Source organism: Pinus tabuliformis, chromosome 5_2 (assembly GCF_031772625.1).
Source record: "Pinus tabuliformis cultivar Carrire ecotype Pingquan chromosome 5_2, CPIR1, whole genome shotgun sequence".
Lineage (NCBI taxonomy): Eukaryota > Viridiplantae > Streptophyta > Pinopsida > Pinales > Pinaceae > Pinus > Pinus tabuliformis.
In genome coordinates, this window is record NC_142306.1 from 1,050,901,213 (window position 1) to 1,050,973,301 (window position 72,089).

Sequence of the window (72,089 nt, forward strand, 5' to 3'; positions counted from 1 at the left end):
AAACAAGTGCAGGAACTGTTAGACAAGGGACTGATCAGAGAGAGTTTAAGCCCCTGTGCGGTACCTACAGTCCTTGCACCCAAGAAGGGGGGAGAATGGCGAATGTGCACAGATTCGCGGGCCATAAACAAGATCACCATTCGATATAGGTTTCCCTTGCCTAGAATGGATGATATGATGGACTGCCTTAGTGGGGCAGCGTATTTTACTAAGATCGATCTGAAAAGTGGGTACCATCAGATCAGGATAAGAGAGGGAGATGAGTGGAAGACAGCCTTCAAGACCAACGAAGGACTGTACGAATGGCTGGTCATGCCATTTGGATTGAGTAATGCTCCAAGCACTTTTATGAGATTGATGAACGAGATGTTAAAAGAGTTTATAGGAAAATTTGTCATAGTCTATCTGGATGATATTTTGATTTTCAGCAGGACGAAAAGAGACCACCTTCAGCATATCCGGAGGGTGTTCGAAAAGCTGCAACAGAACAAACTGCTGGTGAATTTAAAGAAATGCACTTTCTTGCAGAAGGAGTTGATTTATCTGGGATTCGTGGTAGCAGAGAATGAGTTGAAGATGGACCCAGAAAAGATTGAAGCGATCATGAGTTGGCCGTCACCCAAGAGTTTGTTCGAGGTACGTAGTTTTCACGGTTTAGCAAGTTTTTACCGGAAGTTTATCAGGAATTTTAGTGAGATCTGCGCACCCATGTTGGAGACCATCAAGAAGGCCAGCCAACCTTTTTGCTGGACTAAGGCGGCAGAAAACAGTTTCCAACTCCTGAAGCGTAAGATAACGGAAAGGCCAATCTTGAGACTGCCCGATTTCAGCAAACCTTTTCAGGTTCGGTGTGATGCCAGCGGGACAGCTATTGGCGCTGTACTCAGTCAAGAGGACAGACCAGTGGCATTCTTTAGTGAGAAGCTGAATGAGAGTCGGCAGAAGTATTCGTCATATGATAAGGAATTTTATGCAGTGGTTCAAGCCTTGAAACATTGGAGGCACTACTTACTGGGAAATGAGTTCGTTTTGTTCTCTGATAATTCTGCTTTGCAGTATATAACTCAGCAGCACAAACTGAACCATAAACATGCCAAGTGGGTGGAGTACCTACAGAGTTTCACCTTTGTGTTGAAACACATAAGAGGGCAAGCCAACAAAGTGGCGGACGCTTTGAGTAGAAGAGCCCTGCTCTTACAGGAAAGTGGCATACAGGTGATGGGATTCGAATACTTGAAAGATTTATACCAGATGGACACGGATTTCAAGGAAGCTTTTGAAGCATGCCAGAATCCCGTATTGAGAAATACAAGCCCATGGCTAGATTACAATCTACAGGAGGGATTGTTGTTTCGAGGGGGACAGTTGTGTGTTCCAGATTGTTCGATGAGGGAAAATCTGGTGAGAGAGAAACACAGTGGCGGACTAGCGGGACATTTTGGTGTCAATAAGACAGTGGAGCAGCTCGCGCACTTTTATTACTGGCCGAGGATGAATCGAGACGTGCAGCGATATATAACCAGGTGTAAAATCTGCCAACTAGCAAAGGGACACAGCCAGAACACGGGGCTGTATACACCCCTACCTGTTCCAAGCAGACCGTGGGATTCAGTCAACATTGATTTTGTCCTATGATTGCCTAGAACACAGAGGGGGTATGATTCGGTGATGGTAGTGGTGGACAGGTTTTCAAAGATGGCTCATTTCATTCCTTGCCGGAAGACAAGCGACGCCACGAACGTGGCACATCTTTTTTTTACAGAAGTAGTTCGACTACATGGCTTACCAAAAACTATTGTTTCAGACAGGGATGTGAAATTTACAGGACATTTTTGGCGCACCCTGTGGAAAAAGCTGGGCACACAATTAAACTTCAGCTCTGCGTATCACCCGCAGACTGATGGACAAACAGAGGTGGTAAACAGGAGTTTGGGCAACTTATTACGCAGCTTGACGGGAGAAAACTCACGATTATGGGACCGAGCTCTTGCCCAGGCAGAATTCGCTTATAACGATTCGCCAAACAGGAGTACCGGTCTTAGCCCATTTCAAATCTTGTATGGTATGCATCCGCGAGGAATACATGAGTTACGAGATTTGGGACAGCTAGAAAGAAGGAGTGCAGACGGGGAAGATTTTGCAGAAGCAATGAGTGAGCTGCATGAAAAGGTCAAGACAAGACTACAGGACAGCACGCAGAAATATAAACAACATGCAGACATAAGGCGGCGAGAGGTAAACTTTGAAATTGGGGACGAAGTCCTTGCACATTTGCGCCAGGAACGGTTTCCTAAGGGCACGTACAACAAACTGAAGTTTAAAAAAATCGGCCCATGCAAAATTCTGTGAAAATTCTCAGCAAACGCATATGAAATTCAGCTGCCACCTGATATAGGCATATCACCCATATTCAATGTGGCAGACCTGTTTCCATACCATGCCCAAGCAGAGGAAGGACGAGTGGTACAGCCACAACGGGATACCCAGTTCGAGGACAATCTTTGGAAGAAACAGTTACCATCGGTCAAGACTCATGAGATAGAAGGAATCATCAGCACGCAGGTGGCCAAAAAGACGCGCAGAAAGGAATATCTGCGTTATCTCGTTAAATGGAAGGACCGCCCAATGGAGGACAGTTCTTGGCTTGACGAGATGCAGATCCGAAAGGCAGGTTACTCGGTGGAAGAACTCATGGAACGGAGCCATGAGAACTCTCTTTTACCCCGGCAGCCTGATGCAGGAGCATCTGGTCGACAGGGCACAGACCGAGGAGAGGCAGAACAGGTTTCTGAAGAAGATTGGGAGAAGTGAATATTTCTACAGAAGGACAGCAAGACTGTCTTAGTTTTTTTTCATTATTATCTTTTTTGTTCTTTAAGGATTGGACTACAGCATTTAGTTTCTTAGCTTAAATGACTTGTTAACTTGTTTCTGTTTCAGTTGTAATAACAGGTCCTAACTATAATTGTTAAGGACTTGTAGTTATAGGTTTTGAATTAAGATTATTAGAGAATTAGACAAAAGACCATAAATCATGGTAAAGCATCAAACCCTTACGAGACAGCAAGCACAGATAAACTAATAATAGCCAAATCATGTAACTGGAGTAACTGTCAGGTAACTGTAATCTGGAACTAACTACCAGTTACCTAACCACTGAGTTATGGTATAAGAAGGGAGGGAAAATACATGTAAAAGGTTCTGGAGTGCGACATTGAAATAAGAGAAATAACAGAATACTATTCTTTTTCCTTCATATATATTATTCAGTGCATCCTAACTAACTTACAGATTGTGATTTTATGTCCTCAAAACATATCTTACATCTACAGAAATTCTTATCAATGCATCTATTATGAATGCGAACCGTGACAGAGTTTCACACAGCCTCCACGCACAAAACATCTAATTCCATTTACTGTTTACATCCATCCATTGCAAAGTAACATTGTAACCAAATTTCATTAAGTCGAGAGGCAAACGCATGCATACATAAAGTTCTGTTCATTACAATAAATTGCAGGTCAAACAGTGACAGGGTAACTCCAAGTACAAGCGTCTCACAACCAGCCGAAGCGAAGTCAAGCGAAGAACAAAAGGAGTCGAGCAATCAAGCAAGAAGAGCCACGGTCCTCAAACCACAGGTAAGCAACCACACCGAAGTCCAAAAAGGAATTATTACATTAGCTGTGTAAAAAAAATTATTATCCAGACATAACATTGCCAACGGCCAAGCAAGCGAGAGCTCACAAGGCTAACTAAGCACGGCTGTAGCATGACCAAGTGATAAAAGGCAAAGGACCGAAACATTCGTCGACCAATACCACAGAAACCCTCTGAAGATTACAGAGTGGGTCGAATCCCCAAAAAAATACTTGACTCATTAACGAAATACAGACACCCATGGCAAACAAATCCCGTGCAGACCAAAAGACACAGAGAAAGGTGAAATAGAAACAGAGCTACCCGAAAGATAGGCGGTCGAATCCCCTGCAAGGCCACGGAACCAGTTACCTGCAACCACCGTGACAAACAATGTTAGGGTCGCGGACATAAACAAGCTCATGCAATAGTAAATAAACCATGAAAGCCGAATAGACAGAACAGAGGAAGGAAAGACCAGACGGGTAGGACCTTACCAGTTGTAACCAGGTCCATAAACCGCAGAATGCTCAGTGACAACCTAACCACAGAGGAGCTGTGAAGGGTTAGGCGAGCATTCGAGTTGAGAATACGAATATATAGCATGCAACGAATTCTTACCTGAATCGACGGAGTTGGGCGATGGTTTGAAGCCAGAGACGGAGCTGCAAGTTTGAGTTCCCCACCGAGACGGAGCCGAACCTCTGAACAGAACCCATAAGCAGAACCGAATACCATAACAGAGCCACAGAGGGCGGAGTGTTGCAGAGAGTGACAGAATTCATAAGCAGAATCAAATATCAGAACAGAGCCACAGAGGGCGGGGCATTGCAGAGAATAACCAAGTTCATGCACAGAGCCGAACACCAGCATAACCACAGAGAACAAACAAACAGTGAAAATGACCGAATGACCGCGAACAATCCGGAGAAAAGGCCAGGTGAGGATTAGGGTTTTGTCAAATCCCAAGGCGGACAGGTGGAGCGTGGAGAGGCGGAGAGGTACAGGCGGGTGATTAAATATCACCTAACCCTTAATTACACAATCAACAAATATCTCATTGTAATATAATCACACAAGTCCACGTAAGGTGCGGGAGTGAAGGCCACGTGGGCTGGGTCCCCATCAGGATCCCTCCCTTCTCTCCCTTAGTGCCAACTGAACTCCTTCTATTGAGGGTGAAATCCATGAATAGTTAATTGCACGTGTCCTGGTGGATAAATATAAAAGTATTATCCCAAAAGTAGTACAAAGAGTCATTTATGAAGTAGAATGCCAACTTAAACAAAGTAAAATATTTATGCTTGACAGGCATGTGCCAAAAGAAACCAAGGATTGGATCGCTAACATGGTTAGCTATACTATGGATTGTTCTTCATCCTATATGGAGACAATCAACTTATATTTACATATGAAAACATACATGGATAGAGTGCTCGATGACAAAGCTAACAAACAAGAGGAGCTAATTGTATGACTATGATAATGGAGAAGGTAGACAAGTTTGGGTAGGAAAATCACAAGGCTTCAAAGGCTTTGTGAAATTATGTTAATTCCTCATCTCACAATGAAAGTGAACTTCAACCACCTATCCAAGGTGGACCCCGGTAAGCTTGTCATATGAAGAAAAGCATGTCATATGAAGAAAAGCATGACTTAAGAAGCTTTTATGTTTATGTTTACTAGTTTATAAGTACAACTTATAGATTTGTTATGTTTATGTTTATTATTCTATATTTCCTATTTTCTATTAATTTATTATTTGAAAGACAATATGATTATCCCATAGGAAAATCTTAAACTTATACTATTGGTCTCATTTTCCTAATAACAAACCAATAAAGTGAAAACTTTTACCATATATCTTTACTCAATAATAATATAAAAAACTTTGCCAAAAAATAATTTATTTAAATTATAAAAAACAAGAAAATTAAAACTAAATCTTCAATTTATATAAATTATGAAAAATATTTTATTAAATATTCATGCAAAATGAAACTTGCCTATAACTATTGGAGTTGTCCTTAGTGCTCCTGTGTTAGAATCAGAAATTTAAATGTGTGGTGAAATATTAATTTGTATTATTTAAACTAATTTTTTAAATATATAGATTCAACCTCCTGAAAGCACTTTCATTTTACCATTCAAAATGTCACTAAAAACAAGTAAATAACTATTACTTTTTGAAAACACTTCCATAACTACCCTGGTTGAGATGAATAAACCAAAAAGGCAGAAATATAAGAAAAATAGAGATCCCCACCCAGCCACCCAAATTCCTTGAATGTGTCATATCTGCAAGGTAATTCCTTGAATGTGTCATATCTGCAAGGTTTTTTTTTCAAATTTCATGGGGAAGGAACATCTCAGACTTGGCAAGATGACACTACTTTAAATTGCGTGCGCAAAATCATGTTATTATTTCACATAAATTAAAATGTCCTACTTTTAATTATATATTTATTAAAAAGGTTGATATCTTAGTTTTAATTTTATATTTATTGAAAACAGTCGAAACTGAGTCAAATAAAATTATTAGAGAACTGACCGCCAATACACGTTTTGAAGTTGATCGATAAAAATGTTGTCATTGACTTGCGAAGTAATGCAAACGACAATCGGATAAAATAGATGCCTGGCCCGGATATGCAATATACAATCTGATAATGTCGCTGTCATCGACTTGCGAACAGTTGCGAAGTAATGCAAACGACAATCGGATAAAATGGATGCCAGGAACGGATATGCAATATACAATCCGATAAAGTTGCTGTCATCGACTTGCGAGGGTTCGCAAGTGCTTCCTGGCTATGACGTTGCCATGTGTGCCTGCATTGTTGTCTAAATCAAGAAAACTAAAAAAATATGGAAGCACGCGGACGGGCCTGATTCTCCGGCTCATGACTTTGTAATAGTTGACTCAGTATTTGATAATTCCATTACTAATAATTGATCCGGCAATAGTTGAAGTGTTCACTTCAATGTTTCGAGCAACAACCATTCATAGAACGATCCAGGGTTGATCATTCATTGTTGAAGCATCCAGCAATGGCAGAAAATCGAAAGGAATTCCTTGAGAGATGTAACGTGGAATCTCAGGGATTCACCATGGATGGCTCCGTCGACCTCAAAGGCAGGCCCGTTCTCAAATCCAAAACTGGAAGATGGAAAGCTTGTTCCTTCGTCGTCTGTAAGATGCAATGATTTCCCTCAATAATTTTCTTTTCATGAATGCATACATAACAAGTTATATTAAATATGACAAGAGCTTTCTGTGTTAGATTTCTTGGTGGGAATGAGTAAGGAGCTGATTGATTGTTTTTGGTCTTTAATTATTACAGGCTATGAACTATTCGAAAGGATGGCTTTCTTCGGAATTGCTACAAATTTGGTGAATTACCTGATATCTAAGTTGCATGAGAACACTGTGTATTCCTCAACCACTGTCGCGAATTGGTCTGGTACAGTTTGGATCACACCTGTCATCGGCGCATATATAGCAGACACTCACTGGGGACGTTATTGGACATTTATAGTATTTTCCTGTATTTACATACTGGTGCGCTTCTGATCTCTATCCTCGTTCTTCATGACTTTTTCGTTTATGACTCTGATGCTGGTAATATATCAGAAGTAATGTTCCACCGATGCCATCCTACAAAAGTTTCTCTTTTCGAAAATTTCATGAAAAGTTTATAGATTGCAGTATCATGATGTCAATCTAAGTTATTCTAGTTTTATATTTTATCAGTCCTTGCCGGCTACAGCATGGACTCCTAGTAATCGACCTGCAGTTTTCCATTAATCTCTGCATGCAATTCTATTTTTTTGTTCTACCTGATTCTTACATTCAAATTTATTGTTCATTGAACACTTTTTCTTGACCTATCAAATATTGACCAGCATTTGTTATCGACTACTGAAAATTATTTGTTTAGACCAATCACAAATTGTATAATCAGAACTTTTGAAACATTCTTTGACTTTAGAGGGAGTTAAGAGAAATTACCAACTTTTAAGGGGATATACAATGTCATAGATTCCAATATCTCGTTTTTTTAGACTAGTCTGGAACATCCCAGCCAGTTCCCGAGCTAGGCCGTGTATGGAGTCCATCCTGTTCGCAAGCCTAGCCCTGTATCTGTGCCCTAGCCTTTTTGTATCCGTATCCCTGTACTTGTTATTTGTTTCCTGTTCCTTGATCTGTATCTGTTTGGGTTAAGATGTACCTCTGTGGTTACTTTTCTTTTTGTTTTCTAAGATATACTGTTTGCTCTTTCCTTGCCCTGTTCTTGTTGGAGTAATTGTCACTCCTTGCTTTGCTTTGGTTAGAGTAATCGTTACACTCACTTGATTGGAAATCACTTACGTAGTCTAAGTGTTACCTGGAAATATGGAACTAAACCCACTCAATAGTAATGATTTGGAAATTTGCGGAAGGTCTGCACCGGGATTTAGAATTTTACTGAAGACACTGGGTTTGGGGTTTTGGTATAACCGAAAACCTCATATGCTTGCCCCAAATTCAATTCCCTAAGTTGGGTAACTGGGTCTGAGGGGGTGCCCTCAATTCGATTTTCCAAGTTGGGTAATGGAATTTAGCTCACTCAATGTAACAGTAAGGATTTGAAGTTTGCTGAAGGCCACCGGGGTTAGGGGTTTTGTGTGACGGAAAACCTCATACAAAATCTCATATCCTTGTTCTAAATTCGATTCGCCAAATTGGGTAACTGGGTTTGAGGGGTAAACCCAAATTGGATTTCCCTAGATTTGAAGGACTATTTGAGTAATTGTAACACTCATTGAAAATCTATTGAGAATTAATTACATCGTGTAGTTCATTCTTCGATTTCTCTGCCTGGTCCTTTTGTCACTGGTGCTACTTACTGCTTCGATGCTTAGGGACACGGACTTCTATATACATATGTTGAACATTCATTTTTTTCGCCGGTGTTACTTATTGCTTTGATGCTCAGCGACATGAACCTCTCTCTATACATATAGTGAGCATTCAGACTTGTAGCAATCATCTTTAATGTACTTTCAAGCTAGCATTTATCGAACATCCTGAGGCATGGATAGAATGCCCAACAGAAACCCTTGACTATAGAATCGAATTCGCCTTCCTTCGGTGCCTGGCTGGCCCATAATCAAGTATCTCGTGTGTGGAGGTTGTAGATCACCCACCATGGAGAAGATAGGACGGTTGTTCGTCTGTATGGTACTACTGAAGCTTTTCTAGCTGCCTATTCTGACTTGAATTCTTACTCCCTAATGCTGATGCTTAGGGTATACTACAATTTTGCCTACTACCTCCAATTGCTGCACACTGATTAGAATGAAAATGGGAACCAAAACTGCTAGAAATGAGAATAGATAACTGATTAATAAGGGGCAGCTGAGATGTGGCTAGTGCTAGGTACTCCTTCAGTATTCTCTTGGAGGTGTTTGTCTTCTCCAAACAAACGACGCACATCCACACATCAGTAGCCTGGATCGATGTCTTTGGTATTTTTATATTCCTGCTTGGAATCTCGCAGTTCTTTTCTCTGCTGGAATCTTGTCCTGGAATCTTGTTTTTTAATTTTTTAATGCGGAAAGGTGGAAATAGATTTAGCATTATCCAAAATCCAAAAAAAATTGAACACCCAAAATAATTAAATTTCACCACTTTCATTAAATTTTCCAAAATTTCTACCCAATTTCGGGAATTTTCATTATTTTCATAGCAAATATCAAAATTTTACCGGCAAATTTGAAGAGTCAGATTGTGTGACTTACAGATTATTTTCGGAGCCAATTTGAAGAGTTAGATTATGCGATTTATAGATGATGCGTGGCATGCCATCAAGATGTTCATTGTAGCTGTCAACGACTAGCACCAAGAGAATTCTTGCGGTAGACTACGCGATTTATAGATGATTAGTGGCATGCCATTTAGATGTGCATTGTAGTTGTCAATTACGGGTATCCTTAAGTCGATTGCAGATTTCTTGAATATTTGGGAATCGGAAGGACATGGGCGCGATCAAAGTGGCATGCCATAAAGATGTTCATTGTAGCTGTCAACAACTGGCACCAAGAGAATTGTTGAGTTAGACTAAGTGATTTAGATGATTCGTGGCATGCCATCCAGATGCGCATTGTAGCTATCAACCACGACCCTTAAGTCTATTACAAATTTCTCGAATATTCGGGAATAAAACATGAGTGCCAGCAATTTTTTGACTACACCCATGTCCATCCGATTTTCAAATATTCGGAGAATCTTCCATCTCCTTAATTTCAAGGATCAAGGACCAGCACCACCAGGAGAGTTCTTTGCATGCCATCCAGATGTGCATTGTAGCTGTCAACGACCATCACTACGAAAATTCATTGCATGCCATCCAGAAGTGTATTGTAGCGGTCAACGATCACCACCGTAATCCTGCATGCAGTTTACATTTTGGTGGCTCGACCTTCTAGAAAAGCAACATGTGATTCAATTGCGATGACCATGCCCATTTTGTCAGATGTGACATCAAATTATCGATATAATAAAAATAATAAATAACATCTACGAATCAACTCGGTCTAGGTTATAAAAATTGTGACTGAACAAAAGCATTACGTAACAGTGTCGGAGTTAAGGAAACTCAATACAGCTGTTCATTTTATTTCATAACTTTAATCTCATAAAACCAAGTAGACACAAGCAAATCTGCCAACAAACAGAAAGAACAATATATGGGATGAATTACTAAGCTAAAACAATTTTTATTTACATGGTTAAATTAATAAATACGGATTTATAGATGATAGTTGATGGTGGTTGACCATAGTTGTCAAGGGTTGTTGATGGTTGAAGAGGGTTAATGTGGTTAACCATGGTTGATGAGGTTGACCAAGGTTGAAGAGAGTTGATTAGGGTTGATCATTGTTAGCTGTCGTCAACCATTAATGTATGAGTGTATTTATGTTACATTAATTTAACAATGTTACATAAATGTTGATGAATATTAGATTGTTACATTAATGTCAACCATGGTTGATGCTAAATTAATTTTACAATAATGGTTAAAGAGGGTTGATGAGGTTGACCATGGTTAATTGAGTTAGACGTCGTCCATTGAGGTTCACCTTAGTTTACCATGGTTTACCTTAATTGACCATTATCAACCATGGTTGCCAAGAATGTAGATGATAGATTATGGTGGATTAAATGTGACCATGTTGAACATGTATAACTTGGTGATCATGTTTGACCATTGAGACCATAAGTTACTATGGTTGAGCTTGTATGACCACACTTGAACACGGTTGAGCTTCTTTGACAAAAGTTGACTATGGTTAACTAGGAAGACCATGGGGAAACATGGATGGCCATGGTTGTGAGCATTTAACTATACATGACTATGGTTGGCCATGTGGACCACCTAGCCATGCTTGACCATGGTTAATTATGTTAACCATGTTAACCATGGGCAATCAATGCTTGCCCAAGCTCATTGTGGTTAATCATGTTATCTATGGTTGATAAGAGATTAACATGTTGACCATGTTTCATCATGGTCAACAAGGTTAACCAACTAAAGTATGTATGGCCATGGTTACCATGGTTGACTATAATTGAGCTAGTTTTAGAATGATTGACTATGGTTGAACTTGTTGACTATGCTTGACCATGACTAAGCGTATATGCCATGGTTGACTATGGTTTGTTATGGTGAACATAATTGTGAGATTATAATTATAGATGATTGTGGTCAAGCATGTTAACTATGGTTAATCATCTTTTACCATGATTGATCATGTAGACCACTTGAGCATGTATGGCAAGGATTTCTTTTGTTGTTAATGTTGTCATTCATTAAGAACGTTTAACTAGGTTCATTGTGTTTGACATTGATGTCTATGGTTTATTATGGTTGATCATGGATGAACATGTTGACCATGTTTGGCCATGGTAAACCATGGGTGAATATGTTTGAAATACTTAACTACAGTTCACCATTTTCTACCAAGATAACTATAGTTGACTAACATTGACATTGAATTTGGCATATGTTCTGCGTCATGTCCATTACATCGTGATGCTAGTTTTTTCTAGGCGTAATGCAAAATTGGTAGTTGTTTGTCAAAATGAGATACCAATTTTTGTTCATCACATTCAATGGTAGCTTTTGTTCATCACATTACAACCTCAATTTTTTTTCATCACATTGTTGCGATGATTTTTGGTCATGACATTGTGACATTGGATTTAGTGCATCACATGCATTAGTGACACTTTTTTTTCATGACATTGCGATGTTTATTTTTGTTTGTTAGATTGTGACATTTCCATTTGTTTGTCACATTGTAATATCGACTTCTTTCATCACATGGAAACGTTAATATTGTTAATCACATTACAACATCAAATGATTTGACCATGTTTGACGTTGTTTTAGCTTCTTTGTCAATGGTTAGTTATGGTCAACCATGGGTGACTATGGGAGACCATCAGTGATTTCCAATTATTAACGACAAATGAATATGGTTAACCATGATTGTCAATGCTTAACTATAGATGGATATGGTTGACCATTGTTGAGAAAAGTAACGTTGGTTTAAAATTATTGAGTTGTTCTAGTCATGGTTGACCATGACAATTATGGTGGATTACGTTGACCATGGTGACCATGGTTAATCATGATTGACGATTATTGATTTGGTTTGACGATGGATGAACCTATTGACCATCTTGTACCAAGGTTCTCCATCGTGAGCATGTTTTACCATGGTTTAGTTTGTTCAACCATAATTAATTATGGACAACCATGGATTCCTATGGGTGTACATAATTGACCATGGTAATCAATGTTTAGCTATAGATGAAGTCAATGGGTTTTTCAACTTAGTAAACCTAGTAAGCCACTTTATTAATGTGGTTTCGATCATAGTAAGCCTAGGTGAACCAAGTTAATCAACTAAACCTAGTAAAATTAGCTCAACGTAGTAAACCTAGGTCAACCTAGTAAACTTCATAAACCTAACAAACCGAGGCTAATTTGTAAAGTTAGGTCAAATACCTAGGTCAAATTTGTAAAGCTAGGTCAACCTAGTAAATCTAGTTAACCTAGTAAAGCTAATAAACCTAGGTCAACCTAATAAACCTAATAAATGTAGGCCAACCTAGAAAACTCTTAAGCCCAATAAATCTAGGTCAGCCTAATAAACATAGGTCAATCTAATAAACCCAGTAAGTAAACCTAGTAAACCTAGGTGATCCTAGTAAACTAGTAAACCTAATAAATGTAGGACAACCTAGTAAACCATAAGTTAACCTAATAAACTAGGACTAACTTAGTAAACCCAATAAACCCAGTAAACCAAAGAAACATAGGTCAACCTATTCAACCTAACAAACCAAGGTCAACCTAGTAAACATAGGTCAACGTTCTCACATTACAACATTGTTTGTTTTTCCATCGTGGTGGGATGTCATTTCTTTTTTTTCAAATTTTGACTTAGTAAACATAGGTCAACATAATAAACCTAGGTCAACTTAGTAAACTTAGGTCAACCCAGTTAACCATAGGTCAACCTAGTAGACCTACATCAACCTAATAAACCTAGATCATCCTAGTGAAACTATTAAATCTAGGTCAACCTAGTAAACCATAAGTTAACCTCGTAAACCTAAATCAACATAGTAAACTTAATAAATCTAATAAACTTAGGTCAACCTATTCAACTTGATAAACCTAGGTCAAACTAGTAAATGTAGGTCAACAATATCATATTATGACATTGTTTGTTGTTCCTCACATTGCAATGTCATTTCTTGTTCATCAAATTGCAACATTGTTTCTAGTTCATTAGATTGTGACACTATTATTTTGTCTAGTTCCAATGTTATTTTTTGTTCATCATAGTGCATAATCGTTCTTTGTTTGTCATATTACAACTTCATTTGGTGTTCATCACATTGTGTTGTTTTTTGGTTGTCACGTTCGAAACAATATTAAAATTAATGCAAATGATGACTGTGGTTCTCCATGGAACCTATGTTAACTATGGTTGACGTTGATGTTCATGTTGACTATGGCACCCATTTAACTATGGTTGATTTTTTGTTGTGAATTTCAAGTTTTTATTTATTGCTAGCATGGGCTATAAGTTATATGTGATACAGGTCACCATTAGATAGTTCGAACCAAATACAAAAATTCAAACTTTTCAAAAGAGCCTTTTTCCAAAATCTAACTCTCTCAACTAAATCAAAAGTCTAAAAATAGTAGCTAATCCTCAAGAGCCTGTAGTAAATGGATACATATAGAAATGATGCATGAAATTTAACAAAACTAATGGTAAACCTATAGAAATTATATGTAGATTCAATACTACTCATGTAATTTAGTAAAACAGAAAACTTGAATCTACCCTACTCATATGCAGAAATAAATTCATGATTGAGAAAGGAAATCATAAACATGTGACATGTTTCAAAATACATATACAAATATTTATCTAGGGTTAAGAAAATTCTCAAAACCCTTCCTATATGTATTGAATTAATCAAGGAATCTAGATGAATACAATATGTTTGTTGAAGCTTGAGCACAACCTACAAGTGTGTCGTCTATTCTACTTCAACAATGACTGACTCTGGTTAATACTTAACCAATTTCTTAGCATTCCAAGCTCCTATTTCCTTGCGTTGTTCCTTGAGGAATCGGGCCCCTATTAATTATAAATTCCTCAATCTAGATTACATAGTTCATCTAGGCTGATCCTCTGACTGCATGCACCACCTGTACAACTTGGAATAGTTTACAATTGATAGTACATTTCCCTTGAAATCCAATCTCAACTAGGTAACTCATATTCTCTACATGCATGAGTTAATTTGGTTGATTGATGAGCTAACTAGTTGATCACTGAGTTGTGATTGACTACACACCCCACGACTAGATCCTCCATTGGTTCCTCCAATAGTTGGAACTAGTTTAACCGACCATAACTCAATCTAACTAATTTAAATGGTTACAACTGAAATTAACTCAACCTAGGCTCCTAAAATTTAGGAATCACTTCACATAATTGATGTACATGCCACTAACTGAATTAACTAAACTAATTGAGTGGTAACAATAATGTCACCTTAGTTAACCCATCAAAGTTGTGTGTTGATGTGGAATTTTCAATTTTCTCTCTAGTTTAACCAAGGGAAGTCAAAATGAGATTTTCTTGCTGCATTTTTCAACACTCCCTCTTAGTAAGAAATGGATTCATATCTACCCCCATCCAACACATTTGGAATGTATTTCATGAAAAACTTAACTATGTTTCCGTTGCTTTTACAAAATCTACAACTAAGAAGCATAAATAAAAGTAAAAATAATCATTGAATTAATCCACGACTTTCTATTATGAAAATTGTGTTGTTGTTGTCTCTACTATGGAGCCTCCTCCTCTACTATCAACACTACTCTACACTCCTTAATATATGATTGCAATTGATCCTCCTGATACTAAACACTGTGGGACCCTGCAGAAGGGATAATGATCCATGATGAGGAAACCTCAATGGACCCTACCCAAATTTACGAAACTCTTGGACTAAGGCTTCACATCACCCCACCTCACACCTGGAGGTATGGCTGCATATGCTCCCTCTTCCCACTTGGCCCGAACTCTCCCCCTACTAGAGGTATCTGCTTTAGAGGATGTCTCCACTTTGCCTCCTTTCTACTTCTCCATTTGTGGCTGCTCCACAACTTCTTGAGGCTCCTTTTGAGGCTCCATTTTGAGAGGTAAATCATGCTCCCTCTCAACCACCAAGTCTCTAACCTTTTCCTTGCTCCTAAAATATTTGCATGCATCTTATACCTCAAGTGCATACATGCTCTTGACTTGAGCACCGATCTTCATCACCTGTCCCATGGCTATGTGTCTTGAGAAAACATTACTTTCGTTGAAGATCACATCGTAACCACGATCTTCCAAAACTACAACAGAGATTAGATTCTTCTTTAGATCCAGAACAAACACCACTTCCTTGAGCTTGAGAGGGGAGTTTGACTCCCTCTAAAAGGTTATTGTACTAATCCCAATAGAATTTTACCTTCTGTTGTCTCCAAACTCAATGTTCCTTTTGAGATCTTTCTCCTCCAAGTGACTAAAAAACTCTCTATTCCCTGTCATGTGGAATGAGGCACCACTATCCAAGTACCACCCACTACCCATCACTATGCTGTCCATAGATGTGATGAGGTTGAAATCAAGATGGAACTGTGAAGCCAAAGATTTGACCATTGCTTCTACTGCAGGCTCATTCTTTCTCTCCTTCTTTTGTGGACACTTCATGGCATAGTTCCTGAACTCATGACAGTTGAAACACCTGATTTTGGACAATTCCTTCTTGCCCTCTTGGCTAGAATATACCTCACCTTGGGAATTATTCCCCTTGCCCTTCATTCCTTTGCTCGCTAATGCAAAGTCCTCTTCCACTTCTTTGGATGAGGTCCCATCTCTATTATTCTCCCTTATCTCCTCCTGTATCAAATCCGACCAGAGGCATTCTCAATTTGGTAGCTTCTCCCTCCCATTCACCGAATCCTAGTAGTTGTACCAGCTCTTGGGAAGGTCTAGAAGGGCTAGGCTCATGAGAACATCCTCCACAAAAGTAAACCCAACTCCTCTAAGCTCATCACGACATTGTGTGAACTGACTCAAGTACTATTGAATAGATTCAGTCTTCGACATCTTGATATTCTGAAGCTTTCCCTTAGGTGTCAATTTCTTGTGGTCACTACTATTCTTGAACAAATATGTCAGTGCTTTCCAAATTGGATAGGAAGTTTCTTTCCCATGGAGAGTGGAGACTATGTGATCCATCACACTTTCCAATATGATTCTCCTTAACTTGTCTACACACTTATTCCATTCTGCTAGATCTTGAACATTGGTTGTTGGTGGTTTCAGGATCTCAATATCTATGAATTCCTTTAACCATTATCTTCCAGCAATGCCTCCATCTTGTCCTTCCAAGAAATGTAATTCGAGCTACCCTCAAGGGCATACTCGAGTATCAGTCCATAGGAAGGCAACTTGCTAGCTCTGAAGAATTGATCATGCAAATTCGCTCCTCCTGTAAAGACAACTTCAAATTCTTTTGTCTATTGTGAATCCTTCTCTGATACCATGTTAGAAATTTATGTAGATTCAATATTTCTCATGTAATTTACTAAAACATAAAACTTGAATATACTCTAATCATCTACGGAAATAAATTCACAATCCAAAAAGGAAATCATAAACATGTGACATGATTCAACACACAAACACAAATTCTTATCTAGGGGAAAGAAACTGCTCAAAACCCCTTCCTATCTATATTGCGTCAATAAAGGAATATCGATGAATACAATATGCTTGCTTAAGCTTGAGCACAACCTACAAGTGTATCTTCTATACTTCTTCAACATTCGTTGAGTCTGGTCAATGCTTAACCAAATTCTCAGCCTGCCAAGGTCTTATTTCCTTGCGTTGTTCCTTGAGGAATTAGGCCCCTATTAATTAATAATTTCTCAATCTGGATTGTGCAGATCATCTAGGCTGATCCTCTGACTGCATGCAGCACCTGTACAACTTGGAATAGTTTACAACTTATAGTACATTGCCCTTTAACTCCAATCTCAACTGGGTAACTTGTATTCTCTACATGCATGAGTTAATTTAGGCCGATTGATCAGTTAACTGGTTGATAACTGAGTTGTGACTGACTACACACCCCACTACTAGACCCTCCACTAGTTCCTCCAACTATTGGAAGTAGTTTAACTCACCATAACTCAATTTAATTGATATAAATTGTTACAGCTGAAATTAACTCAACCTAGGATCCTAAAATTTAGGAATCAATGCACACAACTAAAATACATGCCCCTAACTTGAATTAAATAATCTAATGGAGTGATAAGAACCATGTTACCTTAATTAACTCTTCCAAACTATCTATTTATGTAGAATTTCAAAAATTCTCTCTAGTTTGACCAAGGAAAGTCAAACTAAGATTCTCTTGATGCATTTTCAATAAAACCATGAGGAAGAATGATAAGAGTCAATGGGTCCTTCTATCCAAATGTTCACAAGTGAAACCTCTTTCAATGTTCCTAAGCCTTTTGTCTCTGGATGTTAGTTTCCTTTGCATGTGGTCTAAGGAATGTAGTATGTCTTCACTCGTGGAATTTATATCAAGGAGAACCCTTCTAACGATGAATTTAAGTTTCGAATAGAAACCCAAAATATACATATATTTATTTAATCTTCCCTTGGTATGGCTTGTGTGAGAGACCCACATTGCAAATTTAGATAACACTTTCAAGTGAGTAAGTGTGTGCCATTTATTTTCCGAATCATTTTCCACTTGAGTTATTTAATATTGAATGTGATGTGAGGTGAGTTCTCAAACCTTCACCATGAACCTTTCAACTTGCAATTAGGCCTGGATTTGTCTACACTCCTAGTAATAAGCTGCAACCTGACAAACCCGTGCTCATTAATACAACATAGTTACCTACTCAAGTTAAGGAAGGAGTGTTACAAAGTAAACATAAATGACCAGACCGGGGTCAAATATCTTGGAGACATCGGAGAAAGGAAGTGGGAGGATAAGGGGTTGAGCCCCCCACCTTGAAAGTGAAGTCTATGAGTGGCGAGGGGCTTTCAATCTAACACTCATGGGAGAACCTGACACTAAATCCATAGGAGAGAGCTATAGAGCACATGAAAATAAGCAAAAAAATAGTGAAAGGAATATGATAAGGGGGATATACCATAAACCCGTGAAAAGAACTATGAACTTGCTTCATTGTTGGCATGCAGAGTGTGAAGAGGGATGAAAAATAATATGCTCATGTAGTTGTTTCCTTCCATGTTCAAATAGTGAAGGAGAAGGAGTTGACCATGAGTGAGATACTTTAGGAAACCATAAAGGATGGCTAGTGATACCAACCTATGAAGTTCAATTCATTACCATATAATATGTAGGCCCAAATTGTACAAAAAGAACCTAGCCATGACATCATAATAATTAAATACTTCTACACAAAATAAATATCACAGAGCCAAGGATAAGTGTTTCCCTTAAAATATGCTAGAGTGTGGAGAATGATTGAGAGACCACTTGAAAAAGACACATAATTCATGCCTAGAGTGGGGTGATAGTGCAAAATGGTTTGGCAAATCCAAGAATGAGAACCACATTAATTAGGTTGAGCTACATGATAGATATTATGAATGAGTTTAGCACCATGGCGGATACCCAATCAGTCAAGAGGAATGAACTTTTCATCGAAAAATGAGTGGCGAAGTGAGGATAGTCTCCCAACATGTGAATTAACATTCAACCACCTTTCATGGCCTTTCAAACCACAAGTGGGGCATGTGCCTAGGTGGAACGGTGATATCCTGCCCAACACCCCTCATTTGTCTAACACCCCATTGAGGGAAACTTGGCTAACTTTAATGCTCATGTTGATGTTGATTTTTTATTTTCCATATTGCAATGTTGATTTTTTCTTTACTATATTGCGACATTGATTTTTTCGTCACAACATAGTGAAGATTTTTTGGACAATTTTTGTTCTTCACATTAGGACACCAATGTTTGTTCATTAGATTGTGATATTGATTTTTGTTGAATACATTGTGACATTAACATTTATTTGTCATAACGCAATGTCAATTTTTGAACATGGTTGTCTATTTTCAATTGCAGTTAACTATGGGTGAGCATTATTGACAATGCTTGTCAATTTTTTACTATAAATGAATATGGTTGACCATGTTAACCAAAATTGAGTTTATTTGAAAATATTGAATATGGTTCCACTATTGAAAAATGTTACAATATTATTACCAGTATTATTAAACTTTTTTAACCTCAACAATGGTTAACTGACTATTGTTAACCATCGTTGACTTAGATTGACTATGGTTCACTGTAGTTAACTACGGTTGAATATAGTTGAATATGGGTGCATTGGGCATGGTGTTTATGGTTAAATATAATCATGTTGAACATAATGCCTATCATTAATCATGTCTAAACATGACACCCATCTTCACCATGGTTGACAAAGTCAATCATGATAAACATGCTTGATTATGGGTGAACATTGTTGACCATGGTTCTCAAAGTTTAACCATAGTGAATATGGTTCACCATCTTGATGATGGTTCACCATGCTAACCATGGGTGACCATGGTGACCATTGTGACAATGGTGACCATGGTTAACCATAGTTGACCTAGTTTGACCATGGTTGAATATGGGTGCCTTGTTGAAAAAAGTTATAAAAGTAGTATTATTATTATCATTGTTATTAAATCTTTTTAAACATTGACTATCGTTGAGTATGGTTGACAAAGGTTGAGAATGTGTACGTTGGACATAATTTCTATGGTTAATTATAGGCATGTTGACCCAATGCCTATAATTAATAATGATGAACAGTATGTCCATGTTAACGATGATTGAAAAAGTCAATCATAATTAACATGTATGATTGATATTATTAATAAAAGTTAGATGTTATTAATAAATCATTATTACAACTTAATATTAATAACATTATTAATACATACATTAATATTACTGATTTTAATATTATTATTAAAAATAAGATATTGACATTAATGTTAATAAGATTAATAATAATATTGAAGTAAAATATTAATAATATTAATGTCAATATTAATTTTAATATTTAAATTTATTTCATTAATTTTAATATTAAATATTAACATTAAGCTAAAATATATCTTTGAATGAAAATGATTTGCATGGAAAAATGGTTATTGATTTGCAAATCAAGGTGATTATAATATATCTATGCATGGTTTTCAATGCGCTAGTTTGATAGCTCATTATTTAAATACATAAAAATAGAGAATAATAGTTTTAGGATTAAATAATTGACTTGTCTTTAGTGTGATTTTTTGGACTTTCTCGTGTTGGAATGTAGCGGAAAATTTTGAGGTAAAATCTTGATTTGTGTTATTTAAACTGATTTTTTTGACTATATATATGGATTCAGCACCTAAAAGAACCCTATGGCACTTCGATTATGCAAAAGTTACCCATTAAACTTATGATTTCAATAAATTCCTGTGAATTTTAGAGAAATTAAACTAGTTAACCCACCATAAAACTTCCAACATGTATCAGCAAAAACAACTCGTTAAATAATTTGTACCTATTTTCTCAATGTGAAAAGCCTCCCATTTTGTATGATATAAATATGGCAGTGAAATATGTTACCGAATTCAGTATATACAACATAGTTAAGGTTATTATCACCCGCACATGAAACAATGTGCAATTTTTCATAATGGTATAAAAGCACGAGCAACTAATATATAGTAATCTTCGTGCGACTACATTTCGCACATTTTTTCATAATGGTATCAAAGCACGAGCAATCAATATATACTAATATTTGTGTGACCACATTTCACACCTAGTTGGCAGCACCAAAATAGGTCAATCCTAATTACTTTCGAATTAATCCATGTGCTGAAAAAATACCCATTACTCACCATACTCAGAATTAGATGAATGTAATGAATAACATAGACATTTGAATAATAATGCCGCCTATTGACATAACAATATTATATGGAGAGAACAATACATTGAAAAAAAATCTGATAACATGGAAATAACATCAAACTAATAAAACCCCACCCAGATTGTAGAGTTTGGCCATACAAGTTTAAAATACCAATATATACCACAAAGCATAAGATAAGATAAATCTCAACCCTCATACAATCACTGATGTGATGGAAGTGTACTCAGAAGTGAACCGGGACCATCCAACTAATGCTTTTTTTTCCTGAAAACAAAATTAAAATAAAATTATGAAAAACCATATTATTTAACGGAGAAAGTTCTAAGAAAGCCGTCGATTAGTTTGATATGTATTTGTTAGGGTTTTTCTCATTCGGTCTATGTAGGCAATGAGAGTATTACAATTCTTATGTTATAAATAGAAAGAGAGAAAAATTACACAGAACACAAATGACTTTCATATTTTTATTGATTATAAAGGTTACATATACATAAGATACAAATTACTCACTTCCACAAATCTAGATCCTAAGAAAATGGATCTATGACTTAGACATAACACGACTCCAACTCATAACATATGAATCAATAACTTTTAGATTGATACCCCACGACTCACAATGATAACCTAGAGATCACATCATACACATGGAAGCCTTACTTCCAAGACCCTTCCTCAATACGTACATGAAAAATATAGAAAACACATATTACAACAACAAGGATAATCTCTATCTGACTGGTCTTCATCAGCACTCACACCCACTTTGGAATCTCGCAAACACCTCTTTTTCATCATCACATTTTCGAGCTATCACTTGACCTCCATTTAAAACGTAACTGCCTCTAACCATCATTGATTAAATTTGCAAGATCAACAATATTGACGCATCGGCTCGTTGGGGCTCCCACAATAAGAGCCATCAAGTAATGAATGATCCTATGAACCAACCACCAGTGGTCGAATATTTCTCTTTCGGGTACCCGTAAGTTGCTACAATCGAGGTTTGGATACTAAATGTGTTCAAAAATTGATCAAACAACTTGACCTTACTAACACACAAGCATTGATGTATATTTGAAATAAATATAAAACTACTTGACAAGGGAATATCACAACTACAAACTCAATAATCATCAAACTATTAGTTGTCATCCAAGCATAGACAAGTCACCAAGCCCCTCCTAAACACATGTAAAAAGTTTTTCATATGGTTCAATCTTTATCTTGGAGTTTTCTTGTCGTCAGAAAGCATTTGCTAGAGTGGTGAATTCCAACAAACTTACACTCACATATTGAGTTGACAAGAATCAATATGTTTAAAATGTGATTCCAAAATTTGAGATCGGAACAAGATTGCAACAAAAACATCTAACATAGAGATCAAAGTAAAAAATTATTGGATTTTGAAAATTGTTTATTGAGAATATTTTTTTGTTTGTTTGTTTTTTTAGCATATTTTTGACATTTAAAATTTTTTTTATGTATTAAATATGGATTTCTTTTTAAAATAATAGTAATTTTCATGGTGATTTTCAAAAGTGTTGATGTAGCATCAACCCTTTTTTTAGATGGTTTATTTTTGACAGTAGAAATTCTCTAATGTATTAAGTATGAATATTTATTTTAAATGTTGGTGATTTTCATGGGGATTTTGGAAAACATCAACAATTTTTTTTAAGGCATATTTTTGACAATTTAAATTGTTTTATATGTATTCACATTTCCTTTAAAATGTTTTAACCATTTTTCAAGTTGACTTATTAATACTTCAATACACATAAAATAATAATTTCAAACACTGGACCAAAACAATGTTAGAATTAATGGAGATTAGGTGATTCTTGTTACGTAGTTGTTATTCTACTTTTCTTAGTCATTTTGTTCCTATCATTCAAGGATATGATTTGTTGTCCCTAACAAATTGTATCTATTTAATATTGGAGTTCAATGTGAAGCCGTAGCGGTGTATTTGCTTGTAGGAGCTCCTGGTGATCCGCACCTGTGAGCTCCTCTTGTGTTGTTTGTCAATTCATGTCCTCCGTGTACAACTCTTGACATGGTATCGGAGCTGCAGGAAGGAGGAGCCTGTACGCTGAGTTGAGGATTATAAAAATGCGACATCGTCGCTTGGAAACTGAAGAGTAATTGCGTCGATACCCTTGGAGACTACTCAAATTTTTTATTTTGTGCATCGTCATAGGTTTTTAGTATACACTTGCAACTAGTCGTGAACCCGAGGTGAATAGCCGCGACAATTGTTTTGCTGGCTAAGTTTTTCTTGGCTGCGTGTGCCTAGAATCTGCGTGTGGCTGGTGGTTGTGTGTGGCTTGTAGCTGGTGTTGAAAGCTTGCGGTTCCTGCATGTTCAGACTATTCCTTCTGACCGATTGAGTGGCTGTTTGGTGTGGTGAGCATGGAAAACAATGGTTGCGGTGGTTGAAAAGCTGCAATTTCTTTTGAGGAGGCTGCATGTAGATGGGGGAGCTCACCCCAACCTTGCCACATGAAGGAGCCAGTCGAGGAGCCCAGCCTTGCCACGTGAAGGAGCCAGCTGAGGAGCCCAGCCTTTCCATGTGAAGGAGCCAGCCGAGGAGCCCAGCCTTGCTGCATGGAAGTAAATAGAGCCTGCGTGGACATGGCCAGCTAGACCTACGTCGAGAAGGAGGCCTCATGACCGGTGGAGGCTAATCGAGGCTGCATGGAGGTGAATAGAGGCTGCATGGAGGCCGACTGTGGCTGGTGTGGTCAGTAAACCTCATTACATTAATTACATCAAAGGAATTGTTAATTGTGTCCGACTGTTGTCTGTCTGGAGCGCGAAGAGAGTAAACCAATTGTGTTGGTTGTTTGATGTTGGTTTGTTGTTTGAAGCTAGTTGTGCCAGTGTAAGAAGAAGAAATAATTTGTCTTGTGCATACCTGCTGTTGTGGCCCCTTGCAATTATGGTTCAGATAATTAAGTTTTTTTTTACTTGAAGTTTTTTTTTCAAAGCTTTAATTAAAAAAAAATATAAAAAAGTTTTGGAGTTCTTTTGATTGAAGGGCTACTATTATTTTGAAGGAATTATTATTTGATATTGAGGGGGCGGTTTTCTTTTTTAAAAAGAGAAAATTTGGGGTCAACATTTTTTTTTGTAAAGGAGATCTAGGGTTTATTTAAATTATTGAAGGTTTTATTCATTCAAGATTAATAATAAAATCGTTGAAGCTTATCTCAATGACAGTAATAAGCTTGATGGTTCCAATTACACAAATTGGAAATTTAAGCTCTAGACTTTGCTTGAGGGACAGAATGCCTATGGCATTGCCACCGGTGATGAGGTCAAGCCAACTACTGCAACTGGTGGATTGAATACAACGATTCAAGGTTGGGAGAAAAGGGAGATGAAGGCAAAAGTTCTCCTCAAGTTATCAGTCAAAGATTGCATCATCCCTCACATTCGGGATTGCAAGACAACGAATGACATATGGACGATTTTCAAAGAGATGTACGAGATCAAGAACACTAGTCAAACCTTGTACCTCAAGAAGAAGATTCTCTCAATCAAGATGGAGGAGAATGAGTCTGTTTCTTCATTCATATCCCGGATAAAGGAAGTTAAAGATAAACTAGTTGATATTGGTCAGACCGTGGCAAATCATGATCTGGTGACAATTACCATGAACAACATGATGGATGATTATCATATGTTTATAACGGGATTGAATGCAAGAGAAAAGCCTCCAGGTTTTGAAGAGCTCAGTGGGATTTTGCTACAAGAAGAGGAAAGGATGTTATCTCTCAAACCTGAAAATACAGATCTTGCATTGATGACAAAGTTCAAGTCAAAGGGGAAAGCAGTGGTTGATCACAGGAAAGGCAGTGCATCATGAAAAAGGACACCACAATGTATGACCTCGCATAAATATGACTCTGCTCATAAATGTTTTTGTTGTGGTAAGATAGGCCATATTGCTAAATTTTGCCATAAGAAAAAGGCAGATGGGGAGAGGTACAAGCAGAGAAGACATGCAGGTCATTTGGCTAATGCAGATGCAGATCAAAATCAGGATGTCAGATTGTTTATGGCTAAGGCTGAGACTACTTTAGCTATTGAGGAGGATGAATCAGAGATTTGGTTCGTAGATTCTGGAGCCTTCTCACATATGACAGGTGAAAAGAAATGATTCAGAAATTTTAGAGAATCCAACACTGGAGTAAAAGTATACCTTGGAGATAATAGAGGGTATGAGATCAAGGGACATGGAGGTGTCCCTGTTACTCTGCCTGATGGAAAGATCAGGAATATATATGATGTGTGGTATGCTCTTGGTATTAAGAAGAACTTGATTTCTGTATCAAAAATTACAGATCAAGATCTCAAGGTAGAATTCTTTAAATCTCATTGTATTATTAAAGCCTTGTTGGAATAGATGAAGCCTATTGCTATAGGTATTTGCATAGGAGGACTCTACAAATTGGATGTGAAGAGTACGCCACAACAAACATTGATGTCATCGGATAAGTTTGCTGAAAATTTGTGGCATCAACGACTTGGGCACATCAATTTCAGTGACCTTCTTCTGTTGCAGAACAAAGGTATGGTATATGGTATTCCTGTTTTGAAAAAGTTGCATATTGATTGTGAAACATGTGCATTTAGTAAACAACATAGAGATGAATTTCCTGTTGTTAAAGATAGGAAAAAGAGGGATATAATTGAACTTGTACACACTGATTTATAGGGCCCTATGTAGACAAGATCGTTAGGTGGGGCCTACTACTTTCTAATCTTTGTTGATGATTGTACAAGATTCACATGGCTATATTTTCTTAGACAGAAGAGTCATGCCTTTGAGTATTTCAAGGAGTTTAGGAACATGATCAAGAAGCAAACAGGAAACTTCATCATGATTCTTCGATTAGATCAAGGTGGAGAATTTAAGAAAGAGGATTTCAACAAATACTGTAAAGAGCATGGGATACAGTAGCAGTTTACAATACCTTAGACACCTTAGCAGTATGGAGTAGCTGAGAGGAAAAATAGAACACTGGTGGAGTGTGCTCGCAGTATGTTGAAAGGTAAGAATCTAACTAATGGTTTTTGGGTAGAAGCTATCAATACTGCAGTGTATTTGAAGAATAGGAGTCCCACTAAAAGTCTTGATTATAAATCTCCTTTTGAAGCATTTTTTGGCTTCAAGCTTGCAGTAAGTCATCTTAGATTATTTGGTTGTAAATCTTTTGCGCATGTTCCCAAAGAAAATAGGAAGAAGTTAGATTCAAAGGCCATTAAATGTACCTTCATTGGATACTGTAGTGAGTATAAGGCTTATAAATTGTTTGATCCTTCTACTCACAAGGTGTTTGTTAGTAGAGACATAGTATTCCATGAACAGGTTGATGATGGAAATCCTATTCAAGGTAATGAAGAATGGCATGTATCCTTACTTTTAGATGAGGATGTTGAAACAGGGATCAGTCAACAACAACAGCAACAACAACAATAGCAGTAGGATAAAGAGGAGGAAATTGAGTTCAATCCACAAAGAGAAGAACAAAGCAGAATAATTGAACCCCCACCACTTAGGAGATCTAGCAGGCTGAAATAGTTACCAGCTCGATATAGGGATTGTGCGCTCATGACTGGTATGTTAAACATTGTAGAACCTTCTAATTTTGATGAAGCAAGTAAGAGTTCTAAATGGAAGGAAGCAATGAAGGAGGAATATGAATCTATTATTAATTAGAACAATATTTGGGATCTAGTAAAACTTCCTCATGGTAAACAACCCATAGGTTGCAGATGGTTATTTAAGTTGAAATTTAAAGCAGATGGGTCTATTGATAAGCATAAAGCAAGGTTGGTTGCAAAGGGGTATTCCCAGAAAGAAGGTATTGATTTTGAGGAAACATTTTCCCCTGTTGCAAAATTAAATAGTATTAGATTGATTATTGCTTTAGCCACTAAGCATCATTGGAAAATACATCAATTAGATGTTAAATTTGTTTTCTTAAATGGTGATTTAAAAGAAGTATAATTAGTGCAGTTTGATGGGTTTGTTAAGAAGGAAGAAGAGCACTTAGTATGTAGATTAAAAAAATCTTTATATGGTTTAAAGTAGGCTCCTAGATCTTGATATGAAAAAATTGATTCATTTTTCCTCGTGCATGGTTATAAATGGAGCAGAAATGATCCTAATTTGTATACTGTGTTTAATGATAAGGGGCAGATAGTGTTGATTTCTTTATATGTAGATGACCTGATCATGACAGGGAGTGCAGACAAGCTCATTGAAGAAATCAAGCAGCAGTTATCATAGAAATTTGAGATGAAGGACCTTGGAGAAATGCATTAGTGTTTGGGTCTAGAAGTTTGGAGAGATTCAAGCCAAACTTTCTTGTCCCAGGGTAAGTATGCTAAGAGTTTGTTGACTAAATTCAAAGTGGATGAGTGCAAGGCTACATTTGTGCCTTTACAGTAGAACAAAAAAATTCAAGTGGATGATGGTTTGAAATATGTAGATGTAACATTGTACAGACAGTTGGTTGGTAGTCTTATCTACTTGACTACAACGAGACCATATCTAGCTTATGCAGTGAGTGTTTTGAGTCAGTTCATGACTCGACCTCATGAGAACCATTGGATTGAAGCAAAAGAAATACTGAGGTATCTGCAAGGAACTCTAGACTTTGGTATTTTGTATTCTGACTCATTTGATCTTAGTTTAACAGCTTATACAGACTCTAATTGGGCATAACATTTAGATGATAGAAGATCAATTACAAGTTACACCTTCAGAATTGGGTCCAGGGTCATCTCTTGGTGCAACAAGAAGTAGCATACTGTAGCCTTATCCTTAGCAAAAGCAGAATATCGAGTTATGTGTGCAGCAACATGTGAGGAAATTTGGTTGCACATAATTCTCCAAGATGCAGGGAAAGAACAGACAGAAGTTATGGTTATCAATTGTAATAATCAAAGTTCCATCAAACTAGCCTACAATCCTGTGTTTCATAAAACACTAAGCACATAGACACTCAATTTCATTTTCTTAGGGAGAAGGTGCAGTCCAAAGACATTTGTGTTGAATATTGTAATTCTTATGATAATATGGTTGATATATTTACTAAGCCTCTAGGAAGACTAAAGTTTGAGTTGTTTAGGGACACATTAGGTGTGTTTAGTAACCCATTCTCCATTAAGGGGGAGTGTTAGAATTAATGGAGATTAGGTGATTCTTGTTACGTAGTTGTTAGTCTACTTTTCTTAGTCATTCTGTTCCTATCATTCAAGGATATGATTTGTTGTCACTAACAAATTGTATCTATTTAATATTGGAGTTTAATGTGAAGTCGTAGTGGCGTATTTGCTTGTAGGAGCTCCTGGTGATTTGCACCTGTGAGATCCTCTTGTGTTGTTTGTCAATTCATGTCTTCTGTGTGAAACTCTTGACAAAAAACACATTTTGCATATATATAATTAAAAAAGATGTATTTTCTAGGACTTTTCACTAAAAATGACATGTTAAATAAAATATTTTTATGAAAAAATTGAATAAGAATAGTTGGAATAACAACAAATTTCATGAAATTTTTAGGAAATTTTTTCCAAAGATGATGACATTTATTATTTTTTTACTTTTTTTTTCCAAAAAAATTCATTCGGATAAAATTTGAAGTAAAAATAACAAAAAAAGCATACAATTAAAAAAAAACAAAATCCTTACAAATAAAAATTAAAAACATAAATACTTGATGATGATGGTGATGATTAATGCCCTTTAAGACCAATGCGGTTTATCTGCCCTAAATAAAAGAAAAAGAAAAAGAAAAATATTGTAGTGGGGATTATTCAAAATCTTGTTTCTATGATAAAAAAGAAGGGAAAGAAGAGCTCCAAAATTGATATAGTTCGGTTGACTTAATAAGTCAAGAAGATTGTAAGTGTGGTAGATATTAGAGAATTGAGAGCGAATGTGAGTAACAAAAGATCCATCTAAAAGGAAGTGTTTTTCATATTCCACCATCTTAGTATCAAAAATCTGATAGATTATATTTTTCCAAGGAATCTTGGGAGTAGACCATCACCCAATTTCACTTCGAATTTCATGATATTTATTTCTTATCCTAGTGATGTTCATTTTTTTCTTAGTGCTGGTCAACACAAAGAGATAATTCTGGTTATCGAGGGTGGGGTTGATCACCTCCTTATAGTATCTTATCTTCCTTTTACCCTTCAACTCCTTATCATCCCATAACTTGTCCTTATAATTGAAGGTAATAGCATATTTAACACTATCTTTTCTTCCCCTGAAGATCTCCTCCTTAATCCCTCAATGGTTGAGCCAAGGCTGGCATCCTTATGCCACCCACACTTGAGGAGAAGGTGGGGGTTTTGACTAGAGTTAGAAGCAATCATTGGGAGCCTCTTATATTCCATGTTGTAAATCTCCTTTTTATACATAATATATCTAAACATAGTCGTACTTTCAATGGGGGATAAACCAACTTCAATCAAGAGGATAGGATTGGGACTATTTCCCTTGATCTTGAGGTTGTAGGTGATGAATTGATTTTGAATCATCTCATTTTTTCTCCAAGACTCTTTGGATATGCTGCAACCCCAAACTTCACATCCATATAAGACAACAAGGGTGGCGAGAGTCTCAGAGAGGAACCTTTTCTTACTCCAAATGCAAAGATCGGTCGACTTAAAGTTGTTTTTAAGTTCATAATAAGCTCTCCATCCTCCAATAATCCTTTTCACGATGCTGTAATTCTAGTTGAGCTGATGAGGAAAGTCAATACCCAAATATTTATAAGACAAAAATTTCTCTAAGCAATGGTTATCATAGATGAAAATACCATGGGTGATATTTTTTGGATTTAATGATCATAACTTTAGTTTTATCGGTATTAAATGTCATACCCATCTTGGAGTAGTAGATATGGAGACTCTTAGGCTACTTGTTTTGGTCATCATGGCATTTTTCAAGAAGAATGATATCATCAAAGTAAAGGAGAAGAGTAATTAGCATACCAGGAAGCTCGATGCCCTTGCATCCCGTAGTTTTTAGACACTCCTCTAGCTTATCGATGTAAATGAAAAAAAGGGTAGGGTGTAGGGGACACCCTTTCTTAACTCCGATATTGCATTTAATATCTTTAGACCACCCTTGGCTGGTCTTAAGCTTGGCAATGACAGTCTCGTAGAGGCAGATCACAACAATCCTTAGTTTAGGAGGAACCATTATCTTTTCAAGTCTCTCACAATTCTTATCTCGAGGAACAATGATGAAATTTATTCTAAAGTCCACAAAACAACATAAGAGATCGAATTTACTATTACGAATTCCTCTGCAATGATCTAGAGAGTGAAAAGGAGGTTGATAGTTGAGTGATGTCTCTAAAAACTAGCTTGCCCTTTAGCTCATTTACCATGATTTTTGAGCCAAAGATTAAGCTTCTTTTCCAAATTGATCCCATATAGCTTAGATAGGATGTGGCTAATCATAATGGTCATGTAGAGGAAATGTTTTTCTCCCCATTTTTAAAGATAGAAACAATAAGGTTTCACATCCAATGCTTAGGGAAGCCATGCTTTACAACCAAATTGAGAAGCTTGTGGAGATGAAGAATGAGAATAAATCTTTCCATTTTAAATATCTCAACTAGGTATCCGTCAATATTTTTAGCTTTCTCATTAGTGAGCTTATTAATCCCAAACTCAACATCTTCGAGAGAAAATATATCTTCTTTAATAGGAATGTTTAAGATGGTGTCCATGGTGTCTAGAGAGTGATACAACTTCTTAAGATAGTTGTCCCAATTTTCTAAGGGGATAGAATGATTATCTTTAGTTTTACGAACAAGTACATTCTGGAAGAACTTTCTAGGTGCAACTTTAGAAAGGTGGAGAAGATGCTCATTAAAAAAAGCTAAATTAAAAAAAAAGTTGAAAATAAAAAACATCAAAAATAATAAAAAACATTAAAAACAAAACAAAACATTAAAACATATTTTTTGAAATAAAAGCAAAAATACTAAATTGAAAAAATAACATTAAAAAAAGTACAAGGTTCCTCAAGCCCTAGGTTGGGCAAGGACGATGGCCAAGCCTCACCTAAGGCCAGTGGGGTTGGGACCCTAGGCGAGGCTTGGCCATGACCTATTTGATTCATCTTCTCAGACTTGGCCACATTCGTGAAATTGTGCAAAGCAGGGATCACCATATTAGACGTGCCTGATACCCTTGCATGGGGTGGGAGGAATGCAAGTTATGATATTTCTGTCAAAAAATTCTACAATTACATCTTTGGCACCCCTCAAACTAGCCCATTCGAGGATTCTAGTTATAATATTTCTGTCAAAAAATTCTACAATTACATCTTTGGCACCCTTCAAACTAGCCCATTCGAGAATTGGACTATCTCGATGTGGAAGTGAGAAGGTTCGTGAAACTTAAATGCTTCTCCTGGTTAACTCTCTTCAATGACATACTCACTTAGGAAGACTTGATGAAAATGGGACTAATTGGTTTGGCTGTATGCCTTATGTGAGGTGTTGCCTTTGAAGACTGCGCACACCTATTCTTGAAGTGCCCTTTTGCTAGAGAAATTAGGTGTACATTTGCTGATATGATGCAGATTATGGTAGATAGTGATGCAGAAGCATTCGAGTGGAGAGGCGAAAACTGGGAGATGTTTTTTATTTCATTTTATTTTGAAAGATAGAGAGGAAAATACTTCAATTTTCTGTTTCATTTTGTTTCATTTAAAATTAAGGCTGACTCAGCCATTGTTAGTTTTTAAATTAGACAAAATAGGATTAGTTAGGAACCTGTTTTAAGAAACTGTTTAGCAACTGAGAAGGAGTTCCTCAAACTGTAAAGGAACTGCTAATAATGTATTGAGAAGGAAAAATTAGGGGGGATGGAAAGGCTACCATCCAGAAAGGAGAGAGAGCCCAAAAGTTGTAACCCAAAATTATTTGAATTTCTATCATAGTTAGCAATTCAAAATCTGTCATTTAAAAAAGTAGATTAAATTTCATTACGTTCTCTGTGCATATATGTTTTAGGCATCAAAATGAAAGCAAGATAGTGAAACAATTATTTTCAAAAGATTCGAACAGGAATCGACAAGCATTATGTAACAAGTAACATTTCAAGACCGAGAACCAAATAGAGGTACACCACAATATAGATTTTTTTTTTCAATAAAACAAACCCCAGGTACTATTACATTCTGCATTTAAACAAAAAGCATTTCCTATACATGGTTTCATTTTTTCGTTCAATTAAAATTCGCTATACAAAATCTTTAATCTGGAAATCGTGCAGGGTTCCAAACCCATAAAACCAAAACACATTACAGCCCACAGGCTAGGCCTAAATCTAATAGCAAGGGCATGAACACCTCAAAGATCACATATAGACACAAAGGACCCAAAACCCCAAGGGTATAGCTGAATTATAGACAAGAGCAAGCGACAGAACAACTGCAAACTAGACGCACAACAAAGAAAGCAAGAAACCACTACAGCCATGGAAAGACCCTACCCAGGTTTCCCTAAGCCCGCGAACAGTCCCGAGGACGAAGCTGTGGAGCAACGCTTCCCTGGAAGGGCCTACACACCACCACAGAGCAGGGCAATGGTCAGTTTGAGCCACGAAAGTCAAAAAACAACATTGAATAGCCAACTGGAAGGGGAACGATGACTTTACCTAGAGAAGAACTGATTTCATGACAGAGGACGAGAGCAGAGACCCAAAACAGAGGGTTTACACCAGTGGAAGAGCCATGGACACGTTTTTCCTCGCACCAAGGAGCCAGAGTGTTAGGACCTTTAAAAACATGGAATGAAATTGAAATCGGAAGGAGGAGCTTACCTGAGACTGAGGGCGTCGAGTCATCCTGTGTAGCAGCCAAGCAGGGACCTGAGATTTACAGAGCCAAACCATAACCAGATCCAGCATCAACAAACAAATCACCACAAACAGAGTAGAGGCGAGCTTGAAGCAAATAATAGAGAAAAACAGACTTGCGAGAGGAAGAAGACCTGAAACCCTCCAAACACTAGAGTAGTGAGTTGCTACAGAGAACGAGCAGAGGCACAACAAAGACAGACCACGGAGAATGAGCAGAGACACAACACCAATAAACCACCGAGAACTAACAAAGCATAGTAAACCGCCATACGAAGCAAACAAGACATGATACTTACCATCCATCGCAAATACCAGGTGAAAACACATAGCAACCGTAGAGCCAAACCATCGAAAAAGAGAAATGACTCCCAAACACCCTCGGTGAAAGTGATAACCTATAGTCGCAAGCCCGAGGTTAGTACAGAGGGCAAACAACAAACATTAAACCGCAATAAAGTCACACACCAAAAACCCTGTCACCAAACTTAATTTGGAACCGAAGAATTAAACAGTCACATCCATGTGTCCCTCCTCGGGATCGCCACTAGATAGGGAATGCCCTCCATTATTTCATGTCTCAAATATTAGCCAATGAAACATAAACCCTTCAGAACTGTCCCTTTGTATTTGCTCGGACGATCTCGAGAATCAGGAATGCAACTGTATTTGAGGGAAGAATTAATTTTTGATGCACACTCCACAGGTCTTAAAATTGTTGGGCACTTTCTAGTGATTGGCCCTTGGGTGCCCAAATCCTGAGCGCCATGTAATTTTCAAGGACTTAGGAGACTCATATCTATTAGGATTCTTTGATGGTGCCTTGAAGAGAGGCAGATCTAGATGCGAAACACTCATCAATGGAAGAGCTCATCAATGTTATGGAGGAGAGGGGACAAATTACAGTTTGAGATGGAGTTGTCTATAATGCGACTTTTTGGAGATTCCGGTGAAGGAATCCGGCGGAAGAAATTGAGGTTAAATCTTGATTTGTTGCAATTAAAATGGTTTTTTAACTGCATATTTGGATTAAGCATCCTGAAAAACCCCTGGGACGCTTTCATTGTGCAGAAACTAGCTATCAAACTTGCGATTCCAATAAATTCCTGCCAGATTTCGACCGGAAAAACCCGTCGGAAAGGCTTTCAAAAAGTCGCGTTATAGACAACTGCGTTCGAGATTGTTACACTATAGGGATCCTAGAGTGTGCAAAATGACTTGCCATTAAATTTATCAATTTTGCTGGGACTCAAAATCGATAATTAAGAGGGTGTAGGGAAATAAATCCCTTGAGATCCCTCCATCACTAGATCGAGAACATCGTTCCGCTCACTCACTCTTTCTTTGATGATATATCTTTTATTCATATATACCGTGAAAAAAATAGGGTGGAGGATGCCCTATCCAAACATGGGGTTTCCTTCTATTTTGGAAAGATGTTTTCTGAATCAATGATTAATGCCTCTGCTTGTGAGGAGGGTTTCTTCAAATTCCAATTTGAATGCCTCCTGTGCATGGTTTTTTTAACCCTAAGCCAACTATTTGTTACTGTTCTATTTTTTTCCCTCTGTCCGATGTCAATTTTGAATTCCTTGGATTGTAAGCACACAAAGTACGATCGGGTTCATTTTCAATTTTTTTTGGGAAATGTGCAACACCGATGTAGCAATATTATTCTTAACCTATAGTAGTATTGTTCTCAACCTATAGGCTATCTAACAAAGGAATTTATCCTCCCAACATCTATGAAACTCCTCTTATTATATAAAGAATGCTATGTTTTCTTGCTCTGAAAAAACTAAATGCCTGCATATTGTTTCAACCCGAGTTCTGTGTTGCTCCAATCAACCAAAAAAATATAACGAATAAATTATTCACTTCTAAATCCAAACAATAAAAATAAAAATTACATAGATTGAATCAAATATCCAAAAATAAAAGAAAAAGGAAAGCACTATGAAACTTTGTCGCCTGCTCTGCTTTTTTACAATGGAATTTTATCGTTTTCGTTTTTGAAATTTACCGGTTGAAACTTGGTCAGCCAGCGTGGAGACTAGGCCTTTATTTGTTTTTAAAAACTGGTCATAATTCCAGAACAAACAATGCCAAGCCAACAGTCAATATGCAATTTGGCAGGTCAACGACAATTTCTAACAAGTGGCAAAATAACTGGGTTTTAAATTAAATTTCTTATGATTTCAAACTCAAAATTTGTTTACTTTTTATATTGGTAGATTATGTAATGATGATGATGATGATGATGATGATGGTTAACGTCCACTGAGACCAAATTGGTCTATCGGACCTACAATTTTCTTAATTTTTACTTGTCTGGCTCCTCGTCTTTCTTGGCGAGACTGGTGTTGTAGCTTTCTTTCTTTTCTCTACGGTCTTCCAACTTCCTTTGTCTTGCATCTCCTTCATCTCTTCTGGTTCTTGGGACATTGGTGTCTTAGCTTCGCGATCTATAGTCGGAGAAGTTTGGTTTAGGAGATCTGCTTTGCTGTTAAATGAAGATTTATTTTCTGCGGAATTCAAATCCTCATAATTGTTGATTTGTTGGGGCGGGCTTTCTCCTTGCTTGCTTTGAGAGTTGTTTCCTTCTTCCTTGATTTCTTGTGACTCAGAGTTTTCTCTAGAATATTCTTCTTTGATGACAGTGTAGTGTTCTTTTTGTGCTCCTTCCCACCATGTAGATCTGTGGTGGTTTTTTCTAGCAAAATTTTTCTGAGAGGCTTTTGGGCAATTTTTGGCTAGATGCCCCGTCTCAAAGCACGATCGACATCTGAAGAGGACACTTTCATAATCAAGCTTCTGGTTCCACACACAGTCTTTACTTGTTAGGTTTATTTCAGCTGGGAATCCGGCACTGAAATCCATTTCCAAACAGATGCGTGCATAGGTGGTTCTGGCATATTCCTCTGTTTCTGGGCACCTGCAGTAAAATTTCCCAATTGCATTTCCGATGGCTTTTAGCGAGGAGAGATTCCAGAGATGCAAGGGCAGGCTTGGCAATCTCACCCAAACTGGTGCTGAGGTTATCACTGTTGTAGAAGGATCGAATGATGGGTTCCATGGCTTCATGAATAGGCCTGATTTTTCCCAAAACCAAGGGCCGGAATCTAGAATACATTGTCTGCTTTCAGGATTTTCAAAATCTACTATAAAGAAACCTCTAGCACAGGGGTAGATATTAATTTCATCAGAAATGATAGGCTTCCATACCTCCGAGATCCAATTGTGGAGTGCTATCAGCCGCGGCCAAAAACCATTGAACCGGCAAATTAGGGCACTTTCGGAGAACTTCAAAGCTTCATCGAGTGAGTCCTGGACCACTTGGATAGTGGGAGCTGGGGCTTCACTCACGATATGGGCAGGAGATTGCCCTCCAGAGGCGGATGAGCCACCAGTTATTTTTGCGAAGCTCGGAGCCATATTTTACGCAGATCTGCACCAGATCTATACCGCAGATTCAATTCAATACCGCAGATCTATACTGAAAGCTAATGAATGAGGAGTGCGTGCCTCATGGAGCGACCATATTTACTTTACTGCATTTAGATCTCGATATTTACTTCAAAATATCAAAATAAAAGAGACGCATCCATGGTGGACATTTTCCGTTCGACAGCGCTTAAAACGGCAGCGGATGATCTCGCGTTCACTTTGAGCCTGTGATGTAAGTTCCAGTGATGAAACCCTAGCAAGCTCCGGAACCGCGACTGATCGCCTGAGGAAGACGAGGTCTTTAAAGATTTTATGGCCTGAGAACCAGTTGGAAACCCTCTGAGGGCTATAATTGACTGAGATCGAGGAGTGATCTCGCATGCGCTCTGAGCCCGTGATTTAAGTTCCAGTGATGAAACCCTAGCAAGCTCTGGAACCGCCACTGATCGCCTGCGAAAGACGAGGTATTTATAGATTTTACGGCCTGAGAACCGGTTGGAAGCCCTCTGACGACTGCAATTGACGGAAATCAAAGAGAAAACGAAGAATATATATATATATATATATAAAATCCAATCTTATTCAACCATTTATTTCAAAATCAAAAGTCTTCAAATCTAATTTCAATAATATCAAGCCTACAGCATAATTAAAATATATAAAAAATGAAAACAAAAAAATCAACATTATTATAATAAAATTAAGTCCTCATAATTTCCACACTGAAATTGTACATTAGATATTTACTAAAAAAATATCGCTTAAAATATTTTTCATATCTGTGAAAAAAGAAGTTAGAGAATAAGAAACACTTTCTTATAGAATATCTTAAATATATTTGTGTCAAAATTTTAAAATATGGTGATTTAAAAATAATTTCCTTAAAGATTTTGAGCACAAAAATGATTTCTTAAAGTAAATAAAATATTTCCTTATGTTCCTAAACACTTGATAAAACAACTTAAATAAACATTTAACTATCATCATAATCATCAAAACTCTAGTAAATTTATATATTCTAATATTTATAAATATATATTTTTAATAATAATTTTTTTCCCTGTGTTAATTTTTCTTAATTTTCAAATTTTATTTTAAATGGTATATCTGACCATCACTTGTAATTTGTCTTATTAGATGTAAAGAATAACACTTGTATGGCTTTGCAGAAACATTATTATTATCACACTACTCACTCTGCATCATATATGTGAAAACGTTGCTCTCTATTTATATTAACCGGACTTCAACAATCTACTGGGTGGTTATAAAAGGATTTTCCTTTCTTTATTATTAGTTACTTTGAATTGTTTTTTATTTATTTACTAGATTAATCAAAGTATTTACGGGGATTTGAATTGGTGATTTAGTGTACAGAGTGTCTTAACAGCGCACCTATCTACCATCAATCCAAATCCTCGTGGATAGTTATGTTATTTGTAGTTAATATTTTAATTTGTTGAATCGTGATGTTGTTAATGAGGCGATAACTTAAAGGTTCAAATTTAGATCAACCCTCTTCAAATATGAACAGTTTTGTCTTTGATTTAGGGAATGAGTTCATAACTTGAAGGTTCAAATTTAGATGAACCCTCTTAAAATATTAACAGTGGTGTCCTCGATGTAGGGAATGATACTTCTGACAGTAACGGTCTCAGTGCCATCTCTGAGACCGCCGAAGTGCCAATTGAACTCCAGCTCGTGTCAGAAAGCTTCGGAACATCAGATCGCGATTTTCTATATTGCGTTGTACGTTATTGCTTTCGGTGCTGGCGGTATAAAGCCCAACATCTCTACAATCGGTGCAGATCAGTTCGATGAATTTGATCCCAAGGAGAAGCTTCAGAAGGCCTCCTTCTTCAACTGGTGGATATTTTTTTCCTTTTCTGGAATGCTGGTTGCGTTGAGCTTTCTCATATACGTCCAGGACCAGGTCGGATTCGGTGTGGGTTACGGGATTATGACCACGGGATTGATCATATCGTTAGTAATTTTCTTGATAGGGACTCCATTTTACAGACACAAAGTTCGGAAAGGGAATCCATTCAATCGCATGGCACAGGTGCTTGTTGCATCAGCTCGGAAATGGAGAGTGAAGGTACCTTCCGATCCCAACCAACTCTACGAAGTGGATGTTAAAGAGTATATTGCTAAAGGAAGATTCCCCATTACTCATACTCCGACCTTAAGGTGAGTTCGAAACCAATTTTCCTATTTAAATTACTGTTTGGAAACCAATCAATATGAGGAACGAACCACGTAGATATGAATAGATTGCATTAGTGGATTACCGAGTTGGGAAATAATGCAGATGTCTAGTGACTTTTTGGAAGTTTTTTTTTGTGGGTTTTTCCTGTCAAAATTTGGCAGCAATTTATTGGAATCACAAGTTTGATAGCTAGTTTCTGCACAATCAAAACGTCCTAGGGGTTTTTCAAGGTGCTGAATCCAAATATGCAATTAAAAAACCATTTTAAATAATACAAATCAAGATTTAACCTCAATTTTTTCCACAGGATTCCGTTTCCAGAATCTCCAAAAAATTGCATTATAAACAACTCTGGAAATAATTCCCTGCCAGATTTGAAAAACCGTATTACTTCTTAGAAATAATAATGCCAGATTTGAAAAACCGTATTACTTCTTAGAAATAATAATTCCATTGTGATTGTAAATATGTCAAATTTGCTAAACTGTAACAACGTGGAGGATCACTTTCTTTTTCCAAATATTCAGCAGTTTGTGATAATATCATTATATAGATTCTAATGTTACAGTATTAAAGATAGCATAACTCTTGCGTTATGTTTACCAAATCTTCTTAAATACATGTAGTAATCTTTCCGAATATATTTAATTTGTTTATTATATGAGAGAATTCTTGCAATGTATCTATCAAATCTTGTTAATATCTTTGATCTGCAAGGAGATTTTATGTAATTTTTTAATCGTATGCATTAAATTGAAGATCCATCATTCTTTTCATTATCATCCCTCTCTCTTCCTTGCTTTTCTTTGACCATCTGCTAATGAATAAGTTTACCGGTCACTAGGTTTGCAAAATTCCAACTCTATCTGAAACATTAGGTTTGCAAAATTCCAACTCTATCTGAAACATTTAAAGTACTTTTATAACTATAAAACCATGCCTAACGTTATGTATGTATCAATCTAAAACATAGCTATGAAATATACAAAAGATCAAAACCAGATGCACCATTGTCGTAGGTGAGTATTTGTTCACTAAGAAATGTGCTTCACTTGGATCTCATTAATGGTGAAACTAAACTCACACCATACGTTATATCAAGTACACTACTTGACAGATACACAGAGTGGCAACGTGTTAGGAGTATTGCTACAAAAACAATATGGATATTGCAAGGTAATACCCATTAAATAATTTTATATAATTAAACAGCACCGTTAAAATTTTTAGCGAAGAAAATCATGTAGTCTCATTCCTTTCTATATTACACTACATACATAATTCCTTGATCTCATTCCACCATAATTCCCCACCATTATCTAACCCTAACGCTTCATTTTATTTTCTCTCTACACCCCACAAAAGCCTTGAATTATTTAAAGTTTCCACACAAATTAAATTTGTTTTAGTTGAAACAAATCTATATATTCCTCATGAAATAGTCTACGAATGCCACACAATAAACAAATTTTCCTAGTAATAGAAATGGCACAAATCCAAACACACTACTATGTACTAATTACAAAATTATGTACTAATTACAAAATTCCCTTAGCCCTTGTAGCACCTATTGATAATCTTACTTGATTTTTTTACCATGAATACAAATTTCACATAGATCAATATCTATAATGAAATTAGAAACACCTTCAACCATACCTTTATTATCTAGTGCTCAAAGGCCCTTCTCTCTAATATGGTATAGTCCTTGGTGCAAGGACATTTCCTTTTCTCTAGAGGTAATAAGAAATTTAACTCTATTGACGATGTTAGAAATCTGTCAACCAAGGAGGTATCCACAATGTGAAGTCCCAATTAGACCTCAGATCATTTGGAGTAGGAGCCCCATCTAAAGTACTCGCCCAGATGCCATGTATTGTTGTAGATTTTCCTTGGCTAAGAATTTAATCACAAGTGAATAATACAAAAGTATTTTCGGATCAACAAGTGAGTATGCTTGTGAAATGTTCAACTACAGAAAGTATCAAGGCCCTTCTATCGAAGGGAAGAGAAAAGTGGACTCTTTAAAGACAAGTAACAATACTAATCTAGAAAAGTCACACGAGCACATACATAAGAATGAATCTTTAATCAACCAGTGAAATAGTTCATAAGGAATCAACGATCGTTAAAGAAAATACAACATGCGTTTAACAAGATAAGTACCAAAGCCACTGAAATAGTTCTATTTCCTTAGTAAATATGGAAAAAACATACATCACAAACATTCAAACCACAATCCTACAATATTCACGACATATGCATGACAATGTGTTGGCTCAATGAGTTTATGAATTAAGTAAAAGTTCCTAGACACATCAAGACAATGAATGCCACTGGCGCCAATAGTGGGGCACTAGAGTAGTCACTTTCTCCTCCAAAACAACTATCTTCCTCTATAATGCCTGGTAGGGAGAGCTGAGGGTGTATACATAACAAATGGGGTGATCATTCACCTCCCATGTAACTCCTGGAATACCATCATGATTGTTTGACTTCTCTATAACATTTTTACTCCCACATGACTTTTCACATTACTTAGAAGACTGTTGGACTTCCACTTTACATTACATTTTCCAATATAGAATTTACATAATCCAAAAATGATGTGGAACATCATGACTCGTGACATGACATGACACTAATGCCATGGATTTCATGATGACATGGCAATGTCAAGCCACTCTTTGCTGCAAATTTGTCTTCAATAAGAGATATGAAATTATTCATCTTCATGAGAGATATGCTTTGTTCTTCATATCTTCCCTCCAAAGGGTTGTGAATCTGATGGAGAATTCATACGGTCCTGATCTTTGATTTTTTGTTGTAATCAAGTGTTCCTTGGTCTTCTTGCATGATGATCATCTTATATATTTAGTTGCACATGAATCTTCTAGCAAGGTCCTCCTTTCCTTTTTCGCCATCATCATCCTGTCATCATAAGACATACTACATGTAATTGAAAACGATTCATAACAAGTTGATATCAGTCTGAGAAACCCTTAACCTAGAATATTTCATTAACTCACTTATTATGGCTGGAAATGGTGAGTGGTTGAGTGATTGGATAACGCGATTTTGCAGTTCCAAAGGCCAAGGTCCATGATTGTGGCTTGAGACTACGCAATGTGTAGTTCAAGAGATTGCACAATTTAGAGAGTTATGAGCTCTAAGAAGGGGATTTAGGCTTGAAGATTGACACTTCGCAGTTCTAGAACGATATGGGCCAGGGCACTGAATAGTTTAGGGACACAAGGACTTAGTGTGGAGGCTTGAGCCTTGAGACTACGTAATGTGCAGTTGAGGAAGGTCTAGACAGAGAGATTGTGTAGTTGAGGGGCTCAAGGGCTTAGGCTGGAGGCTTGAGCCTTGATTTTTCTGATTGTGCAGTTCGAGGAGGTAGGGAGACCATGTCATTTCATAATTATGTAGTTCAAGAGCTCAAGGCTAAGGCTTCAGGATTGAGACTGCGTAATGCATAGTTCAGGCTTGGCTGGGGAGAAATTTTGCGTAGTTCCAGAGCTCAAGGGTTGGGTTTGAGAACTGAGATTGTGCAGTGCTTAGTTCTGGAAGGCAAAGACAACACGTCATGTAGTTATAATGGAAAGGGGTTCTGCTTGAGGGATGAGACTATGGAATGCATAGTTTAGGTTAGGCAGAATGAGGCTCAATGGCCCCGTCGAATTCCTAGTCGGATAAATTGTTGGATCAATGAACTGAAGATGGGTAAAAGAGAGACTCTCAGCATGATCACACACTTATATCACCTGAAGATATGAAAAGGAACACCTAGAATGTATGAACAGCATACCTTCCTCAACGCAACAACTTTGTGACAACTCCTACCAAGTGCAACACTGAAGATACACTTTGTGACGACAATGGTGACACTTGTGCAACAATGCTAAAATTTATGGGAATGAGTGTGATACATGTTTACATGATAAGAACAACTCATTATCACAAATATTACCACTTGAGACAAACCAAAAATCCACTTTATGCGATGAGTGAAACTTCCCATGCCAGCAGATGATATATGTGATATGGAAAGAAAAATGTGAATGACTCTTGCAATACATGAACAACGGTGAGAGATACGCATGCTAGAGAAAATATAACATGATGAATAAAATAATTAAAGTGAAAGAAAGAAAAAGAGATAGTAAAAAACATGAAAGTGAGACTCCCGAAAACGAAGGTGCTTAAAACCGACAGTTTCAAAAATGACCAAAATAGAACTACAAACGCAACCGAAAGTGAGAGACTGTCAATGATAATGTGCATTAACTATCGACATGGGTTGAGCATGGCATAAACACTACCTTAACTAATTGTAGTAGGTCTGTTCAAGCTTGTGTAAAATAATTCATTCATGAATTCATTACGGGTTGAGAATGTGTGAGCAGGTGACTTCGACACTTACAATCCAAGAAGGAAACCCAAAATCTTAACAAAGCATCATCAGCCAAGAAGTGACTACGAAACAACCAATTGCAAGATCCTCGGTAGGATCCAAAACTAGAGTATAGACAAAATTGTGGAGGGTGTTCTCACGACAACAACACTTGGCGACACAATGGTATAACTCTAGCTTCTTTGCCTCAGTAACTTCTTTAATCAAGTTACAGTTCTTCAAGAACTATTGATTCATCGTTCAAATTATCATGGCTTCCCCACTTACCCCATGCATGAAAATAGTCCCATTTATTCCTTTTCTTAGCTGAACATAAACATAAGATCAAAAATGACACAATGTTTCAAATAAGGAAAAGGGTAGTGAAGTTTACAAACTTTGGATTTTCAGTGTAGATTTTCATCTCTGGTGTTGCTCCACTACCAGTAGGCCTATAAGTAAGATGACAGAGTAACTTCAGGGACACAAAGATTTATTTGCTATCAATAGGCATGGATAGTACCTCGAGGGACTTTCTTACTTCACCTCTCTCCACATGAATCCTTTCTCTTCTTTTGCCTTTATTTATTTATTTTATGTAGGACTATATATTGACACTTATTTATTTCATGGGTGGAAGAGGGATCCCAACTTATTCAGAGCATGAGAGATTTTCCCTTCAAATAAGCATATATAAGACCTCTAATATTGGTTTTCTTGTTTAGATGTTCCCCTTGTCATTTTCTATTTGATTGGATCTTCTTGAAAACATTGAAACATAAAGAACCAAGTGAAGGTGTAAGTTTTCTAGGAGAGACATAGGTAGCATGGCTCGATAGAAGGCTTTCCTTATGCAAGGATCGTATTTTTTGTGAGAAAATCACTGACCAAAAGTTTGTTGAAAAATGTGCAACAAGAAATGCTATTAGAAAGTGCTAAAAATAGAATTGCTAAAGATAACACTTCTAAAAATAGTAGTTTGGCCAATGAGCATTTTGGCCACCTTGGGTGAGAGGTGAAACTGCTAAAATAACATCTTCTAAAAATAGCATTTTTTGGTCCCTTCCTATTTATAATAGTCCCTGGTCTATCTATGGGAAGTAAATTCGAATTTGGTCTTACCAGCAGTTTGGAATATTAATTAATTAATTCTCCATGAGTTAATTAGTTAAGGAAAAGCAAACTTGAAGTCTTTTTGAGAACATGCAATTATTTCTCCACTAATTGGGGAATGTGTCCTTGATTTGCTCCACTGATTGAGGAATTAAGGATGAATTCTATTTTGAGAGGATCAGTTGACTTAATTTAACTTAGTCAAGCTCAGTTAGATTAATTTAACAAGTTGTTAAATTAATGAGATATAGTTTGTTGATGCGTGAATGCATGTGACAACTATTATTTTCAGATAACTGTGTATTCTCTCATGAATAACTGATGCATGGCAGTTTAGACAAAGACTCAGTTGAGATTAGATGAGGGAAAATGTACTATCAGATGTTAGGATATTTCTAGTAAGTATTCCTTGCATGAGGAAGGAATCTATTTTCTTCTATGACTACGTAGTTGGACTTGAGGTGACAGCAGGTATGATTAGGCCAATTTACAACCTATATATTGAGGCCTAGGTAGTCCATGATTTTCATCTTCTGATTACAGAGAGAGAAGGATAGCTATTGAGCTGATTCTTTTTGTATGTTGTTGAGGATCTCCACTTGATTGATAATACAATGTTGGGGTTTTATGCTGGTGCTTTCCCTAGTGATATATTATGTGTTATGTGTGATTGATTCCTTCTTATCAGTTATATGTGTTCATGCTTGATGTTGCTCATGGTTGATTAGCTTCCGCAAAGTTTATGGTAGATGTAGATCTAGTATTATGCTTTAGTAGATTGCATATATCAGTTTGATCTGCAGTTGAAATTGCTACATGATATTAGTGAGATAGCTAATTTGTAGAGAAAATTCTACATGGTACCAGAGCACAGGTAATCAAGGAAGAACAGTATAAAAGAAGGAATTCGAAGTTTATTATTCTGGATATAGATCTCAAGTTCTTATCACATCTATTTCGCCGATGGTGTTCTATGGTTTGAGGCTTGAGTATACCCTTGATGGTAGCTCAAACTATATAGCTTGGAAGGATCGCATGGAGGCAGTATTGGAAGATAATGGCCTTAAGGACTTCATTGATCAAGAAGTCCCTAAGCTTATTGATGGTACTCAACTAGCGGAATGGAAGAAGTGTGTGGCTAGAGCTAGGAGAATTCTCTTGGAGGGAGTGTAAGATCACATTGTCTTGAGCCTCCATGGGAAGGAGACTCCGCATGCAATGTGGAAAACATTGAAAGATTTATATCAAAATAGCAATGATTAGAGGAAGTTGGCATTGAAGGACAAACTTCGAAAGATCAAGTGTGAAAATGATGAGACGATCTTTATGTATCTGCCCAAGCTCATCACATGCAGGGATGAGCTTTCAAGTGTAGGGGTCATGAAAACTGATGATGATGTGGTAAGTCTATCATTCCTTGGCCTTCATAAGAGCTGGCATAGCTACCAGGACTCGGTTAATGGAGGGGAGAAACTACCAGATTGGGAACGAGTATGGTCAGATTTGATGCAGGAGGAGATCAGATGGAGCACCACAGACGGTTCTTCATCCATGCAAGGTGAGGAGAACTGTGCCTTAGCGAGTAAGGCAAAGAAGGGGAAGGAGAAGGTTTCTCTTTTGGAATCTAGTTCTTCCAATGGTGAGAAGAAGGTTGACAAATCGAAAGTGTGATTGTTTTTTTGTCATGAGGTGGGCCATTATGCTGCAAATTGTCCATAGAGGAAATCCAAGAAGGGATCTGGGGAAGGATCTGAAGGTGAGGCACTTGCTTCACAGTTTGAGTTGGATTTCACACTCTTCACATGCATGGTTTCGTCCATGGTGGGAAGTATTTGGTTTCTTGACAGTGGAGCTTCTTTCCACATGACTGGTGATAAGAGTTTGTTCAGTACTTTGGAGGAGAAATATCTCTAGATACTCACAGCGATGGGTAATGATGAAAAGTATAGTGTCTCAGGTGCAGGCACAATTATTTTTCAGAGGGAGTATGGATCTCACCTTACCTTTGACCGATGTCAAGTATGTACCAGGATTGAAGAGAAACTTGGTGTCGATCACGATGTTGGAAGACAGAGGCTATGATGTAGTCTTTAGTAAGGGAAAGGTTTTCCTTAGACATCATCACTAGACAGGTGAAGCAGATTGGTTCACGGGTCAAGAATTTGTATGCTTTTGAGGTTCAAGATGCATGCAAAGCCTTGAGCAGCAAGGCAATTGATGGAGACTTGGTGGTTGAGAGGGAGGGTATGTTACCTCTCAATATGCAACACCAGAAGAAGTCTCAGACAATTGTGGAGAAGCCACGATTGGTGGAGCAGCTTTAGGAGGTTGTGGAGAAGCCACAACATGGAAAGCTGAGTGGAGATCAAGTAGAGACATCTACTCATGCAAAGACCTCCAGTAGGGGGAAAATTCGAGCGAGGTGGGCAGAGGGATCACATGCAGCCATACCTCTAGGTAGGAGGTGGGGAGATATAGAGTGATCGTCCCAAGGAGGAGGAGTAGGATCCTTGAGGTAGCCAACCTCTTAGATGAGACCTTACTATAGGAGCCCCGATGTGGAGTAGTAGAAACTGATTGATTGGGTAGAGACAGATGCGGATGGAGTGGCAGAGAGAGCTACAACGCAAGGAATCCCAAGACAGCGCAGAGCATGTAGGCTATAGCACTGCGAGAGGCACAAGCGTGTTGCACAGTGTAGGGTAGCACAGAGAAGGGTGCAATGGTGCGAGATGCATGGAGATGTTGTAGTAGTGCAGAGGTCAGAGAGGGAGCACTTGTCAGTAGCAGGTAGAGCTTCAGCATCAGAGTATGTTTCTAGCCCAACATAGTGATCAGTTGGGAGTTTTTTTTTTTTGTTTTGAGTGTTACTGGAGCAACCGCACTTGGTAGATGTGTTGCATGTAGTACATTCCAGAGTTACAGGATCGGGTTCGAGAGGAAGCCTTTCCTGTTGAGAGGGAGTGTTGAAAAATGTGCAACAAGAAATGTTAAATTTAGAAAGTGCTAAAAATAGAATTGTTAGAAATAGCACATTCAAAAATAGTAGTTTGGCCAATGAGCATTTTGGCCACCTTGGGTGAGAGGTGAAACTGCTAAAAGTAGCATCTTCTAAAAGTAGCATTTCTGGATCCCTTCCTATTTATAGCAGTCTTTGGTTTATCTATAGGAAGTAAATTTGAATTTGGTCTTACCAACAGTTTGGAATATTAATTAATTAATTCTCCATGAGTTAATTAGTTAAGGAAAAGAAAACTTGAAGTCTTTGTGAGAACATGCAATTATTTCTCCACTAATTGGGGAATGTGTCCTTGATTTGCTCCACTGATTGAGGAATTAAGGATGAGTTCTATATTGAGAGGATCAGTTGACTTAGTTTAAATTAGTCAAGTTCAGTTAGATTAATTTAACAAGTTGTTAAATTAATGAGATATAGGTTTTTGATGCTTGCATGCATGTGAAAACTATTATTTTCAGATAATTATGTATTCTCTCATGAATAACTGATGCATGGCAGTTCAGACAAAGACCTAGTTGAGATCAGGCGAGGGACAATGTACTATTAGATGCTAGGATATTTCTAGTAAGTATTCCTTGCATGAGGAAGGAATCTATTTTCTTCTATGACTATGTAGTTGGACCTGAGGTGACAACAAGTATGATTAGGCCAATTTACAAGCTTTATATTGAAGCCTAGGTAGTCCATGATTTTAATCTTTTTCTTACAGAGAGAGCAAGATAGCTATTGAGTCGGTTCTTTTTGCATGTTGTTGAGGATCTCCACTTGATTAATAATACAATGTTGGGGTTTTATGCTAGTGCTTTCCTCAGTGATATATTCTATGTTATGTGTGATTGATTCCTTCTTATCACCTGCATGTGTTCATGCTTGATGTTGCTCATGGTTGATTAGCTTCTGCAAAGTTTATGGTAGATGTAGATCTAGTATTATGCTTTAGTACATTGCACATATCAGTTTGATCTGCAGGTGAAATTTCTACATGATATCAGTGAGCTAATTGATTTGTAGAGAAAATTCTACAAAGTTGTGACCAAGACAAAGAATACAAAGAGAAGGTCAGTGGAATGTTGTAGTGTCACAAAGTCCTTTTATATTTTTCCACATTTCCTTTTGAGCCAACAAAGAATCTTCTTGCAAGGTCTCACAAAATGAAAGAACATACAAAACAAAACGAGAAACAAAAACAAGAAGACAAAGAAAAGGGAGTCTAAAACAAAACATGATGCGAAACCTAAATGAGAAATCAAAAGACAAACTAAAAAAAGTAAATGCAGGATGGATGTGTAGGAAAACTAATATGCAACTAGAACTACTCCTAACCTAACCAACTAAAAGGACATGGTCACGTATAATGAAATTTCCAATGTAGCCACCACAACTACTCTTGAATTGCATACACAAAGATATGATGGATTAACTAAAAAAATAAAGAAATGCACAAGTGAACAACTAAAAACTTGAATAACTTGCACAAAAAAATGAAGGCATTTCCTGGCGGCAGAAAGATAGGCCATAGCCCAAACTCCTAACCAGTTCATATTGTTACATTTTCAATGAAAACCATCATTCAACAAACCTCAAAAGTGTCTTTTGAATGTGTCTTCAACTACATCGAACTCAACAAGGATGCAAAAATACCGAAACTTTTTATTTACAGCAGAGCTTGCCATGTAGGATTTCTCCAACCATTTAGTGATTAGATTTTAAAATTCATGACTACCCGCTTGAAAACCCCAAAATATTTGAAGGATGAATTTTGAATTAGGGGCATGAGGTTACTGTCTAGTCAATTTAGAGTCTTAAATTGCTCTACATAAATTATCAATCCGGGTATCGTAAACTGATGAAGTGTGGTGCACCATATGTGCTTAGTTAACATTTTTCTTACTTTGTTTTTTTAAGGTTTTTGTTTTGTTTTGGGGTTTTGTTCTATTTGATCGCCTAAAGTGTCTAATGCAAATGGAAATCCTATTCCTAAGTCTCTAGAAGGCAAGTATGGATACAGATTTTAAGGAAATTATGTCCTCTATAATGATTTCTAGAACTTAACACTTCACAAGGTCCTAGAATGTACTAGTGATGACAGTGATGCTTGAACAAGAATGGAAAATGTGCTGCTATTTAAAACAAGTAAATAATGAACTACTGATCATGAAAATATTATCTCTGCTACTATCTAAATACAAAAAATTGATTTAAGCTACTGCACTCAAAGAAATCCAAAAATTGCAAGTAAAGTAAATCTAAAATCAAATTACATCAATTCATATTCTGACCCCTTGCCAGTTAGTCCCGCTATGGATTTTGGAGGTAATGATCAACAACTTGAGCAATCTGATATCTAATTGCAGAAAAGTAAAACTGAAATCAAATCACATCAATATATAGTCTGACCCCTTGCGAGTTAGTCCCGCTATGGCTTTCGGAGGTAATCATCAACAACTTGAGCAATCTGATATCTAATTGCATAAAAGTAAAAATAAAACCAAATTACACATTCATACTTCAATCCCTCGCCAGTAGTCCAGCTATGGCTTTCGGAGGTAACTGTCAATGATATGAGCAAGTTGATTTCTAAACTAACTAACAAAGAAAGTAAAGAAGACTAAAATCAAAACAGAACTAGAATTTAAAAAACTAAGAAAAGCAAAGTCAACAGAGAGGCTAATTTCATATCACTAGTTGATGCAAAAACATGTAAAGAAAAACTAATCTACAATCAACCGGTTGAACACACTTACATGAATTAAAATTGCATGAATGAAAAATCTAATCTATCAAACTTGAAAGCAATAAAACGACATAATGAAATCAAAGCAAAATTACAAAATGAAATCTACTCTACCTCACATTCTAATATGCTCCATGACATCTACTTCACATCTCCTTCCATGTTGAGAACAACAAAGCTTTATTCAAATTCTTCAAAATTACAAAATACAACAAAGCTTTCTAAAGCTTCCAAAGCCATCTCACAAGCTAACAAGCTTAAGGACTAACAAGCTAAGGACCTAAGAACTCCCAAATGAAGGAGAGAGATCTCCTATTTATACAAAAAGATGAGAAGCCATCTCATTAATGAGAGTCCATGAATCTCTCCCTCTACCTCTAGAGTCCTAATCAAAATAGGAACTGATAAGACACATGTCTTCTTAGAGTTACAATATAATTAGGAGATGTGACACATATCCTCATGATCCCATGATTCTTTCCACTCAAATTCGAATTTGGCCTTAGAGTGCCACATACGGGTTTTCTAGAAGCCTCCTTTTGACCTACACATATCAACAATCTCAACTCACTTGTTAGGTATAAGCATATGCACATTATTTCCTAATTTTTAACCACAAATTCACTTAAAAAGGCTAAGAATTAATAAAGATTGGAAAAACATAAATGTGGCCCAATGATAATGAAAGTGGGATGAATGTGGTGACATAGTAGTGAAATGGAGGTGATATAATGGACATAATAGTGAAAGTGTAATGGAAATGAATGACATTTTCAAGACTCAACAATTACGATGAGAATCTTGCGAGGGAAACATATCTGATCATATTCAAAAAGCATGCCAAGGCAACAAGGATTTGACATAACCATGAGCGAGTGTGTAAGTACCTCAACTGCTTGCTAAGTATTTGGATAGTGAGATGTTAAACCATAAAAATCAAAGGGTGTAAAACACCTTTCATTGCATTTGTTGATGGGAAAATTGTAAGTTGAGTGACATTCATGAGAGATATAATCATGATTAGATGGGCTCAATAAAGAGTCATATTCCCAGTTTGTAATTACCAAATATAAATCAGTTTCAATAGATTCTAAAATTCTTTGCATAATAGAATCATCTTCCTTGCATGATGAGTGTAACAAATTTCATTTCCTCGTAATTGGTCACACATTGCGCCAACATCATAATCATTGAAAGAAGTAAAAAGGAATGCTAGTATAACAAACACATGGAACTAGTCAGGGTAAAATGAATGAAGAAGAATTTGATTCATCAAATAATCCATGCATTGAGTAGCACTCAAGAGGATTTCAAGTGCAATGAAGAAAAATATTAGCATCCTAGTATTCACGAGAAGGATAAGGAGCTGATTATTTTGGAAAGAATGTGACAGGTATGGCTCCTTTGGCCAAAGATAATCTTTAGAATAATCAACTTCACAGTTCTATCAGAGATACACTCTCTAAACCCAATTTAAGAGAAAATATTTTTCATGGAGATGCATCAACTGAAATAGAAACTTGAATCTGATCAGAAATGAAATCTTTAAAGTTTGAAATATTATATCCATAATGCCAAACATACTTCAAGAAGAAATTTACATCGAGTGAAACCATGCAGAAATAAGAGTTTTGTGAGGAAAACCAAATCTAATTCAGTTCAGGGGATCTTACTAGAGTTGCGATATCCTGTCTTAATGATCAATGAAAGTTGAAGTTTGTTGCCTCCCTCAAAAGTCCCGAAACTCCCAAGGATTGTAAAATCAAATTTTGCATGGTGTGAGGATGGTTGATTTCACTAATTTCAATGAGATTAATACTGATGAGATGAAAACCATCTTGGTCATTTGTTTGATCAAATTTTACAACTTTGAAAACAAGATTACTCAAGTCGAAATATTCCACTGATCACAAATCTAGAGATGTATGAATCGAAGAAATTTCATGAGCAGGTTGATTTGAAGAGTTGTCTTAATCTAAAACAAGAGATGCTACAGGATGGAAAGGATACTCAATGATATAATTATTTTCTATTTCATCATCGACAACCTCACTACCTTGTGTCATTTGATAAGTCACCTCGTCTGATGAAGAAGTTGAAGAGCATGGAGTATTTCAATCGCATGTAAATGCATCATAAACAGGAGAGCACAAGGGATAGTGGGATGAAGAGGAAGTTTCAGTAATACCATTTTATTTAGATGGATTAAATTCTAGATCTAATTTTTTCATATAAACATCTTCTGAAGGAGTCGAAATATCATTTTTGTACTTAGGCATACATCATCTGATACAATAATGGAGTCATAATCATTGGGATGATGCTTGTCCAAGAATTTAAGATTGATCAGGCAAATTGATTCTATTCAATTCTTCATAAAGACAAGAATACCTTGAACAAGGAAAATAACAAAAGATGATCAATATCTAGTTTTTACTCAAGTGGAATAGTTACCCTCTCTTTCATTGTATCTTAGCATAAATATGTTCAAACCTTTCTATGGAAATGGCATTTTTCAAGTATCTGAGTTGACAAAAGTATGTAACAGTGAAGCAACAATTACTAATACTCCTCCCATTTATGTACCTTTCTACCTTTTGATACTATGGCTCTTTAAATCCCGATTTGAGCTATAATTTGACGAATTATTCTATATACTCTTGGAAAAATGTCTTCTTGTGTCTCAAATTTTAGCACATGTCTACATGAATTATAATGTTATCAAACATATAATAAATTCTCCATCTTACTCGCCATTTTTTCCACATCTTCATATTTTCTTGTCATCTCTATACTCTAGCTTAGTTACAACAAAGAAACGTTTGGGGTCTTGAATCTCCTTCAACATGTCTAGCTCTTAAACTCTTCTCTTTAATTCCTCTATTTTTTTTTTTTTTATCTTTTCTATTCATTTGTCTACTCTATCTTTAGCTTTGTTACAACAAAAGAACCCCTATTGGGGTCTTGAATATCCTTCAACATCACTAGATCTTCTACTCTCTATCTCTTAAACTTTGCTCTTCAATTCCTCCAATTCTTGGTTCGTCATGCCTCCTTAGGCAACTCCTTTTCACGATAGAATCCTCATAGTCCTCAACTTGTCTTCCATTCACAAACCTTCCTTCCCATCATTGTCTTCCAAGAGCTACACTTCTAGCAATCACACACATTGAGACAACTTTGTCTGAGATCACAAAACCACAATTTCTAACTGAAACAAATCTGAACAGGAACAAATTCATAGGAATAGAGATTTCTCTTATACCACTTGATGCAAGGCCAAGAAATGCAGACTCAAACATTTTCTGTTGCAAAAACAAGCTTGTAGATGCAGAATCAAACATTCTCTGTTGCAGAAATAAACTTACAGCCGCATAATTTTTACTTACACATAGATTCATGAAAACTATAAGACAAACAACAAAAAAAAGCCACCATGAGAATGGAGGAAAACACAAACAACCAAGGAAAATGAAATTGGCTGTCATAGCTTTATCTAGAAAAACTATAGATATAAGCCAACACCACTCGCTAACATATATAGTGAGGACAGAATAAAAATTAACCAAGTGAACTTATTTTATTACAAATGCTAATTTTATACTTACTCTCAGATGCTTACAACTGCCCATAGTAGAAAATGAGAGAGGCTCGTTTATGTTTCCCACACAAGTTAAACATAAACAAGTTACATCATAACCAAAATTCAAGGAAAAATGTTACTTTCAAATTTCAATGTTGAGATATCGAAGAGACTACAAATGGATATAAAAACATACAATTGAAAAGGAAAAACAAAAAATATGGTTCACGTCCTCTTGGACCAAGAGGGCCTATTGAATCTCCATAGTTTCTTAGTAGTTTGGTATTTATTAAGGACTTATAATCTAAAACTTTTTTATTAGCTTCAGTATTTATCTATATTATTGTAAAGGGTGAATATTAAATATTGTTTATTAATAAATTGTTGAGGAGCTCTATAATTCCAAATTAACACGGTTTAGACTTCTGTAAAAGTTTTGTATAACAACGACGCAAAACACCGTGCCCAATGCTAATCTTCCCAATATCAAACTTTTTATTTTGGGCTATCATTTAGATTTACAATGAACCTCTATTTGATGAAACAAAAGATTATCTAAATTCTACAGATTTTGGAAGATTATATGTCATCTCAGAGTGCCTATGATAATCTTCCCAATATCAAACTCCTTGATTTTGCGCTATCATTTAGATTTACAATGAACTTCTATTTGCTGAAACAAAATCTTATCTAAATTCTAGAGATTTTGGAAGATTATATGTCAATCTGAGAGTGCCTGTTGTTAACAGGCGAGAATACTAACGAATTAAGATGTGACCAATCCCATTCTTACAATAACTACCAGAATGCAACTTCGAATTTCGAACAGGCCCACAAATTGAACTAAATTTTGAATGAAATTGCTCTCATTTTACACAATATTCCGTTAGATTATAATTCATCTAAAGTTCCAAAGGTAGGCAGAAGCGCACTCGTAAAGATCCAAATCCAGAGTCTTTAGATCCAAAGGTAGTCGTCGTCAGTGAATCAATTGACCACCATTGTTCACCAAAAGTTTCTTGCGGTGGAGGTGATGCAATTTTCCCCTAACTTTGCCCTAAGTCTCATTGTCTTTTTACTGACTGTCTTTTCGGTAATTATTGGCTGACTATTCATGCGATGACACACACTTCATAATCTCAGGCTCAACCCAACGTTGCAGACTAGTACAGAGTGAACCTGGAGGAGTTCTCAAGGAATGCCTAATGGCATAATAACTCTAAATTTAGACTTGTCAAATTATACTAATTAATTAATATTTTATTATTATAACATTTTCCTTAATATTTAATATTAATATTTAAATTTCCTCAAACTAAAATACAGTCAAGCACTTTATCTTTATTTGACTATGCTCAATAAGGTGTCAGGTTAAATATGATGACAATTTAAAATATTTAGTTTGTCATCTATAACGACGAATTTAGTTTTTGTTGGTTGTTCATTATTATTTAAATTTGTTTATTTGTAATGTGATTAGTTGAAGTTTTGTTACGAGTTTTTTATTTGTAATGTGATTAGTTGAGCCAGAGGAGATCTGGGATGGGTGACCTCCCTGGAAGTCTTGGTTACAGGGTGCAAGCCCCGGAAGTGATGATTGACCCTATGTGATTTATTTCACCAGTTTCAATCCCATTTCTTCACCTGTGAGCATCACCCAATGCAATGAGTGCTAAGTGAACTATTCAAATCATGAGTAATTAATCACTTACGACTACCTCTCATGGAAATGGTCATAGCTGAATGACTTATTGAATCCCAAAAAATGATATTTAATATAATGCACTGCGTAAAGCCCCTATACTTAAGTTGAGCTCTTATTTAAAATGTTTGTTCTTATCTTTATTTCTTTTTTATTTTCCTTTTCCTATTGTTTCCATTTTCCTGAATTATTTAAATTTTATTTTATACAAGTTACACATGGTAAAAGTTGTGCTACTAAATACTAGCCACTTTCCGTAACATCCTCCATTCCATTACTATATCTAAGGATATATTGCAGTGGTATACTTTATTAGATATATTGCAGTGGTATACTTTATTTCCAAGTCAGTATAAATTTGGCCAAACAATTTAAGTTAACATACAGTTCATCCGTCAGTTTTATTTCATCAGAAATAATGTCATTGTAAAATTGAACAAATTTGAAACCGGAACACTTCTCCAATCTCCCAAATTCATCAAAATACTACATTGTAAAATCACGTTAAACTTGCGTATTTAGAAAATACTTTTCAGTTTTTCAGACAATTAAATGTTCTGGTACTGATGTTCCCATTCTGATATAAATAGTTTTTTCAGAGTTCATGAAAATGTTACAATATTACTTTGTTTTGCCTCTTGCAGATTTCTAGACAAAGCCGCAACAAAGGATGGGTCACACAATCCATGGAAGCTGTGCCCGGTAACTCAGGTAGAAGAAACCAAGCTTATGATAAAAATGCTTCCTGTTTGGGTTACCATGTTCGTTCCAAGCTCTGCGTTTGCACATGCCAGCACACTATTCGTAAGACAAGCAACGACACTGAACAGACATATGGGTCCGCACTTTCAAATCCCTGCAGGATCCCTTTCAACGTTTACCGCGTTGTTAATACTGGTATCCCTTGTACTGTATGAGAGAGTTCTTGTAAGGATAATGAGAAGAATCACGGGCAATCCCAGAGGTATAACAATGCTACAGAGACTGGGTATTGGCATGGCCATCCACGGTTTAACCATGGCAGTGGCCTCCATAACTGATATGAAAAGGATTAGTTTTGTGAAACAGCACGGGCTTCAAGGAAGCACGGAAGCAGTTCCACTCACCGTTTTCATTTTGCTTCCTCAATTTTTGCTGGCAGGTATAGCAGAAGCCTTTTTTGAAGCGGGAAAGTTAGAATTCTTTTATGATCAGGCCCCCGAGAGCATGCAGAGTCTAGGAACTGGACTATACATCACCACTGCAGGAATTGGGAGTTTTCTCACCAGTATTCTTCTGAATGTTTCGAATGACATCACTGGACGAAAGGGCCACACTAGCTGGATTCTGAGCAATCTAAACGCATCTCGTATTTACAACTATTATGCGCTCGTCGCTGTTCTCAGCTTTCTAAATTTCAGTTTATTCCTGGTTGTATGTCGGTTTTATTCGTACAAAAGAGAAACCAACAAGGCATTTGGCACTGGCAGTCACAGCCATGCACATGAAGGTGAAGGAACAACGGAGGAATGTCAGGTGCCGCCAGTGGGTGCCAAAGACGACGCGAATGAAATGGAGATGCTCAAATACACTTAAAAATGTAGAAACGAAATATGCCGGATGACGGAGATTGAGGTTATCTTCCAGTTTAGTGAGTTTGCCTTTCTGTTTATGTATTAACTCAAAAGTTTTTTATTTTTTTATTTTTTTTAAATCCGAATTTTCATGAAAATTTACTGTGATAAAGAAAATTTGTTACTCTAATTGTATGGTTTATATCAATGAATAACCATTTTGCAATTGTATGGTTTATATCAATGAATAACCATTTTGCATTTCTAAATTTATGTTCAACTTATAAAATTGTCATACAAATTAGCAAATTAGCTTGATTAAAATTTCAAATAATTAAATAAAAAAATTAATTAAACCTACAAACCATTGTTTTTTAAATTTTAATAAATGGTTGGTAATTATTGATAATTGTCAAATTGTTATATCATTTCATTTATTGGGCCAAGAGATGTGTGATTCTGTCTGTAGATATTTTTTAAAATAAAAATATACGAGTTATAATAAAAAAATAATAATAAATATGAAATTTTGTTTAGTTTTTATTAAAGGTATTATAAAATATTAATATTTTAGAAAAGCTTAAAAATATTAATATTATTTATGTTGACATAATTTTACTATTTTTTTAAAAGATATATTTTAAAACCAAGATGTATAGTTTTATCTGTACTTTATTGTTCCAAGAGGCACATTTTAAAACTCAATATGAGGATGATGTGTGATTCTATTTATACTCAATATAGAGTTGACATGTATTCTTTTAAAAATAAAAATAAAAATAAAATATATTGTAAATAGAAAAAAACAATGTCACTTATAATAAAGACAATATATACATCAAAAACAATATCACCTATAATAAAAATAATAGTATATGGATATGTGGTTATTTTAATTAAAATAATTATAAAATATCAATAATCCCACTCTTATTCACTCACTCAGTTCATTGTTAATAATACAACTCTCTAACCTCACTCTTACTTAAATTGCTCACTTCATTGTTAATAGCTCAATATTTTACATTCACTTTTAAGACCATAAATAAAATATTTCGATGTATTTCTTAAGTAACATAATTTTATATCAAACTTATAAAGTTAAAATAGAAAAAAAAAACCAAACTTTTATGCTTACTTTATAAATATTTCAAAGAGTTAAATAAATTATTTGAACATCCAAAATAACTAATATATTTCAATATAAACTTCATATATATAGAATTAGAGTTTATATATATGGAAGGGTTTTGTCTATTAGTTAGATTACTAGTGTGTACTAGTATGTTTAAATACCTCAAATAAGGAAGTAATTGAAAGTGAAATAAATCATGATTTTCTAAAAAAAGAGATGTGTAATTCATTCAAGCATTAATATAAAAATGATATGCAACATTTAATTTTTTTTTATTAATAATAAAAATATTCAATGTGGATCACATATGTGTGTGTTAATTGGGTTTACCTTAGTTGGTTTGGAGGAATGATTGTTATCCTCCCAACCTCACAAACGATATTAATTTCGATCTAATAACTTCAAGCCTTGATGTAATGAATGAATAGACAAAAACGTGTATATTCCTCCCATAAAATCTATAAATATTTATCTTATAAAAAAGTGATATTGATGTGTATTTAAAAATATATTACTAACTTAAATACAAGATAAAATTTTAATATCAATAATACCCTCTATAAGTAGAGTATTTCAATACCATATTAGGTATAATATTTCAATATTATCTAGCTATATATGTATATTTTATATAGAATAATTGATTTCTTATTTATTTATTTTATGATTAAAACATTTTTAAACATTTCAAGTGATCTCATTATTTAGCATTTTTGTCTACTGTCTAGTAAAGATTTTTTGGAATTGCAAATTTAAGTTATCAAGTTAGTCATTGAAAAATGCAATTTGAACAATGAATGTGTGTGTTTATGTGCCTATTAGGTTTATGGTGGGTAGTTGGGAGAAATGACTAGCCAAGTATTTTGATGTAATAGATGGAATATATATATATATATATATATATATATATATATAAACAACAAAAAGGATAAACCTATTGACGTGCATTTCCTCAAATTTATACTTTACATATCTAGAATTTTGATCCCTCTCAAGTGTTAGTAGATTCATGATTAAAATCAATACATACTAGTGTAATATTGATACATACCGGTGTAATGTTGATAATATGCCATGTCAACATAAAAGTGGAGATGATAAACATACAACATACATTTTGAAATTCTAAAACACTTGAATTTTTTTTAATATCATCCATTAAATTATATATACCAAAAATTATATTTTTAAATTATTAATTCAAAGCATTAATACATTTTTATATATAAAAAGTAAAATTATGTTGGAGATCAGATGCACAACAATTAACCAAAATACTCAGCAAATCAATCAAGCACAAAACACAGAGGAATTTAACGTGGTTCACCCAACCAATCTGGGCTACGTCCACCAAACATAGGCATCGAAAATTCTTATTAATCAAACAGGAGATTACATAAATCAAATCCTCACAAACTCTTACACTCACCAAAAACAATCCATATGAATACCTTTTTTATAGCAATGAGGATCTAACTACCTCATAAATCCTCTCAACTCAAATTTAGGATGCATTAACTACCTCCCAACAAACTGGAGCTAATCTAGGAACTAATTCATATTGTTGTCATCTACTGAGATTTTGCCTATTTTATTCAAAACAGAAAATCTCAACAATCTCCACCTTGACAACAATTAGCGTGATGCGCTGTTATTGTTATTTATCTTTTCTGCAAGCCAAGAGAAGCCAAACACCAACGTAGCTTCTCTAACAAAACTAGTTTCGTGAACATGTCTGCACAATTCTCCTTTGTATGCACCTTTTCAAGAGAGACTCCCCTTTCAGTGATAACCTGTCTTACAAAATGATACTTAATTGGAATATGCTTTGATTTACTATGATAGGCCAGATTCTTAGCCAAATGTATTGCGCTTTGACTATCACAAAGTAACCTGATGTTGTCCTGTAACCTACCAAACTCACCAAGCAAACCTTTCAACCAAACCGCCTCTTTGCAAGCATGTGAAGCATCAATGTATTCTGCTTCAGTAGTGGATAAAGCGACAATGTTTTGTAGCTTTGACATCCAGCTTATAGCTCCACCTGCAAGAGTAAAGACATACCCTGAAGTTGACCTTCTCTTATCCAAATCACCTGCAAAATCGGAATCAACATATCTGCAAACAAATTCACTACTCTTATTGTAAGTGATACAATAACTACTTGTGCCTCTCAGATACCGAAGCACCCATTTCACTGCTGACCAGTGTTCTTTACCCGGATTTGCCATGTACTTGCTGACAACCCCAATTGTATGTGAAATATCTGGTCGCGTACACACCATCGCATACATTAAAGACCCTACTACATTAGCATATGGAATTCGAGACATATAATCCTTTTCTTTATCTGAATTAGGACATAAACGCGAAGAAAGCTTGAAATGGGAAGCGAGAGGGAGTGACACAAGCTTCACATTATTCATACCAAATCTCAAAAGTATTTTCTCAATATACTTTTGTTGTGATAGCCATATCTTACCATTGCTTCTGTCTCTGAAAATCTCCATGCCCAAAATCTGTCTTGCTGCTCCTAGATCTTTCATATCAAATGTCCTTGCCATCTGAGCCTTCAACCTGTTGATTTCTTCTATGCTTTTGCTTGCTAAAAGCATATCGTCAACATACAATACTAAGATAATGAATATGCCATTATTTAACGGTTTAAAATAAACACAATGATCATATTCACTTCTAACATATTTCTGACTCAACATGAAAGAATCAAACTTCTTATACCACTGCCGAGGCGACTGCTTCAGGCCATATAATGACTTCTTGAGCCTGCAGACAAATTTCTCATTGCGATGCTGAACAAACCCTTCCGGTTGTTCCATATAAATTTCCTCATCTAAGTCACCATGTAGAAATGCAGTCTTAACATCTAATTGCTGCAACTCTAAATCAAGCAAAGCCACTAATGCTAACACAATTCTAATTGAAACAATTTTAACCACTGGTGAAAAAATCTCATGAAAGTCAATCCCGACTTTTTGAGAAAACCCTTTTGCAACTAGCCGCGCTTTGTACCTGTCTTCCATATCATTCACACCCCGTTTCAGCTTGAACACCCATTTACACCCCACAATTTTCCTGCCTTTCGGAAGCTCAACCAGATCCCATGTGCCATTCTTACCCAAGGCCATCATTTCGTCTTTCTTGGCTGCTTTCCACTTATCACTTTTCGAACCTTCTATTGCTTCCTGATAGCACAGAGGTTCATCGTCATTAGCAGTAAATACAATTGAAGTAACATAATCATCATACCTTCTCGGTGGCCGTTTGATTCTTGTCGACCTCCTTAATGATGTTTCTGGCGCTTCCTCGATTGGCTGACTACCATCTATAGGAACTTCTTGATGACCAGTATCTGAAACCTATTCATGATCTAAACCTGAACCCTGTTCATGTTCTGATTCTGAAACCTGTTCATGACTAGTATCTGAACTATGGTCATCATGACTATCATTAGAAATGCTATCAAACTGAATGTGTTGAAAGTCAGATACATCATCCTGTTTCAATCTACTATCTACATCTAACTGTACAAGAGAGGATTCATTAAACTTTACATCTCTGTTGATGATGATTTTGCAGGTAGTAGGATCCCACAATCTATATCCCTTTGTTCCAACACCATACCCAACAAATATATACCTTTTGACTTTGGATCTAATTTAGTTCGCTGATGTTTAGGCACTAGAGCATATGCATCACAACCAAACACTCTGAGTTTAGAATAGTCACAAGGGTGTCCTTTCCATACCTCTTGCGAAATCTTGTAGTCTATCGCCGTCGATGGAGATCAGTTTATCACATAACAAGCTGTTGCAACCGCTTCCGTCCACAACTCCTTTTGCAACCCGACGTTACTCAGCATACTCCTTGCTCTTTCTAGAAGAGTCATGTTCATGCGTTCAACAACTCCATTTTGCTAAGGAGTATAAACCGTGGTCTTATGTCTCTCGATCCCTGCATCCTTGCAATAGCTGTCAAACTCCTTGGAAGTAAACTCACCACCATTGTCAGTTCTTAAACATTTTATTGTTCTACCAGTGTTGTTTTCTACCAATGCTCTAAACTGCTTGAAACCTGAAAAAACATCAGACTTCCTTTTCAACATGTAGACCCACACTTTCCTAGAGAAGTCATCAATGAATGATATAAAATAAGACGAACCACCATATGAAGTTGTAGAAGCTGGACCCCAAACATCTGAATGGATATAATCAAGTATGCCTTTACTAGTATGTTTGCCTATTTTAAACTTTTGTTTACTTTGTTTTCCAAACAGACAATGCTTACAAAAATCTAACCCGTAGACACATAATCTGACCCTGTACTTCCTTCTAACTGAAATAGATTTCCTACCTTCTTAGCTTTCATAACTAGTAAGATGCCTTTGTAAATTTTCATTACTCCACCTTGAATTACAGTTTTATATCCATTTGAATCAAGTGCTCCTAATGAAATCAAATTTTTTCTTAAATCTGGTACATGCCTCACATTAGTTAATATTTTTGTTGTCCCATCAAACATTTGCAGTTGTATACTCCCAATTCCCACAATATTACATGTTACATCATTACCCATGTACACAACACCATCATCAATTGATTTATATGTCTTAAACCATTCTTTATGGATACACATGTGGTTTGATGCACCGGAATCTAACAACCAATGTTGACCATGATTTGACACATTAACTGATAATACTTCATCACTCATACCTAAACCAGATGTCGAACCTGTATCTGTCGTATTTGCCTCCTTCTTCTCTGTCGAAGAATCTGCTTTTGAAGTTTGTTGTTGTCGCTTCCAACAGTCCTTCTTTAAATGCCCTGATTTGCCACAAAACCAACACTTTAGCTTACTCTTCTTCCCTTTCGACTTTGAACGTGAGTCGCTCGGCCTCCTGGAGTGTCTTTCTTTCGAATGACCTCTAACCATCATAGCTTCTGATGTAGAGGTTTCAGAATGCGACCTTCTCCTTGTTTCTTCCGATAATAAGGATGCAACTACATCATCAAACTCAATAGTTTCTGATGAACTAAGACTTATAGAAGTAACAAAATGATCCCATGATTTGGGCAACGAGCACAATAAAGTAATAGCTTTATCCTCGGATTGAATATTTACCTCTATACTTTGTAATTGCACAAGAAGAGTATTAAAAGCATTTAAATGATCAGCAATCAATGTACCTTCCTTCATTCGCAAACTGTACAACTGTCGCTTCAGGAGAATCCTATTGGTTAAGGATTTGGTCATGTATAGTTTCTCTAGTTTCGTCCACAAACCAGCAGCTGTTGTCTCCGACACGATATTAAACATGACATCATCAGCTAGACACAGTCGAATAGCACTTATTGCTCTTTCATCCATCTTGGCCCACTCATTATCTGTGATGTTGTAAGGCTGTTTGGATTTGCCCAACAACACCTTTGCCACACCATGTTGGATAAGCAAATCGTACATTTTCACCTTCCAAATCTCGAAATTATTCTTGCCATTAAACTTCTCAATTTCAATCCGGGCACTTTGAGTTTTCGCCATTTTGTATCAGCGAAAAACACAATAATCTCCAAAAAACCAACTTTAAATAAATGAAGTTTGTTCTTTAAAAAATGCCTTTGCCTTTAAAAAACAAGCAAATATCTGCCCTTGTACTTCACTTACAAATTTCTGCCATATGCCTTTGCTTTAAACAAAAAAACATTTGTTTTTGTTTTGTTGTTGTGCAACTTACAGTACATTGGGCAAAAAATTCATCTCAAAAAACAAACAATTCCTCCACGCAGCAATAACTTTAAATACCAACACGCATTGCATACTTTTTCTCTCTGCTCTCACTTTACTTTCAATATTTTTGTCTCTCTTTGTAAATCAAAATGCAATGGAGCAATGCAAATACAATATAATAATGTCTGCTCCATCAGCTTACGGCAAAGAAAATCAAATGCTCAGAGTTTGAATATCTTTATCACACCCTTTTGCTTGGTATTGCAAATAAAGCCGAAATGCAAATATTAACAGTTGGAACCTGCTAAAGTGAAAAGCTAGACATTTTTTTTAATAAAAAATATTGAAACAAGGGCTACGCAACTGGCTAAAGTTCCAGCTGTTGACCGGCAAGCTTACAGATTCGGGCAGTCCATGGACTGTTAAAAGTCGACGCAATTGCAATTCGGCCAGCAACAGGCAGAAGTATCGCCATAGCGAGTCGATTCTTCCCGAACAGTCTCCATTCATCAACTTGAGATAATTCAAGCAGGTTCGTGATTGTATCACCTCCAGGCAGCAATCGATTAATACACTGCAACCTCCACGCGCGAGTTTGAATAGTGCCCTCCACGCAGCACACCAGGCAGCACTAACAGCTATCCACCACAACACCGTTCAACGCTGTCAGGTAGCTTTGGACCACGCACACAACAATGTATTAATTCAATGGTTATACGTAGGCAGCTTTGGCCACACATGCAGCAATGTATTAATTCAACACGCAGGTCACAGACACAAGGGTTTGGAAACTCGCCATCGTGTGTTTAACCTTCAATCTGCTCCAAATCAAGTGCTGGGCAGCGCCACGCTCCAACATGCTCTGATACCACTTGTTGGAGATCAGATGCACAGCAATTAACCAAAATACTCAGCAAATAAATCAAGCACAAAACACAGAGGAATTTAACGTGGTTCACCCAACCAATCTAGGCTACGTCCACCAAACATAGGCATCGGCAATTCTTATTAATCAAATAGGAGATTACATAAATCAAATCCTCACAAACTCTCACACTCACCAAAAAACAATCCGTATCAATACCTGTTTTATAGCAGGGAGGATCTAACTGCCTCATAAATCCTCTCAACTCAAATTTAGGATGCATTAACTCCCTCCCAACAAACTGGAGCTAATCTAGGAACTAATTCCTATTGTTGTCATCTACTGAGATTTTGCCTATTTTATTCAAAACAGAAAATCTCAACAAATTATAAACCCCTATGCTAAAATACTCAACAAATTATAAACCCCTATGCTAAAATACTCTCACATCTGATTGTAAAAAAAATTATTAAATTTTCCATCTTATATTTACGGTTAACTATGCAAGACAATTATGGAAAGGTTAGAGAATTCCATATCATGACATATAAAGAATAGACATAAAGGCTTACACATAATTGTCAAATCTTAGAGCCACAAAAAAATTATTAAATTTTCTACCCTAATTAATTACACTGCTAATTAACTATTAATTTCATCCTATATTTATTGTTAACTATGGAACAAAATTATGGAAATGTTAACTATGGAACATATTGTTAACTATGGAACACAATTATGGAAAGGTTAGCGAATTCCATATCATGACATGAAAAGAATAGATATAAAGGCTTTTATTGCATGTCACGGTGGTGTATAAGGAAATAACGCATTAATTTTGATTTTTCTCCCACGAGTCATGATCATGCAATTACACACCAAGAAAGACAAAAATAGTGTCACTTAACGAATTAACACCAAGAAAGAAAAAAAAGTGCCACTTGACAAATTAACTTAACGAATTAACACCAAGAAAGAAAAAAAAGTGCCACTTGACAAATTAACACCATGAACGGAAAAAAAAAAATCCCATTCAGCTGTATTTAGTACTGCATAGTAAGCTTGAGGGGAACTCAAGCCTATAAAATATTAGGCGCATTGTGAGATATTTGTTCAAATAAACTATATGAATTTATTTATTAAACAACGTGGAAAAACTTTTCAATTGCACTGACTAAACTACCTTTGTCTTGACATTTATTTGTCTACACCACCTTTTTGCTAACCTTTGTTTTGACATTTCATTAGCTACACCACCTTACTCATTCAATAGCTTCATTATCTGGTATAATTTTATACATTTCATTTATTTTGGAGGTCATAGTTTTGGAGTTTCATATTGTTTGTTTTTTGGAATTTCATATTGTTGGTTTATTATCTATAGCATAATCCAAAATTAGATTCATTATTCAATTCGAGTTATACGGAATTTTTCACACTAAACAATTTTAGTCAAATGAAAGAAAACAAATATAAATGGAATATAGAATTATCATTTCATATTTTTCCTTCAAATCATATGGACATAAATAATTTCATTAACAATTTCTTTATTACAAATCAAACATAAGCTTTGTTTTACAAATCAAACATAAGCTTTGTTTTTGTATATTTTAAGATCATTCCTCATCCGAACCAACGAAAAAAAATAAGCATATGACTTTGTAACGAGAAGGGTATTTATGAGAAATAATTATGATAAAAAACAATTAAAACCTAAAAAACATAATAGCGTTACTTTTATTCTCTAAATCTTAAACTAAAAACTATATATGAGAAAAATGAGATTAATAGGGTTTTAATGATATTAGATGGTTGGAAAGCAAATCACTATTGAGAGGTGGGTGAGTTATCAAATTATAATCGAAATAAACTAGAAATGAAAAGAAAATCTTGTGCACTCTCCGTGAGCTTATGCACCTCCTTCCTAATATGTAGATCTGTCCACACACAATGCTTCTTCCCTGGCTACACTTTCAATGATCTTTCATGCAATTTCAAGATGTTGCCATATGCTGCCCGGTGAGACTATGTAGGTGTAAGTTTCTTATTTAAGTCTCTTGCTGTTCCTTCTTCTTCAAAAGTTTGATGCCCTAATCTATGATATGCACATCTCTTTCTAACCTCACACGGTTTTCTTTGAATGAAATTCACCTTTTGAATGGATTCCTTAAAGTAATAGGGAAACTTGAAATCTTGAGCCATGTGGCCAAGATTTTCACACATAGAACATCTTATGTGACCAAGAAAAGGGGGAAACGATTCAAATGTTCCGTTGTTAATTTGCCTTAAATTTCTACTCCTCTTTGGATAAAACCTACAATCAATAACCTTATGGATAATTTCATTACATGACTAATAATATCCATAAAAATAATTGTTATACTTGATTATGGATGATCTTCATGACGAGGGAAATCTTCCTTGATTGTTTTTCGGAGAGGGATTTATATTCAGTTGCATCTTTTGATGTATATTCTACGAGGAAAGTATAATCATTTCACTTCTGTAATCTGCTGCAATGTGTCCAAGCTGATGACAAGTGGAGCACTTAACATCTCTCAAGAAAGGTGCAGAGGATTTTCTAGACAAAAGTACTTTTCTTGGCACATTTTTTGGCTATTAATTTTGTTTTTGGTTTCATTTCTTGTTACTCCCACTAGTGCCATTTCTTGTAGTTGCTTCTAAAATAGTTTCTCCTATATGAAGGCTAAGATATGATTTGACATAGGAATAGTTTTGGTTGCTATTTTCCAATTTTAAGTGAGAGGTTTACTTCTCTAGATCACTTAGTAAATCCACTTTATCTTCCAAACTTTCACATTAATTTTCTTTTTCTTTTATATTGCTTCATTCCCTCTTTAACTCTCCTTCCTTCTTCGGGGTTTCAAATTAATAATTTCTTTAAAAAAAATATTTGTGGAAAAAACCTATTATCCTTTTATCTTTTTGATTTTGATAATTTCTTCTTTAAAATCATGTTCTCTTTCTTCAAATATTTGCATAAGTTTCTTCAAATCTTTGTTTTCCATTGAGAGCCTTACTATTTTTTTTAGGGTTGAATCCATCATATATTGGTCTTAGTATTAATTTTCTGAACCTAATTCTTTCATTCATTATGAGTTGTATTTTCACTTGTGGAATGAATTTTGATTGACATATTATCATCCCCTATGCCAATATTCCCAAGAACATCATCATCATTCTTTGTACCAGGATATGGAAAACTAGATGTGAAATGACCATCACCTCGACAATTAAAAAAAAATGAGATACCTCATTCTCCTTGATGATTATCTTCGACATCCTTAATTAAAAAAAATAGGGTTTTTTTGGGATCTAAAGTATTTCTCCCCTTATTAAAGCCCTTTCTTTAATGAAACAACTTCTTATTTTTCTTGGCCATTGGTCTTTGATCTACACTATGGTGGTCAATATGCACTTGAGGGAACCTTGTCCGATATCAATTGTTAGAAACTACATCACTACTGAAAGGGTGGGGTGAATGAGTAGTGATGCCTTTTGTAAATTTATACCACATTTAACTTCTTTAAACAAAAATCATTACATGTAATAGTTACAACATAAAGAAATATAAAAACATCCTCAAAAGCATAAAATAATGAGACACAATTATTTCTAGTGGAAACCCTGAAGGGGAGAAAAACCTCCTTGTTGATCTACCTCTTTCTCTATTATTTAATCTATTTTAGATTTTTGTGCTAGCCCCAACTAGATAGGAGCCACTACCAATAATAAGCCACCACCCTAAACAATTTTGCTAGCCACTACCATCTAGCAAGCTCTGACTCCTTGTCTTAGTAATCCACCACTTGCCCGAAGCCCCAACCTCCACAATTACTATGGGCCACCCTTTGAGTAATTTTTGAATTAGGCCCAAACATACTTTGCTCAATAACAATAAGATACATAATTCACTCTACATCCCAACACAATTATATATCTTAGTGGATTCCTAGTAACACGAACATCAAAATCACTCTCACTCAACCATATAGGAAATTAGGGAAAACAAAAACATAATAACATGTACTTATCAACAAAACCCCTGCAACCAACCACTTCACATAGCACATAAAAATGAAGAAAGCATTAGGAATAAAAATTCTACAAACCATATGGCATGACTCCTACACACACATACAAACCTTTTTCTAAAATTACAAAAAAAAATGTAAATAGAAGAAAAATTAAGTCCTAAACAATAACATATTTGTCTAATATAATGCATACCATCGCTCCATCAAATATGAATATCAATTACATATCAAATACTGTACATCAATTCCATACTTATATCAGCTACTAAAACTAAACAAATATACTAGTTCATCAAAATCATGTATCACCAAACTTGATACCATACTCTACCTATCAAACATGTACACATGATCCATCACTTTATTCTATACATCGGAAGCTACCAGTTAACTTGACCTAATTAATCTACGGTCACACCACTTTGCAAATCAAGTATACCATTCAGATTTCAGCATTGACATAAAACTTCTAATCAATATGATACATTTCATTTACATACACATCCTTTAATTGGAATTCAGCCCCAAACCACACAATATCCAAATCACGCATTGAATTCAAAAACACTATAGCCAACCTTTTTATGATCTAACACATCACATGTTTAACTTGTTCATTGCATGAACTACATCAACTAGGGGACGAGATTAATGATCACTAGTATATTTAATGCGTTTATATTTTTCCTCAACAAAATCCATAATGTAGAGACCAAATCGAGGCATTAAACGCGTTCATGCACTATGGTAACAAATTCAATCTTTACGTGGAGATCCAAGTCAAAGAATAGTGCATTCATACTCCCTCGATGACGAAATAAACATATTAAATCCAAAACAATTTCTTGCTAAGTTAGAATGAGTCCACCACTTCAATACCCTAGGAAAATCACTCATTTTGAGCCCATGGTTTTGCTTTTCAGCACTTACGGGTAGTGCCATGAGCAGACAAGGAGAAAAATGTATAGTTCCATGATGAGAGGCTTGCAAGCCTATGGAAATTTCGCGAGCCTACTATGATGAGCCTGTAGTAGTGGTGTAAAACACCCAACATTTCCTTCCTTCCATCAACTCAACTTTAGGGATTTAATAATTCTTCCAAACACTTTCAAGCATGTGCAATCAACACATCAATAATACGATCATTACACGACAACATCAATATAATCTCTAACCTATTAAACACTTAGTTGTAGCCACAATATCAAACCATAAAATAATCATGGGTTCAAATCAAAGCTAATTTTCTATAATGTCAATAATCCCCCTTTGGCATTGATGGTAACCTCCTATAAATATTAAACTTTCTGAACTTTTTCTCTCCACCTTTCTAATAAGTGTCAAAGGGCACATAACTCTTTGTCTACTAAAATAATCAATGTGGCCATGAACCACTTGGTTCTTGTAATAAGATATAGTATGCACATTAAAATCTATAGCGACAACATGCCAACACCCATATAATCTCACATACTTTGACCAACAATAGCTCATCAAGCACATTTATCTTTGACAACATAACAAATAAGATGGTAGCTAATGCAGTAGCATAACGATACAAGGATTGTATATAAAATCTCAACGTACCATGGGTTACCAGCAATACATAACATCAATGAGAAATAATATGTGATCTACATAGCACAATACAAGTACTATCCTCTCAATTGCACATGGGGTCAAATGCATCAATAGCATACAAGACTGATAAAACCTAAACTGGGCTTCATGAAAATACATGGAATATGGCAGATATATGTAAGATTTCTCAACACCTCACCCATAGTCTAAGGTATCCACTTCAACATGATATAAAGAGAGGCTTCAACAATCCTCCTCATCAATATAACGCTAAGTGAGGCTCAACAATATACAAACATACTTATGCACCACAAACTCTAGCTCTAAACAACAAGTGAGCAAGCAGAAAAAACATAACATCACGAGAGTCAATACAATAACATTATCTTGATGTAATAGCCACAAGTCATTCACAACTAATCATCCTATCACAAAAAAACTCCAATAACAACATCAACACTCAAATCCTCAGTGGATCTCAACAATCAACAACATGAGTGAGTGTCCAATAAGGCATACCATAAGCAACATAGTGATTGTCATGAGATATAAGAGCAACTAAAAAATAAATATCACAGTCTAGTACAAAAAATTATGCAACAATATAGAACCCTGATCTATACAATGACAACAATAAATGTGTTTCCATGTAAACCCTAACTGTACAGACTCCAATGCACATGCTCTATTTCCTCAACCATCTAAAGCATCATCATAAACATTCACCACTTTCTCTATCAACATACACTCATCATCATGGAGTGTCGATAACCCTTACAATAAGGAAATGTGAGTTAAACACATAGCAAAGCATTATAAATGTTGAGGATAATGCTTAAAATAAAGCTATGTAATTGCTAACAAATTAGCGAGCAAATTTTGTGTTCTGAGTATCATAATTAGGACAAAAAATTTATAGATGTAGTGAGTGATCATTCAACAAATTATTAGGGACAGTAGATTAGTCAGATAATGTATAATGAAATTAGAAATATGTGGGATATATAATAATGTATTCATTGTTCCTATGGGGATATGAGATTCCAATGAGAGTTCAGATCATGAATTGAGAATCAGTCTCTCTTATTATTTTCATTGGTTTTGTTTATGCTTTCATATGCATGCTCTCGCTAGATTTAACATGGTATCAGAGCTAGGTTAAGAGAGTTGATTTATATGTAAAGTGTGTGTTGTTGGCAGGAAGTTTCAAAAGTTTGTGAAAGCCATTTGTAAGAGTTTTTCATAATTTTGTGAAGCCTGTGTAGATTCAAGTTATTGGTGGGAGTGTTGTGCAGTTAGAAGCAATGGCCAACAATATGAATATTTCTCAGGCACAAATACCAATGTTTAAAGGTGAGAACTTTGGCTTTTGGAACATTAAGATGAAAACATTGTTTCTCTCACAAGATTTGTGGGATTTCATAGAGAATGGATATACAGAACCAGATGCTTACACACTTGCCCGCTGGAGTCAAGACCAAAGAAACCAGCTAAAGGAAAATCGTAAGAAAGATTCAAAGGTTCTCTTCCTAATCCAGCAAGCAGTGCATGATTCTATTTTTCCCAAACTAGTTGGAGTAACAAAATCAAAGGAGGCATGGGATGCTTTGCAACAAGCATATAAAGGAAGTGATAAGGTAAAAATTGTTAAGTTGCAGTCATTAAGAAGAGAATTTGAAACCTTGTGCATGAAAAACTTTGAATTTATTCAAGATTTTCTCACTAGAGTTATGGGTATAGTGAATGAAACTAGGTCTTATGGAGAAGATTTAAAAGATCAAA

The 72,089-nt window shown here is 36.0% G+C and overlaps 1 protein-coding gene across 1 annotated transcript; it reads left to right on the top strand.

The window, feature by feature from the left end:
- Positions 1-6,617: 6,617 nt before the first annotated feature.
- LOC149162847 (protein NRT1/ PTR FAMILY 5.3-like) lies at positions 6,618-56,942 on the top strand. Its single transcript, XM_089435293.1, has 4 exons — positions 6,618-6,835; positions 6,987-7,204; positions 38,239-38,801; positions 56,012-56,942. The coding sequence occupies exons 1-4, from the start codon at positions 6,694-6,696 to the stop codon at positions 56,940-56,942; spliced, it is 1,854 nt and encodes a 617-aa protein (XP_089291419.1). The 5' UTR covers positions 6,618-6,693.
- Positions 56,943-72,089: the final 15,147 nt, after the last annotated feature.

What these genes read in the sequence shown, in the direction of transcription:
- LOC149162847 (XM_089435293.1), top strand. Translation starts at nt 6,694, where the DNA reads ATGGCAGAAAATCGAAAGGAATTCCTTGAGAGATGTAACGTGGAATCT. An exon ending in AGCTTGTTCCTTCGTCGTCT is followed by an intron (nt 6,836 to 6,986) that starts GTAAGATGCAAT and finishes TAATTATTACAG; the next exon opens with GCTATGAACTATTCGAAAGG. An exon ending in ACTCATACTCCGACCTTAAG is followed by an intron (nt 38,802 to 56,011) that starts GTGAGTTCGAAA and finishes TGCCTCTTGCAG; the next exon opens with ATTTCTAGACAAAGCCGCAA.